At 38.1% G+C, this 72,089-nt stretch overlaps 3 protein-coding genes across 5 annotated transcripts; 2 read left to right on the top strand and 1 right to left on the bottom strand.

The window, feature by feature from the left end:
* Nucleotides 1–2,146: 2,146 nt before the first annotated feature.
* Nucleotides 2,147–3,472, top strand: LOC141641554 (protein FAR1-RELATED SEQUENCE 6-like). Its single transcript, XM_074450211.1, has 3 exons — nucleotides 2,147–2,296; nucleotides 2,380–3,228; nucleotides 3,386–3,472. Exons 1-3 carry the CDS (start codon nucleotides 2,147–2,149, stop codon nucleotides 3,470–3,472), a joined length of 1,086 nt encoding a protein of 361 aa, XP_074306312.1.
* Nucleotides 3,473–8,756: 5,284 nt separating this feature from the next.
* Nucleotides 8,757–15,082, top strand: LOC141643245 (cycloartenol-C-24-methyltransferase). The gene is made up of 14 exons (XM_074452312.1): nucleotides 8,757–9,037; nucleotides 9,152–9,251; nucleotides 9,831–9,897; nucleotides 10,442–10,515; nucleotides 10,632–10,716; nucleotides 10,834–10,889; nucleotides 11,711–11,765; nucleotides 12,024–12,071; nucleotides 12,193–12,276; nucleotides 12,398–12,514; nucleotides 12,621–12,704; nucleotides 12,796–12,921; nucleotides 13,031–13,128; nucleotides 14,733–15,082. Exons 2-14 carry the CDS (start codon nucleotides 9,169–9,171, stop codon nucleotides 14,791–14,793), a joined length of 1,038 nt encoding a protein of 345 aa, XP_074308413.1. The 5' UTR covers nucleotides 8,757–9,037; nucleotides 9,152–9,168; the 3' UTR covers nucleotides 14,794–15,082.
* Nucleotides 15,083–35,174: 20,092 nt separating this feature from the next.
* LOC141643243 (alpha-N-acetylglucosaminidase) lies at nucleotides 35,175–45,808 on the bottom strand. 3 transcript variants are annotated; one of them, XM_074452311.1, is made up of 19 exons: nucleotides 45,443–45,808; nucleotides 44,380–44,453; nucleotides 43,547–43,758; nucleotides 43,081–43,202; nucleotides 42,844–42,929; nucleotides 40,725–40,819; nucleotides 40,405–40,486; nucleotides 40,028–40,134; nucleotides 39,451–39,481; nucleotides 38,965–39,082; nucleotides 38,560–38,610; nucleotides 37,897–38,006; nucleotides 37,692–37,794; nucleotides 37,500–37,598; nucleotides 36,861–36,971; nucleotides 36,392–36,627; nucleotides 35,806–36,043; nucleotides 35,656–35,734; nucleotides 35,175–35,570 (listed from the first exon to the last, which is right to left on the bottom strand). In XM_074452311.1, exons 1-19 carry the CDS (start codon nucleotides 45,668–45,670, stop codon nucleotides 35,323–35,325), a joined length of 2,430 nt encoding a protein of 809 aa, XP_074308412.1. In that variant the 5' UTR covers nucleotides 45,671–45,808; the 3' UTR covers nucleotides 35,175–35,322. The 3 variants fall into 3 exon arrangements, with proteins under 3 accessions (XP_074308412.1, XP_074308410.1, XP_074308411.1); XM_074452309.1 differs by having other exon boundaries at nucleotides 36,299–36,627; nucleotides 45,443–45,757; XM_074452310.1 differs by having other exon boundaries at nucleotides 35,806–36,046; nucleotides 45,443–45,757.
* Nucleotides 45,809–72,089: the final 26,281 nt, after the last annotated feature.

Genomic DNA, 72,089 nt, shown 5'->3' with positions numbered 1-72,089 from the left:
ACTAGGACAACTAAGACTTCCTCTATACACTTCTCAATTCTCATTCTCATCAGTTTGATCAAAGTTAACCTAACCTAATTAAAACGCTTAAAGTTCCTCTGCTTCTCCCTCATTCAACTTCATCTCTCTCAATCAACTTCATCTACATGCCCTAAATTTCGTCTCATCCTCTACTGCTACTTCATCCATAACAAGGGCGCACTAATTTCATCATCTAAAAGTAAGTTTTCTGTTCTTATTTAATATTTTTACAATGGTTTTATGCCCTTTTTTATGGTTTTTTAAATTTTCTGGAGTTTGTAGTCAAAAAAATGTTTTTTTTGGGTTATTCGTTTAGATTATATTGTTGTTTAATCCAAAGTTTTGTACTTTTGTAAGTTTTCACTTGTTTAACTGTGTTTATTCAATTAGTTTTGATGTGTATGTGAAATTTGTGGGGTTTTTTTTTTTGAGGTTGAGTATGATTTATTTGCAGGATGGAGAATGTTAAGTTAAGGATGAATTATATGGGTCAATCTTTTACTCTTATGATAGAAGATACGGATAGGGTTTTATTGATTGATCTGTTGAATGATATGGTTGACGAGGCAAAAAAGCAGGGGATACCTCTACCAACTTATCCTATTTTAACATATAATTATGTGTTGAGACATGTGGAGATAACTGATGATAAAGGGCTTATGGAAATGTTTGATAGATTAAAGAAGAGGAGGGGATTTATCAATATTTCCATTGCTAGTCTGAGTGCTCCTAACCATGCTTGGTTGATGGCTAGACAAGTTGTGGCAAATAGGAATGTTGATGTGAATGCAAGTATTGGGAATGCTGATGTGAATGTAAGTATTGGGGATGTGAATGCAAGTATTGGAAATGTTGTTAATAAAGGAAAGGGGAAGTTACCAGTAAGGAGAGCAACAAAGGCAATACCTAGTCATGCGACTTCTCAAGTAGTCCTTAGGAGAAGTCCAAGGAAACTATTAACCCAGTCATCAGAAGTTCAAGGCCCTAATCCTTCCCCAACAACCCTGACTGTTGTAACCCAATCCTCAGAAGTCCATGAAAATATTTCATCACCAAGGAAAACCAGTCAAAAGGCTGCCAAAGATCATGACGGATTCAAAATGCCCAAAACCACAACAAAGAAGTTAAATGTTTATGTCCAAAAAACAAAGACATTAACTAGTGTGAATGATGGCAGTCAAAGGATAACAAGAAGGAAGAGAGTTGAATATGAAGATCCAGAGTCTGATGATTCTGATAGTGAGGGCTCATACATACCATCTGATGAAGATGTGAATGATATTGAAGATGTGGTAACTGACTTGGAGGATGAAGATACATCAGTGTTAACCAGCTTAAACTTTATAGATGATGGTTATGTTCCTTTTGATGAAAGTAAATGGATTGATGATAAAGACCCATTTGCTTCAAAGATGTATAGTAATGGTGAAATTATGATGACAAGGAGTTTGGTGCAATTAAGTTAAGGCCTTGGATGTTGTTTATGGACAAAGAACATTTTAAGGATGTTCTTAGGGATTTTTGCATCCAAGAAGGGTTTTATGTGATTGTTGTCAAGGTTGATAACATGAGATACACAGCAGAGTGTGCAACTGTTGGTTGTCAATGGAGAATTCATGCAAGTGTGTTACTTGATGGAACAACCTGGGCCATCAAGTCCATTAAGAACCAAGCACATGGTTGTGCTGGTGTTGAGAGCCACAATCCCATGGCCAACTCTGTGTGGGTTGCTAGAAACTTGATAGAAGATATCATAGCTAACCCAGCTATAACCAGACCATCAATACAGAGCTTGCTCCAAGAAAGGTATGGCATAGAAATGAAGACTTCAACTATATATAGAATGAAGGACATAGCCATGACAGAGATAAATGGGGGCCATGATAAGTCCTACAAGATGTTGCCTGCTTACTGTGAAATGATCAAAAAAACTAATCCAGGAAGCTATGCTATATGCAGTTGGGTTGAGATGGAAACACCTGAGAGACCTATGCAATTCAGGAGCATATTTGTATCATTCACTGCTTAGTTTAAGGGGCTTATTGCTGGATGTAGGAGTTTGATAGGAGTTGATGGAACTCATCTAAAAGGCAATCATGGTGGGATTTTGTTAGCTGTTGTAGCAATGGATGGGAATAATGAGTTGTTTCCTATAGCAGTGGGGGTGGTTGAATCTGAAAATAAGAACAGCTGGTCAAAATTTTTTTGGCATTTGAAACAATGTCTGAGGGAGAGTGAAAGAACCAACTGGACTATTATATGTGACAGACAAAAGGTATGCATTGAATTCTTATGTAACATTTTAATCTGGAATCTGAACAATAACAACTGCTTGTAACATTGTTAATGTAATTGCAGGGAGTTGAACCAGCCTTGGAAAGTGTATGGCCTGAAGCATATAGGAGATTTTGTGTCAAGCATCTATGTAAAAATTTCAAGAAAGATTACCCTGTAATAGTCATGCATAAGCTTTTCTGGAAGGTTGTGAATGCCACTTCAGAGTTCAGTTTCAAGAAGGCCATGGAATCAATTGTACATCATGGAGGATTAGGTTGTGGTAGATGGTTTCTTGACCTAGGTGATAAAGAGCAGTGGGAAAAACACAAGTTTGATCCCAGTATCTCAAGTGATGAGAATACTTCAAACTTTGTGGAGAGCTTTAATGCCACACTAGGAGCTCAAAGATTGTTGCCAGTACTTACTCTTCTTGAAGGTGTGAGGAGAGTTTCTATGGTTAGGCATGTGACAAGGCAGCATGTGGCTGATACATGGCCTGATGATGGCATTTTTCCTAACATAAGAAGCATTTTAAGGAAGATGAAGAAGGATTCAAGAACTTGTACGACATTTGAATCAGGGAGAGGTGATTTTGAGATTCGTGATGGCAGAAGTTTCTTACTTGTTTCACTAACCAAAAGAGAGTGTGCTTGTGGACTATGGGATATCAGTGGCATACTCTGTAAGCATGCTATGAGAGCCATAATATCTGCTAAGAAGGACCCTGTGGATTATGTCAGTGAATGGTATTCTGTGAGGGTGTATAAGGAAGCATATGGGCTACCAATCAACCCTATCCCTGACATGGAGCAGTGGCATGTGTTTGACCTCCCAACTTTGGAACCACCCATATTGCGTAGAGCAATTGGAAGACCATCTAGAAACAGAAGAAGGGGAGCAAATGAAGGGAAAGAGAACCATTGCAATAAGGTGTAATAAGTGCAAGTGCTTTGGACACAACTCAAAGACCTGCAAAGGAGGGTATACAGCCAAAGAGAGGAATGCAATGGAAGGAAGAATCCGAAAGACAAGGAAGAAGGGTTTCAAGGCAGCTTCTGATGTAACACAATATTAGTCTCTTTCACAGTTGGAGGCTTTAGTACTTGGAAGCCAAAGACCAGAAACTTCAGCAGCTGGAGAGGCGAGGAAGGGAAAGAAGCAGAAGACTACTTAGAACATTCTGATGGCTTGATAACTTTTGATGCATAATCTAGTTTTCAATGGTTTAAATAACAATGACAATAATGTAATATTTTGCAGCTACTGATTATGCATATGATTTTGTAATAGATGTGAAAACACCAACAATGACTATCCTTTTGGTAATGCAACTTCACTTTATTAATTTCAGAAATTCTTGCATTACAATTTCTTGCAAATTAACACAACATTTTCATCCTTAAATCTTCAACATAATAACAAACACAAGTACAACTAACACAACAAAATTTAATTTCGTCCAATACAACAGATTTTTAAGGTCTCCATCAAATTTTTTCTTCAATCCAACTAAGTCGTCATTAAGACTTTCCTTGCTTGAGACTTCATCAACTTCATTTCCACTTGAAACCTTAAAAGCTTTTGTTAAAATGGCATGCTCTTCCCCAACCCACCTTACAAAATAGTCACATTCAAGACACTTGAAATATGCTTTCCTTGGATTGTTTGTAGATCCAGATATCTTAATAACTGTATTTCTTAAGCAACGAGTACAAGCTTGTGTCTTAAATTCAAGACCCGCAATAGGAGTGTTCCTCCAACTAGTCGAATAAGACATCAAAATTTGGTGGAATGTAGTATGCAAATAAGATTAAGAGAAAAGAGAAAGGAAATGAAAATAGTTGAATATAGAGAGAATGAGAAAGTAACATATAAATAGGAGATTGGAGGAGGGATTTATAAAACTGAAGTATAAAGAATTGGGGGGAAATTTTCATAAAAAAATGGAGGGAAAAAGGTAGGGAAGAGGGAAAAAGGGAGGGAAGTCAATGTTATAGCCACATATGCAAAGTAGTCCAAGTCATAAGCCAAGTAAGCACTTAACGGTCCATATTTGACGGTTTGAAAAGTAAGGGTTATGTTTGAGACTAATTAATGAAATTTAGGGGTACAAGTGATAATTTGAAAAACGCGAGGGTACAAGTTAGAAACATGAAAAGTTCAGGGGCACCCCATAGAAAAACCCATAAAAAAACTCCCCAATCTACCCCGGTTGTTATTTCCTTAAAAGCTACTCCGCTTCCAAGACTTCTGCTTAAAGCTACTCCGCTCCAAGACTTTTGCTTTGGGCTACTCCGCCGAAAGACTTCGTGCTTAAAAGCTACTCTACTTCCAAGACTTCTGCTTAAGATAACTCTATCTTAAGACTTTGGTTTGGTGCAAGTCGGTTTGTTGCAACACAGCGGCGAAATAACATTTAAGTTCTTAACATGAGATCATCGAACAAGATAAATGACTTAGTGGAACGAACTAACTCTTTTAAAAAGACTCGAATTGATTTTGCAAAACACGACTCAAGTATAGAAAGTAATAAATGATTTTGCAACTTTACTCGACAAAGCTTAAAGTCTTTTTCTCATTTTAAACTCTTTGTTGTTGCACACTTGTAAATGTCCAAGTAGTATGGTATTTATAATGTCCAAGTAATATATACTTCACATATTAAAATAACACACAACATTATAGTCAAGTGATAAAATATTATAAGAAATTGAAGCTTAAGCAACACTAGCAAATGGGTCGATTATTGTCCAAGCAAAACCGAGCTTCTTATGCAAGAAATTGGGTTACTTGCATAGGTAATCTAGTCTACTTGTCCAAGCAATCTTGTTGCCCACACAGACACAAATATGGGTTAGGTTTTTTTATCAAGAAATAAGCTTGTCTTGAAAGCGATTTTTAAGAGTTTAAAATGTTCAATCCAGATTTTCTGAAATGTTTTAAGGTTGAAAGAAAGTTTGGAAAGCAATTTTCAAGAGTTTAGAACTTTTTCGAAATATTTCCTTTAAAGACGAGTTAGAAACCACGGTGCACTGCACTGTGTATTTTGAAGCACTTAACAATTATCGTTAATCATCTCTTTACAACACTATGATTCTAACTATGACAATCTTCATCTTTGATTATCCTTGTGCAATCTTCATTAACGATTAGAGCTTACGAGCTATAAGATTAAAACTTAAGAAACAAACGATTAAATAACAATGTGATTAATTTTTCTTAGGCGTCATCAACAATCATTATTATCAAATTGGGTCTCAACACAAATGGTCAGCCAATTTATATAAAACCATCAACAATCACAATATCAAGCCCTTTGTCAAGTTTTAAGATATCTACAAGGCACTCTTGGTCATGGCATTATGATCAGTACATCTACCAAACGTACCCTTCAAACTGCAGTTGGAGCTGATCAGCAGGGCTCCACTGATTCTAACCCTAAATCGAGCCAAGCCAATCACAGCCTGAACCAGCTCCAACACAGGTCCCAAGGAGGCTAACTAGGTCTAATTATCAGCTGCCAATTTGGCCAGCTGATATAGAGCTTAACTAAGCTTAATTGATGGCCAAAATCCAAGGTTAAATCCAGCCTAGTCAGTTAGTATTAGCAGTAAAATAACAACGTGAAAGGAAGGTACAATGGGTAGATGGAATGTCATTGTCACAAAAGCAAGTTTCCTGAAATGTTCAAGCAAGGACCATAGTTGAGAGCTCGAGGCAATTGGAGGGTAAACACTTTCACCCAGCATCTTTTTACTAGCCAACAAAGACAATTAGAGTTTGAAAACTCTAAAAGAGCAACAACTTGAAGCTTGCACTAGAAACAGCCAAAAGGGACTGGCATTCACGTGTTTCCCCCATTATTTTCACTTTTCTTTAAGTTGACTCAGCTTGTAAAATATTTATTTTATGTTATGTATTTCCTGGATGGATTTGTAGCCCTTGGATATGAAACACTTGAATTGTAACTCAAGACAAGGCCTATATAAGGACCTATGTCTCATATGTTGAAAGTAGACTTTTGATGAATGAAAACTAAACCTTGAGAATCTCTCAACCAAAATTCAATTTGTGCTTTGCTGTAGTTGAGTCCAGACCTGTTAATTAACTTGTGTATTGCTATAGTTAATTGAGCAAAGTCTGTGGGCATAACTGGATTAATCTTGTGCCTTGTTGTGGATTAGCTTAGCTGTGTTGTCTCAAGTTTAAGCTGAGGATTCCTGTGTCAACCTGTGGAATTCTTTGTTTAAATTTGTCAAGCTATAATCTTTAGTCTCTTGTGAGCATTCTTTGTGGATTTCAGGTCATAGTTATATCATTTGCTCAATCAAATTCATCAAACAATTCACCTAAGTCAAACTGACAGGATATTCATCTGTCAGGCTACTTTGTTGAATTTATTAAAAATACTTAGAATACTTCTAAAATCTTGATATTGGGCTTAAATTAAGTTTACAAATTAAAGAGTCTTCCCACAAATTTCTATGAATTTAGGAGACCATTTACTATTTTTACCAAGTTACTGAAGTCTGTTGCATTCTCACCCATTCAGTCAATTTCAGTCTAATATCCTAAAATAGTGACCGTTCTAGGGTTATACACTCCACAAGCCTTATATGACTCTTATTGGTCAGCCTGTCCCATGACTAAAAGGTTCATTATAGGTTAGGTGATCCTCCTTGACTAGTTTCATATAGGTTGGAAGGGTAACCAACAAAGGACCGTATCAAAATCCTCTGCCTGAGGCTGAATATATGGTTCTATCTCAAGCAGCTGTTGCGGTCATTTTGTTGGCCAGACTGTTAGAGGAGATGAGCATAACTAATCTTCAACCTGTCACAATGCATTGTGATAACAACAGTGCAATACACACTGTTAAGAATGTTATTTTTCATGAGCGTACTAAACATATTGAGCTTGATTGTCATTTTACAAGGGACAAAGTCTTGAAAGGTCTCCTCCAACTGAAGGATCTACATACAACATCTCAACTTGCCGATGTTCTGACAAAAATCCTTCCTTCACATCACCACCATAGGTTCATTCATAATCTGGGAATACTGCCCCTTCAAGAGCACCCTCCAGATTGTCGAGGGTTGGTACCTGGCAGTGAGGTCAATGTCAGTTTCTGTAGGAGGAAAGAAAACAAGAGGATCCAATATAGGACACCTCCTTTATTTTAGGTCCATTTATCTCTAATTCTTAGGACGTTATAATTTTTTTTTTCTATATATATATGCAAGATGTAAGCGGCCGCAATACACAAAAACTAATATCAATATTATTATTTCCTTTAACACAATCATTTATTTGACCTTTATTCTTTATGAAGGATATTTTAATAAAAAATAAATAAATAATTGAAATTGAGGGAATACAATCTTCATCCCCTTACTACTAAGAGAATAAAAATTCTCTTAATTTTCCCTCCAAATGCTTCTATCTAAATAAAGAAACAGGTAAAACTTTCTTTAAACTATTATCTTTTCATTAAAATATAATTTTATAATTAAACATTACTCTTATAATTAAATTTAAAATGATTTTTTCATCAAAATAAAATAAAATTAAAGCTAAACTATAAACTAAGTTGGTAAATTTTTCATTAAATGCAATAATTATAATTTTAGAGAATAAATTGCATAATTACCATCAACTTGGTGACAAAATAAATACATCTTTCATAACTTTAGTTTTCCATTATTAATAACACCCTAAAAAAAATACTCAATATATACCGCGCATTGCGCGGGATCTATACTAGTTCAATCATTATTCATCTAATTATGGTGCAAATCTTCAATGATGCATTATATCAAAATCTTACAACTAAACTACCTACTAAGTTAAACCTGATAATAAAGTTAATAAAGACGAACAATGGGAATGGTCAACTTGGATGACTCATATGATCATATCAAATATCATAGATCCAAAACTCATCGACATCTTAATTGTCCAAATAGATATGGTTCCAAAAAACAAGGCACGCACGACCCACGGTAGGCCTAAAGCTCAAAACAAAAAACCTTGCACATTTTTTTAGTTTAAAATAAGACGGGTTAAATATAGTCATTTTACGATAAAATATTACCATCATTTAAATTATAAAAAATGACAACTTTAATTATTACGGAGTACATTTTATTATTAAATTATTAAATTCTATTGATAACATTTGATGCGTTTTATTTCAGAACGTCTAAAATAAAACCTTATTGAAAATCCTTAAATATCACAGCTAGTGTTACTTGTGATGGGCTAATTCCGTCACAAGCTTGTGACCTCTCACAAAAAGGGAGAGAGGATAAGGTAGGGCATCCCTATGTGCTTCACACTCACCTTTTAATGGGCATTTTATGAGAGAAAACGATATCCATCACAAGTTTGTGACGGATATCGCTCATCTTCAATGAGATTTTGTCAATATGAACGGAGAAGTCGAAGTTACTACGAGTGTAACAACTCACATGTGGGCACATCCCGGACAGGGTTAACAGCTCATACAATACACAACTTGACAACACTTCTACTCATTAACAATCTCTCTTTGCTATCTTTCTTTGCACCCAAATAAAGAAAAAACGCCTGCCATCTCATCTCTTGCCTTTTAAAAAAAAAAAAACAACTGTAGTGGACGCCATTGTCAATATAGACAAAACTCACGCCTACCACTTCTCCTCCACTCTCTCTATTTTACTTTACCAATCTCCCTCTATTCCTTCTTTTCATCCCCAAAGTAATCTCCCTTTCTGCATTCTTCTTCTTTTATTATTTTGATTTTGATTTTGATTTTGTTTTTGATTTTGCTTTTTTGACCTACATTATCGTTGTTTGTTTTATTTATGATCAGATTAAAGTAATACGATAATGTCGAAGACCGGTGCCATGGATCTCGCCTCTGGTGTTGGTGGAAAGATCCAGAAAGACGATGTTCTTTCTGCCGTTGATAAGTCAGTTCCATCTCTTTTCCGATTTTGAATAACGTATACAATTCAATGGAACGGAATTTATTAAGTGTTACGTACTTTTAATTTTGTGTGTGTGCCGCCATCATCGTACATATTAATTGTCCAACCACCCGCTTTCGTCTAAATTATTGTGAAAATAAATCAAATACGACAAATTTAATATTTGGAGCGATTAATGATCAAAGTTGACGGTCAAATACGATAAATTTAATAGTATTTAATAGTCATGGTTGTTGTAGATCGCCAATATGTAAGCTCAACACAATGCATGGTGGCGTGCTTCATAATGTTTTATCGGTCATGTTAATTTCGTCAATCTGTTTTACTCCTCCGTCTCAATCGTTTGTTTACCTTTTTATTCTGGAATATGCGACGTCTTTCATTTAATGTACTCCGTACTACTTTTGGGTGAAACATTAGGTATGGAGAAGTATGACTTTAACTGTACTGACTTCTGAGTGCATCAAACAGTACAGGATTGACAATTTGTTAATTATCTGAAATTGCATGATCAGAAGTCAAATTGATCTCTTATTTAATTGCCATTTGTTGCGGATTTAGGTACGAGAAGTATCACGGTTACTATGGAGGTGAAGAGGATGACAGAAAATCCAATTACACAGACATGGTAATGAATCTTATACGCGTACTTATAACCTCTTGGGCTTTACATTCCAATTGGCGGACACATGGTTACTGAATTCACTCGGTGCTCTAACGAATCGCGAATTGCTAAAAGCGAATTTTATCATGTTGCTTACTGAAATACATATAACACACATTCTATAAGAGCGAATCACGAATTGGTAAGGGCGTATTCATAGTGAATTCGGTAACCAGGGGCGGACACATAGTTTCTACTGGATCATCCATGACCATATATTACTTGAGAGTTAAGACAATTTGCGATGGATATTGCATTTCAGCTAGCATGACCATAGGAAGTACAAAATACTTTTTTATTCCCTAATTGAACAAATGGTTCGAAAACTATTGGCTGTTAGCTGTCATGTCTTTAGTAAATGTCTTCTGAGCATTGGTTCGTTTTTGTGCTTGTTATAAAGAACCCTCCTCTTGTGGTTCTTAGTTGACGATAATGGTGCATAATGAGATTAAGTATGCCGAAACATTCCCTCTTATGAGCTCTCCATTTTTGTGTACTCTGATTATAGGTCAACAAGTACTATGATTTGGTGACAAGCTTTTATGAGTTTGGATGGGGAGAGTCCTTCCACTTTGCGCACAGGTGGATGTTTTCTTAATTTTTTTCACAAAATGGCTATCTAATGCTTATAACTGTCACATCAGGGGCCTGTTTCTCTGGCATTACGTCTATGTTTATATGTAATTCTTTGTCGGCAGATGGAATGGGGAATCTCTTCGCGAGAGTATCAAACGTCACGAGCACTTTCTTGCTTTGCAGCTAGGGCTTAAACCTGGATACAAGGTTATCTTACTTTTTTTTTTTTTTTAAACTTTATCTTCTTTGTGCATTCTGATTTTTGAGTTAGGTGCCCTACCATGTCCTCTATGTTCTCTAATATATACTTCGAACATATTTCAGGTTTTGGATGTAGGATGTGGTATTGGTGGACCACTCAGGGAAATATCAAGATTCAGGTGATAACTCTGAGAAGTTGGATGCCATAGGGTTTTTTCTCCTTTTCCTTGACTTAGATTGTATATATGTCTGTACGAGTCTTCTGTGTCTTTAATTTTGCTTTGCCGTATGTGTTCATCATTTTGTGAATAAAGCTTTGATGTACCTCAAGCGTCATCAAAAGATAATGATACAAACAAAAGCAACACTGGAGAAAAATTATACTCCCTCCGTCCCGGTCAATTGTTGTCCTTTGGTTTTGGCACAAAGACCAAGGAAAGGGGAAGGGGCCAATTACTAAGTGACAAGTGGAACAAATGGAGTGTGAATGATCAAATTGTTCATAAAGTTCATTCTTAAAATAGAAAAGACAACAAATGAGTGAGACACCCCAATATGGAAAAGGACAACAAATGACCGGGACAGAGGGAGTACACAGCAAAATTAGACTCCTAAGATCAAACATGAAAATAAAAACAACCTGATAGCTAAACTCTTGGATTATTAGAAGCTCCAAATTATAACTTTGAACCCAATTTGTGACATACCCCAGCAGCCGTGCTAAAAGCAATATGCAGCGAAACTCCTCTGGAAGTATCCTCCGTAAGCAACCACTTTCCCAAAATGATGGGCAAAGCATACACAGTCCAATTTCACTGTTTTATGGAAGCTGTGACTTGTCGCTACAATGCTGGAATTGCCTGATAGGTTATGGTTAGAATGTGCTGTTTAGTAACGCTGAACATTCACGACACCTGCTCGTATTCTTTCTTATGTTCAAGAACTTTTTTTTTTTCATTATTTGTAATTGTTCTGATGATCATAATTCTTGATGTGGCAGTTCAACATCGGTGACAGGGTTGAACAATAACGAGTACCAAATTACTAGGGGAAAGGTTTGTTTTGCTTTCCTTTTGAGGCTTCTGGTGGCGTAAACCATTTTTCTTTTTAAACTGCAATAAAATTTTGGCGTGTCATACTTGCCGTGTTTCTTGCCTCTTTCCCCTCTCTCCACAACATTCTATAGCTAGAAGCCTATAAATCTATAATAACCTTTCGAAGTCTGAAATCATCCAAATGCGTCATTGTACTGTTCGACTGTTTGAGCAATTTCAAGTGTATCTTTAATATTTGAACTTATCTTTCACATACAGGAACTAAACCGGATTGCAGGGGTGGATAAGACATGCAACTTTGTCAAGGTTGGTCAAACATAAAGATAATCAGTCATCTTCCCTTCAGAAGCGTAGCTTGTAAATAATAGCTGCCGAATATCATACAACTTCTACATAACTCACAATCTTAGAACCATTGGTTATGCAGGCTGATTTCATGAAAATGCCATTTCCTGAGAATTCATTTGATGCTGTCTATGCAATCGAGGCGACATGCCATGCACCAGATGCAGTAAGTAGTACATAAGTTTTACTACTGTTGTCAATGTCTTACTTTGTCTTCTAGTAGTTATTTCGCTCATGCTCATGACATTTTCTCTTGAATATGTTTTGTTTATTCTTTGATACAAAAGGTTGGGTGCTACAAAGAGATATTCAGAGTATTGAAGCCTGGGCAGCATTTTGCTGCATATGAGTGGTGTATGACCGATGCCTTTGACCCCAACAATAAAGAACACCAGAAGATCAAGGTTTTTGCATGTGCACATAATCTTGTACTTTTGATGTTTGATAAACAATGTTCTATTGTTGTTTGATAAACAATGTTCTATTGTTGTAAAATATTGATGCATGCAGGAAGAAATTGAACTTGGTGATGGACTTCCAGACATCAGATCAACAAGACAGTGCCTTGATGCTCTAAAAAAAGCCGGTTTTGAGGTTGGAAAAGTTCCTTTATGCTTTCTGTATACTTACCTATTAGAGAAGAGCAATACATTGAAAAATGAGTGTATATTTCCTGTCAATGTAGGTTATCTGGGAGAGAGATATTGCAGGTGAATCACCAGTTCCTTGGTACTTGCCTTTGGATACGAACCACTTTTCTTTGAGCAGTTTCCGTCTAACTGCCGCTGGACGTTTTGTCACTAGAAACCTGGTAAGATCTAATGATGAAAGTTCTCCCAAACTGCAACTGACCTGAGAGTTCGGCTGTTAAACCACGCTAGCTATGTTGACTAATTAGCGTCAATGTCTTTATTTTGTAGGTCAAGACTCTAGAGTTTGTTGGGCTTGCTCCAAAGGGAAGTCTTAGAGTACAGTCTTTTCTAGAAAAAGCTGCGGAAGGACTTGTGGATGGTGGACGGTAAGTGATATAGTATAAACTCTGCCGAGCTAACAAATGTTCTATCATGAAAAATTGTGACTAGGCATGTCTGATTAGTTATTTTTAATTTCCTATACCCAGCTATAGCCTATAAGTGCGGGAGGGCTGTGCAAAACCGGTTCGCTCCCGGTTTTGCGAACCGATTTGGTTACACGGTTTTGCAAACCGGTTTGGTTACACGGTTTTGCAAGCCGGTTCGCTCACCCGGTTTTGAAGATCATGAGTCCATGATTTACCTAACCGGAACCAAACCGTTTTTTTAATATGGGTCTCCTTTTTTTTGCACTTGCCAAACTGGATCCGAAAACCGGTTAACCAAACCAGTTTCAAGATCCGGTTTCAGAATTATGCTGCTTGTTCCATTTTTGTACTGTCAAGTGTCAAATGTCAACCAACGAATTGCTTTCTATGAAAGCCATTAAATTGCAAAAAATCAGTTTACAGTCATGTTAATCAATGTCTTTGTAATTGTATTCATGATTATACAGTAGCTAATGATTTCAATGTGTCATGAAATCATCAAAATCTTTTGTATTCAAGCAGAGATTCTTCAATCTCAGCAAATCAGTAGATAAAAAAAACCGAAATAAATTATACAATCACTGAAAAACGAATTAAAATTCGTTATAAAGAAAAAAGTGAAAAATAGGAGAAATTATAAAATCAATAAAATAAAGACAATATAATTTCACTAAAAAACGAAAAAAATGAAAAACGAAATGAAAAATACAATTTTTTTTTTATAAATGAAAAAGATGTACAAAGAATCAAATAAACTTTGAGTTGATGAAAGCTCGAAGTTTTTGATGTAGTAGATCTAGGGTTATGGCCTATGGGTTTGTTTTCTTGATGAGAGTAGAGAAACTAGTGTTTGAGAAATGACTTTTGAGTTTTGGACCTTTTGGGTTTGGTCTGGTTTGCTGATGACACTGATGCTGTGATGCATGAGTGTTACCTGATCTTTTTTAAGGATTAATCTGGTTCAAAAAATGGGCCCGGTTTCAACCCGACCCCGGACTGCTTTTACACTGAAAATTTTGGTTCAGGAGCCCAAACCGAAAATAAACCAAATTTTTGAGTTCCTAAATTCAGGGCGGATCAGATTTCCTGCTCCCCCATGGTCTCTTAAGTCTCTCACCCTCAAAGTAGTGCTTTATTTGTTTAGCTGGGCAATTGAACGCTAAATAAGTGCGGTGCTTTGATTTTTTGATGAAAAAGTTTGAAAACCTGAGTTTTGGGAAACTTATAAATTAGCTCTATGTTGGTTCGTAAACTTGAGTTTCATTTTATAATCTTCAATTTAGCTTATCTAACTACTACAACTGTCTGCATTTGAGTTGGAACTTTTGAGGGTATTATACTCCGTAACTTATAAGGTCTTAGCGTTACCTTGGCCATATTTGGTAGCTTCAAATTCCACCTTTTATGTACGACTGACCTTCTCGTGAATCACGATCCCTTTATTTACCAAAAGAAAAAAAATTGAGACATGATCCCTTTTGTTTCTTATGCTAGATTTTGGTCGACCTGATTTCTCTGGTAAACTGACATTTAATTACACTTGTTCTGGCATAAATTTGTAGGAGAGAGATCTTCACACCTATGTATTTCTTCCTCGTTCGGAAGCCTGCTTCAAGCAGCTAGTGATGCTGAACGATTCTGATTACAAGTTAGAACCATGCAAGGATCTGCAGCTGGTGAAGGAGCCGTAACACAGTCTAGTGCGAAATGCGCATCGGCTGTTAGTCTGAAGTTAATGCTAAACTGGGTTTATTTTCTCATTCATTAATTTGCTTATCGACTATCTTGTTTAACTTTTGTTTTTAATCATTTCGTGTGTAATCTACCGCTTTTCTCCATCTTTAGTCGAATACAAGAACTGCTGTTGATAGCTTTTTTGAAATTTGAAGCCAAGTTAGTATTTTTTTTTCAATTAGTCTCATTGTAGACAGGTTATCCGTCTAAAGATGTAGACGGGTCAAATATATCATCACTTTTATAATAAGACAACCCCCACCATCTAACCTGTTTGTTTTATTATGAAAGTGGTGATATATTTGACCCGACTAAAAGATATGCTACGGCCAACTTCCATGATGCAACTACTAGTAGTCTTTTGCTCACTCTTCATTGTCTTTACTCTTTAGGGGTCGCTTAAGATGTTACGGTGTAGTACTGCAGTAGCTTTAAATGAGAAGAATGAGAGGAGATACTAGATAAGTAGATTTTGGTGATTGGTGGTCGTAACTCGTAAGAGGACGGGAATGAAGAAAGGGAAGAACTAATGAACTATTGAGAGACCACTTTACAATATCAACTAATACAACTACGAATTACAATTAAATATAAAATGGGTTAATGGGTACACTTTATTATGAAAATAGGTAACAAATTTGAAAGGGGTACGAAAAACTTCTATTAGGGTATGGGAGAGTGATCACTCAATGACGGAATTTCCCAAGTTTTTGTGTAAGACGAAAACAAGTCAAATATGTTAACACCAATACACATAAGATGAACATTTGTTGAACTCTATAAGCATTTTTCTTTTATCTCATCTACCATATATTAACCAATTTTAAGTTCAAAATGAATATTGTCGTCTTTAGATATGGAAGTGGGTAATGCCGGGTTGTACCTTGTGTCGGCTCACCGTGCCTGGAGAAGAAATGACATGGCCCAGGCCCACGATTGTGGGCTTTGTACCGTATCGGTGAAATGAAATGATGACTCCTGCACAACTCAATGCTAGATCGGGACAGTGGGGTGGGTTGGGAAGGAGTGAGCCCGAGCCACACCACGGACTGGGTGTGTGATGGTTGTGAACCAAACATAGACATGAGTGTTGGTGGGCCATGCAGGCTAGGGTTTTTGCACATTTCACAACTCGATCCCGGCCCGAGGGAGATCACGGGTTGTGCGGGCTGGAGTGAGTTGAGGCCCGGGCTGCCCCGCACTGTTGTCCAGGTTTACCCAAGACCCATAGTGGCGTGCCGTATTTGGGCGTGCCAAGGCAATTACTCCAATTAAATCTTATTTATTTGTATTTTGGGCATGCCCAAGCATGTCGTGCATTGCCTGCGCTAAGCGCATTCCTTTTTTAACTTCGGCCCAGGCACGCCACATAACGACAACGTGTCGTGTTGGATCGTGCAAATCTCATGCCGTGCTAAAATGGTCCATGGGCCGTGCTAGGCCAACAACCCACTTGTCCACTTCCATCTCCACCTATTAGTAGGTCCCTTAAAAGTATTAAGGTACGATTATTGGCAAGACTTTCCAAAGTCTTTAAGACTCCGTCATATCAGTTTTTCACTAACTTTTATTATTCTTTATTGTTCGGATTCACCTCAGACTTTATACATTATCAGTTAAAGTCATCTTAAACTCCACTTTTTCACTTTAGTCTATAAAATTTGGGGTTTAAGAAAAAAAAAAAAAAATAATATAACTCATATTTTTTTTTCATTGGATGTCTTCTTTTGAAGTGGAGTCAAGACTCATGTTGAGTTTTAGATTTACAAGAATCAAATAAATACTTTATCAAGACTTTGGCTAACAGGTTAGGGTGAATTATTAGTAGTATTGAGTAAATTTTGTGTGAAGACTTATTTCAAAACTACTACTTCCTCTCATCCAGACCAAAGGTTACAGTTGCTTTATCACACTTGTCGAGGCACGTTTTGTAACGTGCATATCTTTAGTTACACATTATTAAAAATTATAAAAATTTGATATTCTTATAGCATTCATGACGATAAATCAAACAAGATCTCACATGACTATATTTTGTCTTATAGATTAAGAATAACTAGTATTGGTGCCCGGCTTCGCCCGGGCTAGCTCTACTTACCATTAAATTTTTTTTCATTAAATAAAATTACTTAAAGTTGCATAACCCATAAATTTATCATTAATATATTTTTCTATGACATATCCTAAAATTACGATGAAATAAATTTTCAGACAAATTCACTACTCCCGCTATTAATATTTTACTCTTATTAATGAAACAATATTAATAACATTTCACTACTTGTCCGTAATCATTGTTACTTTCACTACTCCCACCGTAATTATTGTTACTGTCACTACTGCCGCATTAATATTGATAATTTCACTACTCCCGCCGTAATTATTGTTACTTTCACTATTGCCGCATTAATATTGATTATTCCACTACTACCGTCATTGTTTCTACCACTTTCACTAATCTCGCTGATAATATTGTTACTTTTACTATTCAAATGAGTGATTACTATCATATAATTATATCCAACGTTACTACAATTCTTTTCTTTACTAACGAAATTACTTTTACTACTTAGGCATGCAATTTTTAGAGGATTATATATTTATATAAATATATTACATATATGCATTAAATCAAATCGAAAGAATTATGCAATATTATATATTATGGAATCTAACTTGAATTATTTATAACCTACTTATATTATATGTTTGTATTTGTATTGTATGTTAAATAATTCAAATATCTATACATCTAATAAACGATAAAGTTTAATAAAATTGTATAGATTTTAAATTTAATATATAATTTTATGATGATAATAATTAATAACATAAGTGTACATGTTTATATTAATCAATTATTTTATTTTAGGGAAATTGACCATCTTCCGGTCTTTTATGAATATTTAAGAAAATTACTAAGCATCTTCAATTAATTATTTATTTTAAGGAAATTGACCATCTTAATTAATTATTTTATTTTAAAGAAATTGACCCAAACTATATATATATGTTTAGGAAAATTACCAAGCTTCTATATAATTTAATTTTAACCCAAACTATATAATATTTGCATTGAGATCCCTTAATTGGGTCCATCACACAGTGCTAGTGATTTAAAACTATATAGTATAATTAATTTGTGTATCTTTCTTTAATTACATTGAAATCCCTTGGTTTCTGGATTTAATATATAGTATTGATATCAAAGATTCTCTACGACCATGAATAGTGCCAAAAAGCAACGGTAACCTTTGGTCTGGATGGGAGAAAGTAATAATTTTACCCTAAATCTATATTATTGAAATTGTTGAGACTAGGTCTTTACTGGTGATGGCACTATCTCGACAGTTCACTACCGTAGATAAGCGTTATATATAACCTTTACTACGAAAATAAAAATAAATAAAATAGCAATAGGTCTTGGTATAGACGGGTGGGGTGACAGGGTAGGTAAACTCATAATAAAATGGGTAGGGGGACAAGGTGGGGACCCCACGCTTTCCCACTTTATGGCAAATGGATATTTTGTGAGGGAAAATGGTATCCGTCTATACGTATAGACGGATAATGTCCGTCTATAATAAGAATTTGTGATAAAATAGTGAAGGACTGTTTTTGTCGTATTGAAAAAGGAATCACGTCGTTCTGGGGTCTAGCTGATTTTGTTTCTTTATACAATGGATTAGAGGTCAGAACCCTATTTAGGCTCATCTTCGTATCTACCCTTTTTTAATCTTATTAATTCTCTACCTTTCAATGGAATTAATATGGTGATTGGTGGGTCTACTCTGGGTAGACATCGTCAAACCTAATAATAATGCACAAAATCTCATTGAAGACGGGCGATATTCGTCACAAGCTTGTGACGGATACCGTTTCCTCTCATAAAATGCCCATTAAAAGATGAGTGGGAAGCATATAGGGGTGCCCCACCTTATCCCCTCTCCCTTTTTATGAGAGGTCACAAGCTTGTGACGGGATTAACCCGTCACAAGCAAGACTAGTTGATACTCCCTCCATTCAACTCCACATGGACCTTTTCTATTTTACACACTATTCACAAGTGAGCATTCAATATCAATTTTCTCTCAATACGTAAGTGAAAATATATTCATGTGGGATCTTGTTTGATTAAATCTTTTACGAGACATTAAAAATATCTAACTTTTATAATTTTTGCGAAATACGTGGTAATGATATTTATCACGAAACGCGCGTTTTGTAAAAACGTGAAAAAGAAAAGGGCCATGTGGAGTTGAATGGAGGGAGTAATAATGAGACTATTAAAATGGGACAACAACATTTCCCGAGTGTATTGTATTTGATGGGAGTATTTTGTCATGGTATATTCCCTTCATTTCAATTTTCAACTATTTTACTTTTGACTTTTCTAACAACTACCAAAACTTAGTTACAACATGGGTTGGGTACTTGGAACTAAGTGACGTGAATTATCATTGGGATATTCTCTCGTGTACACTTGAACTTTTTCGTTTTCTATAGTGTATCCTTTGTTTTTCGCAAAAAAACTTTGACCGACAATAATTCTCTATTACGAGTTTAGAAAACGGTAATTTTTTTCCAAACCAATTATCTCGTCAAGGCCTTCAATTTGGAAAAAAAATTCACCGCTTTTTGAACTCTTAGCCGGTAGTTATGGTTGATCAAACATTTTTTAACGAATAAACTTTGACCGATCATAATTCCCGACTACGAGTTGAGACGTCGGTGAATTTTTTTTCAAACGGAAGACCTCTTAAAAACGGTCAATTTGGAAAAAAAGTTTATCGTATTATGAACTTGTAGCCAAGAGTTATTGACGATCAAAGTTTTTTTGCATGAAAAGAGGGGTATATCGTAGAAAATGAAAAAGTTGAGGGGTACACGAGAGAATATCCCATTATCATTTGAATTCGTATAGGCTTGAATACGATAAAAAGGTTAACAAAGAAAAGAAGATGTAAACAAAATAAGTGTATACTAAAACCAAGTCCAAGGATAAATCAGTATCTATCATTGATTGCGTGTGAAAGATAGATGATGTGCCAAGTCTCAAGATTTTTACAATATCATAATCTGGGAAAATTCTGGAATTTTTGAGTATGATAAGCTAAACAAATGGTTGTATTTGTATATAGAGAAATGATAAATATAATTCATTTTAAATATTTAATACCCTTTTTAATTTGGTATTAATTTAGAAATTAGAGAATAAATTACACATAATTAATGTAATTAATGTATATATTAAGTATTTATTTACTCTTTCCATTTTTTTATATATATGACGTTTTGCATTTACAAAATAAGCCTTTGACTTTAATATTTACAAAAATATATTTGTTCAAAAAATATAAAAATGGTACCATCAAATTCCTTACGAAAAACTTTTTCATATGAGTATACATATCATAATATTTAGTCTTATATTTTAAGAGATATTGAAGAGAATAGGGAGTGTCTCGAAATGTGAGAAAGTCATAGTCAATGCTTCCCCTTTCTTATTTTGGAAACTTCGATTCTTATTTTATTCATCCCTCTCTTCTATCACCAAACTCAACCTAACTTTTACTATTATTTTATTCATCCCTCTCTTATATCACCAAACCCCACCTTACTCACAATTCCTTATTTAATTCATAATTATTCATTCCTCTCTCCAATTCACAAACCACACTTTCTTTAATCATCTCCTAAAATCTTGTGCCCACATCAAAGGGGAAGAAAACCCCAACTAGGAGAAAACCTCGACTAGGAGAAAGTATATAAAAAAACAGAGGGAGTACATCTTTAATTCTTTAACTACAACCCAATGTATTTATCATAATTAATTAACTAATCAATGAACGCCACAACTAAAATTCCAATGAACTTATAATTTATAATCCGTATCAATCATCCAAATTGAACACAAATTCTCACTATAGACGGGATATATGTCTATAGTTATAGACGAGTCAAATATCCACCCATTTTAAGTATAAGACAAGCGACAAGTTGAAGGCACAAAAATATTACCATTTTAAGTATATTTGACCTGTCTATAGCGAGACTAATTGCAAATTGAATTATTTGTTATTATTAACTTTTAAATTGTTTGTACGGGGTAGTTCGAGTTAGTTTTGTGTACACTAATATCGTCTAAAACTTAAAAGTGATTATCAAAATGTCCTATTTTACAATAAATTTGTATAAAATAATCTTATACAAATACTTATGTTGTTAGATACACTGTACAATAATACTTCGGAGGTCATTAAATTTCACAAGAAACGTCACTTGCTTAAAGGTTAGCTCGGTAAGCGACTCCTGCCGACAATTAATACGAAAATTAATCTAAGCAAATAACCTAGACGGACGGAGTACCTAACAAAACCTACCACTTTTAATTCCTTAAAACATAATACTAATAATAATAATAATAATAATAATATTTTTGTTACCTATAGAAATTGTTTGTTTAACTTTACGTTTCAAAAATCACAAATTGTCCTCAACACATTTTTATCGAGTTGTATACGTATTTCAAAATCCCATCAGAAATCGGAGAAGAATAGAATGTAAGGTAGGCTAATTAATTAACGCAAGAAATGCAACGACAATAATTAAATCACAAGAGAAACAGTAAAATAACACCATGAAAATGAGAAAATAAATCAATATCCAGATTCCTTAATCGGATACAATACAAACACAAACAAGAATGTGGGTGAATCGAATTCAAATAATAGAATAAAGAATCAAATCATGGTTATCATTAACCGGTTTACAAGTCCTAGTGATAGTAAAATCAGCGCCACCGCAGCCGGCATCAGCAACCCCAAAATTTGAACCAGAACCCAATTGGTCGTTTCCTTGGTTAGCCGGAGGGTGATAATACATCCTCGCTGTCTGGGGACAATGCGAATGAAACCGGGCTGCAATTCTCACCCCAACATCAATCAACTCTGTGTATTTCCCCATTTTTTTTGTGATTTTGAAATTTTCTCTCTCTTTGAATAATTTGCAATAAAATTGAAGAGAGAGAAATGAAGAATGAAAGAACAAGAACAAAGGGAAAGAGTCTAGAAAACGTCAATATTGTAGCCCATGTAAAATGGGAGAGGAAGAAGATACTTTGGAAAATGTTGGAAAGGAATGGAGGTATATATAGTAGGGGAGGGAAGGGAACGGAAGGGGGGAAGGAATTAGGGATTTTCCAAGTTGTTGGGTGGAGATTTTCCTATGTTATTTCTTTGGGCTTTTCATGGGCCTACACAAATTCTTATTTAAAATGGGAATATCTAGTTTTATGTTTAAAACGGGTTAATTATCATTCTACGTGTATAGATAACACAAAAATAAAATGCTCAAGTTTTAGTAAACGAATTTGTCTTATGCAAGCGACTAGGTCTGGAAATGATCTGAGTCGGCTCGGCGAGCCCTCAGAATCAGCTCGATCAAAAATCGGCTCAAAATCGGTCAAAATTGATTTTGAGCCGAGGTGGACCAAACCCGAGCCGATTCCGACCTTAGTAGAGATCGGAATCGAAAACTCGTTTAAGCTCGGTTTATATTTTATTATTGTTTAATTTGGCATTTTACAATTGATGGGGCATATTCTGCACCCGCTGACCGAGTCAACATATTGAGCAAAGTCAAAGATATTCACAGCGAGTCAACATCTTGGACAGCCTAACCGACGCAGCCTGTCGGCCTGTCACTTGTATCTCTGCTGGGTCACTAGCCAGCCGGTACTCATATCCGCGTACTCACATCCAAGACCCCTCGGCATGGAGTCAACCGGGCCAGCCGGCCCGCCATGGGTCCCTCGGCCGAAGATAGAACAGTCTTTCCACCTGCTCTGCCACTTGGCCACTTGGCCACTACGTGACAAAAGGTGAAAGTCTATAAATACTCCACTTCTCTCATTGAGAAAAGGATCCGAAAATAATCTAATAATCCACAATTAATCTGGTATAAACTCCCCTATCTCTCTACAATATACTTTGCCAAGTAACACACAACTTAATCCCTTTAAGTTTACTGACTTGAGCGTCGAAGTGAGTTCGCTCGGTACCAAGCCGAGCCCTCAGTTTGTTCATTGTTTCAGGAGAGGCCGAAAGGAAGAGTCAAGCAAAGTCATCATTCTACGAGCTTACGTGGTAACAAATCCTGCTCCGGAATCACACTCGGAACAATTGGCGCCGTCTGTGGGGAAACTCAATACTAAAAGCTAGTTAAATCCCTTACAAAAAAAAAACACAAAACAAAACCCACCCAGCAAGCTAAGAAGATGTCAAAGCAACAAGAAGTAATTGTGAGCGACGAAACTGCATTCTATCAGGATGACACAGTCCATAATTCTGAGATTGGGCAGTCCCCCACCGGCCGAGTCATTCAACCGGCGTACGGGATGCCCATACTACCGTAAACACCGCCGCCACCGCCAAGTCACCGTCATGGGACATGTGGTCGATGCAACAAATCCGAAGTCGTTCCTGGACTCGATGGGTAATACGCCGATCACCCCCGCCGCAACGACGGTGACGGCAAAGACACCCGCAGTGACCAGGGCCCATAAAGTGACTCCGATCAACTTGACCGGAGCAATACAAGGAGCTGAGCATGCAAGGACGCCGGCGGTGCCCGTGGTGTCAGTGGCAGACCAAAGTCCTTCCCCACCTCGCGGGAGGACAGCGTCGCCGCGGCAACAACGAGGCCACCCCTGAAGAAATGAAGAAAGAAGTCCGACTCTCCAAAGTCAGACAACAAGAAGCCCTTCCCGCCACGGGGAGAGAAGCCGGTCAAGGGTTGCGAGGAGCCGATCGCCGCGTGTCATTCGACACATGGTCAGACAGCCCCTCAATGCCTATATCCTCGGAGTCTCCGTGCCGACCAAACTGAAGCTGCCGTCCCTATCATACAAAGGGGACAGTGACCCTACCGACCACGCCGAGACTTTCGAGTCTTACATGTCGGTATGGGAACAGCCTGATGAGGTATGGTGCCGAGTCTTCCCAACAACCCTGCATGGGATGGCCCAGAGTTGGTACAAGGGGCTGCCTAATGGTTCGGTATATTGCTACGCCGACCTAAGGGATAACTTCATAGCCCAAAGACGCCCGCAACAGAGAAGGGCCGTGGAGACATCGGATCCGCTCACTATCCGACGGGGGAGGACGAGTCTCTACGAAGCTATGTGAAGAGGTTCGACGCAAAGCTCGCCAGATCCGTGAGCCGAACACCGAATCGGCGGCCTTCGCACTGATGAAAGGCCTCCCGAAAGGCGAGCTCAAAAATGAGCCGATCAAGTGCGAGGTCCTCAACCCGGACTCCGCCGAAAGATGGCGGACCAAGCCGTAAAGGTGGAGGATTACCACAAGACCCGGGTAGGGCACACGGTGAAGTGGGCACCGGGAAAGGAGGAGCCGTCGGGAGAATATCGATGAAGGTCGCCGTGACATGAATAGGTCACGGCCGAAAGATCTAACAGAAACGAGCTCGGCGGGCGCCGGGGGAGTTCGGGACCATACACCCAGAAGAGGTATCACGGTCTCACCCCCCGGTCAAATCACCGGCCGAGGTCTATGCCCCGAGCAAGAATGAAGGGCGTGTGGGCAAGACCCCCAAGACGAGGGCGGAAGGCGACGCAAACCAATTTTGCGATTACCACGGCCAGCCGGCCATAAGACCGACGATCGTCGGCATCTGAAGAACGCCATCGAGGAGCTGATCCGGAAGGGGGCCCTCAGCAAGTACGTAGCTGGGGCCCCGGAAACGAGCTCCGACGGGGCGAACAGGAAATCAGTATTCCAGAGGATGGGAGTGATCCAGGTGGTTATCGGAGGAAACGAGAATGGAGGATCGGCTAATGGGCACAAACGGCACCTAAATGAGCTTTACCAAGCTATCAACTTTCTGCCCACCACTGCAATCCCCGCTTCCACCGTCCCCGATATAACCATCGGAAAGAAAGACTACGAAGAAGTCGTAGCCCCGCACAGCGACCCGCTGGTAGTCCACCTGGACATATCCAACCACTTGGTTAAGAGGTGCCTAATTGATACAGGCGCCTACACAAACATCATGTTCAAAGAATGCTTCCTCAACCTCGGCCTGAAGATTGAGGACCTGAGTCCCTGCACCAACCCACTGTACAACTTCTCTGGGGCCGGCCTGGTACCCCTGGGGTTAATCAGGTTGCCGGTGATGTTCGGGGAGGCGGATGCAGCCAAGAACGTTTTATCTGAGTTCGTGGTCATTGATGGTTCGTCCGCCTACAATGTTCTGATAGGCCGGGTTACTTTGAGCGAGGCCGATGCTGTAATGTCCATCCGGGCCCGACACGATGTATGTCTCGGACCGGGGGGGAGGCACAAAAGCTCGTCTCAAAGGACGAGAGAGACGAAATTATCAATGTCCAAATATCTGCCAGAGGGTGTAACATGCAATCCCTCAAAGTGGCGAAGAAATCAGAGAAGGGGAAGAACTCATCCTTACGACAGGAGGGTGATCCGATGAGCACCAACAACGTCAGCATGGTCGAGGGAGCCGAGACCGAGCAAGTGGAGATCGACCCGGACGCACCGTAAATCGCTCGGTGTCGGCACGGAGCCAAAGTTCAGAGCCGACCTCCTAGACCTGCTAAGAAAGAACAAAGACGTCTTCGCGTACTCAGCCGCCGAGATGCCAGGCGTGAGCCGAGAGGTGATCGTTCACAAGCTGAACGTACTCTCCAACGCTCGCCCTGTCAAGCAGAAGATGAGGAACTCCTCGGCCGAAAAGGATGACGCCATCAAGGCCGAGGTAGATAAACTATTAGAGGCGGGCTTTATCATGCCTTGTACTTACCCTGAGTGGCTAGCAAATGTTGTAATGGTGAAGAAGTCATCAGGGGGGTGGAGGATGTGTGTTGATTTTACAAATCTTAATAAAGCGTGCCCTAAAGATTGATATTCCTTGCCTCGAATAGATAGTTTAATTGACGCAACAGCAGGCTACACTATGCTGAGCCTGCTAGACGCCTTCTCAGGATACCATCAAAGTGCGCATTTATCACCATACACGACACATACATGTATAAAATGATGCCGTTCCGTTTGAAAAACGCTGGCGCAACTTACACTAGGCTGGTGGACAAAGTGTTTCAAGATCAAAAAGGGCGAAACATCGAGGCTTACGTCGACGATGCTATTGTAAAAAGCAAGTCTGACAGCGAGCACTTGGCCGACTTGAGCGAAACATTTTGTTCACTAAGGAAATACAAGATGAAACTTAACCCAATGAAATGCAACTTCGGTGTCCGGGCAGGTAAGTTCCTCGGCGTACTTGTCAGCGCCAGGGGAATTGATGCCAATCCAGAGAAAGTCCAAGCAATACTGGACCTACCGGAGCCGAGGAATCGAAAAGAGGTTATGATGTTGACTGGGAGGATGGCGGCTCTCGCCCGTTTCATCTCTCGGTCAGTCGACAAAAGCACCCCATTCTTCAAAGTGTTGAAGACTTGAAGGGGAATAAAGACTTCAGTTGGGGGGAGGAACAGAGTACAGCTTTCAGGCAACTGAAAGCTTATCTTCAAACTCTCCCGACCCTGTCCAGGCCGATGCTGGGGGAGACGCTATATATATCTATACATAGCAGTTACCTCGGCCACGGTCGATCTTAATCATCGAGAAAGAAGACAAGCAAGAACACCCAATCTACTTTGTCAGCCATACACTGCTACCCGCCGAGAGAAATTACCCACTGATTGAAAAAGCAGCCTTTGTTGTCGTCGTTGCCGCAAGGAAACTGAAACCTTACTTCGACGCGCATCCTGTGACGGTCTTAACCGACCAACCATTGGAGAAAACATTGGAAAAATTTGAACAATCCGGCAGGCTCATCAAATGGGTAGTAGAGCTATCCGGCCGGCATTCAATACAAAGCCGAGGCCCTCGATAAAGGGGCAGGCACTTGCAGACTTCCTGGCCGAGTGCACATACCAAGAAGAATCCCAGCCCGGCGTATGGGAAGTATATACCGACGGGTCCTCTACAGCAAACAGCTCAGGAGCCGGCATCCTTATCATCAGCCCAAACGGGGACGAGTTTGAGTATGCCTTGAAATTTACCTTCTTGGCCTCAAACAACGAATCCGAATACGAAGCGGTGATAATTGGAGTCGAGCTAGTTAGAGCTGCCGGGGCGGAACACATTGTGTTCAAGACAGACTCACTATTGGTGACTAACCAAATCAGAGGAGAGTATGAGGCTCGAGACGATGAGATGGTAAGATACCTGGAAAGTGTAAAAGCTGACACTGTAAAATTAAAATCTTTCCAAATCCAATACATCCCCAGGTCTGAGAACAACCGAGCCGACGCTCTCTCAAACCGCCGTTCAACCATCAAGAATGTCACCAAACCGTGCTTTGGTGGATATCGAGAATGCTAAAAGCATCACTGAGACCATCGGCATGGTGGGCGACATAGAAGCCGAGACGACGTGGATGAATCCGATAATGAAATACAAACTAACAAAAGAGTTACCGGAGGACCGCAGTCTCTCTCAGAAGATAAAGAGGATCGCCGCAAGATACTTGGTGTTCGAAGGAGAACTATACCGAAGGTCCGTGATAAGACCACTTTTGAAATGTGTCGGCCCGGACGCGAACTCATCTTGTGAGATTTACGAAGGCATCTGTGGACATCATATGAGGGCAAGAACGCTAGCCCACAAAGCTCTCCGAGCCGGCTACTTCTGGCCTACCATGCTTGAAGATTCCAGAACTAAGACCAAGAAGTGCAAGAATTGTCAGATGCATGCTCCGGTGATACATGCACCTTCCCGAGACTTGCGACCCGATTTAGCCCCCTACCATTTGCACAATGGGGATGGATTTATTAGGGTCATTTCGATGGCCTCCGGAGGAAGGAAGTACCGATCGTCGCCGTTGATTACTTCACCAAATGGGTCGAAGTCCGCGCGCAGATGCTGCCAAGACCACGTCGGCCGTAAGAAAGGTGATTTTAGAGAACGTCATAACTCGTTTTGGGTTACCCCAAGTCATGGTATTTGACCACGGCCGAGAGTTTTGGAGTGACACGGTGATGAACTGGCTAGAAGAACTCGGTATCAAGTTTGCATACTCCTCCGTCTGCCACCCTCAGAGCAACGGGCAGGCGGAGGCAGCTAATAAAACAATCCTAAACGGGCTGAAAAAGAAGGTTGAAGATCTAAAGGGATGGTGGGCTGATGAACTACCCGGCGTCCTGTGGTCCCTTAGAACCACGGAAAAAGAAGCAACGGGATACAGTCCATTCCACCTTGTCTATGGGTCTGAAGCCGTCCTACCAATTGAAGCATCGGTGCCGACATTCAGAACGGAAACCTTTAACCCAGTCGAAAATGAGGAGGGCCTGAAAGCCTCCCTAGACCTGGTCGAAGAAAGTCGAGACACGGCACGGCTCAACTTAGCCGTCTACCAAAACAGAATGAGAAGAGCCTACCACCGAAGGGTCCACAAAAGGGACTTAAGAGTAGGAGATCTAGTCCTAAGAAAGTCGGCCGCCACCAACAAAGGAAACATCCATGGCAAGATGACGACCAACTGGGAAGGACCCTACAAAGTGGTTGAAGAAATGAGGCCGGGTACATACCGGCTGACAGACATGGAGGATGTGCCTCTAATGAGCCACTGGAACACCGACAACCTTAGAAAATACTTCATATAGCGGCAGAGGTGTCCGAGACCGTTGTGGGCACCCCAACGCATGATTATATCTAATGAAAAGTGTTCCAAGTTTTCCATCAAAATGAAGAATCCCCCTCCATAGTCCTACCAAAGTAGACGCCGCGGCCAAAGCCAGGCAGTCACTCCCGAAGTACAAAGGCGTATAAGCACTGTTGAGACGCAAATCTGACTGCCCCGACCAATCCGCGGGTGGCAGAGGAAGCGATCAATATGTCTATAGATACGGAAAGCAGTCAAAACGTAAACTCGGTTGCCTCGGCCAAAGCCGGGAGTGACGAGGGAAATGCGACTTGCCCACAGCAGTTGTTACTCGCCACAACGACCAACATGCTTAGGAACGTATAAGTACGGTTGAGAAACGCAAATCGGACGCCTCGGCCAGACCGAGAGTGAAAGAGGAAGCGATCAACACGTCTACAGATACGAACGCTGTCGCGCCGTAACCCCGATTGCCTCGGCCAGACCGAGAGTGACGGGGATACAACGACCGATACGCTAACATGTTCACAACGGCGGTTGGGAAACGCAAATCTGACCGCCTCGGGCGGTGGAGGAAGCGACCGACACGCCAACATGTTTAAAAACGTTAAATACAGTTGAGATACGCATTCTAACTACCTCGGCCAAGCCGAAGGTAGAAACGGGAAAAAGCGCTCAATTAATAACGAAAGAAGACAACTCACAAGAAAATGAGATAAAGACCTCGGCCAAGTCGGAGACAAAATAAACAAACTCTTATTAAAGTATTTACAGGTAATACAAGAAAGAAGTCGACGGCCGTCCCCATTGGGATAGCCTAAACACAACCTACCAAGAGTTTACAAAAAGGGAAGGAACAACAAAAGGTTACAGAAATAAGACATTAAGTGCCAAAAGATGGCAGGGAGGAAAGGCTCAATAGTTGGCCCCCGAACAGCTGAAGCTATCCGAGATGCCGGGTGAATCTGGTGACGACCGCCCGTCTCCCTATGCCTGTTTCTGCTCGCCATCAGCAGCAGTAACGGCATCACCATCAGTGGGCGACCCAGAAGCCGACTTGGCAGCTTCAGCTGCCTTTGCCCGCTCAGCTTCCTCCCTGTCCGCCTTCACCTTTTCAGCATGGGCCGCCTTCTTCGCAGCCTCCTCAGCGGCTTTCTTCGCCTCTGCCTCCTCCGCAGCCTTTTGCTCCGCAGCAGCCGCCTTATCATCAAGCAGCTGGTCAAATTTTTGCCACGGGAAGGAGCCGTCAGGAAAGAGCTCTCTGATTACTTCCCTGGTAGCTTCTTCGGCCTGGTCCCGGTATTGGGCGCACATGTTAGGGATGACGTCAGTTTGGAGCGTCTCAATGTCCTCCTCCCTCTGGGCGAGGATAGACCTTGTGTTCCTGTGTGCCTTCGACTGAGCCAAATACAGAGACTTCCATTCTTCCTTCTTCTTAACAGCAAAGTCGAAAGCAGGCTGAAGCTTGTCCCGCTCCTCCCGCAGCTTAGCGGCGTCAGCCTCCACAGCCTCAACCTTGGCCCTCTCGACTAGGACCGCCTTGTCAGCTTCCTCCCTAAGCTTTCGCTCAGCAAGGAGGCCTTTCTTACCAGCCTGGAAGTCCTTCGCCGACTCTTCGGCCTCCTTCTTAGAGGCGGCAAGCTCGAGCCTAAGTCGTTCAAGCGCATGGGCAGCTTCAGCCATGACCTTTTCTTGCTCCATAATGTGAGCACCGGCCACGTCAGCCCACTTCGCCAGCATCTTCCTAATCTGGGCGGGGGAAGGCTTCGAGGAGGAGGAGACGGCGGCGGCATTCTTATCACCCGTCTGCACATGCCGCTTCTCTAATCGCCATTCGAGGGGACCGGTGAGACGGCGGTTGATGATCTACAAAAAATTCGGACAAAGCATCCATGTCAACATTCATTGACATGCCAGAGAGCCTGTCATCAGGAACGCCTAATGAACCAGCTAAATCTGAGCCACAGGTTAGATCCGTACCAGGCTTTGCCTTCTTGGTTGGAGGCCCCTTTTTTTTACCGGCCTCGGTGACAGCGGCAGCAGCAGACGCTGTCTCTTTTCTCTTATTTGAAAGAGGAGGATCCTCAGCAACGGTGACCTCCTCTTCAACGTCGACGACCACCACCACCTGCTCCTTTTGGACAACGGGGATTGCAGATTTGATTGGGATTGATGCCGTTGCCGCCGTAGGTGTTGTCTTTGGTTTCCGGCGCGGCACGTTACCGGCAATCGTCGCCTGAGCCGCCGTCGCATCTAGTGCCTTCAACTGCTGATCCATAAGGTCGTTTGGGGCCGGTCTGCGATCACGTGTCTGGGCCTTAGGATGCAAATCAACAACTTTCCCGTCCTCGTCAAGTCCCAACCTCTTGAGGATATCCGCAGACAGATCCGGGCCAAAACGGTCTGTAAAAGAAACGAAGCAGAAGTTAAGCAAAAGAAATGACACAAGTTCAAAAACAGAAGCATAAAAAGCAAAGATGGGCCTCACACCGACCCCACTCACCCCGTTCGAGGGCCGGTATGAGGCCGACGTGGCAGAGCAGCTCATCCTGAAGAACGATCTGCGTCGGGGGCATCCATCCCTTCGGCGTCCTATCCCTCTCGGCCTCAAACAGCCTCATTGCCCGTTTTTCGTCCTCATTAAGAGGGACCCTGTTGGCGTCCATCTTAAGCTTACTCCGGGAGACGTATTTATCATGCTCCTCTTTGCTCTCGCACCGCAAATTGACGCGGTGCTGGAAGTACCGAGGCAGCGGATAATCCTCCGGAGCCTCAACGTACACCCACCGCCCCCTCCAGTCCTTGCAAGACGTCAGCTTGGTCACGGTGACGAAGCCCGGCTCGGTTTGTATGCTATACCATCCATGGCCGCCTAGGGTAGTTGGTTTGAGATGGTGGAGCCGGCGGAAGAGGTTCACCGTTGGGGCCTCCCCTTTGAAAAGACACAACCATACAAAACTAATAATCGTCCTGATGGCCAACGGATGCAGTTGGGCCACGACGACGTTCATCGCTTTAATAATGGCAACGACGTAGTCATTCAGAGGAAACCGGAGCCCATACTCCAGGTGTCTGATATATACGCCGATACAGCCCTCGGGAGGGCAACAGACCGCCTGACCCTCCTTAGGGATAACAATTCTATACTCCCTGCCGAAGGAGAAATGGTGTTCAAAAAGGTCGGAGCCGGAGCAGCTAGCGAACTTATTCGTCCAGGCACGATCAGGGCTGATCGAACAGGCGTCGCCGTGATCCAAGAGATGCGGCCTCTCTACGGGAGAAGGGGTCGCCTCATCATCATCATCATCATCATCATCATCATCATCATCATCATCATCGTCCTCATCATCATCAATACCCTCCATGTATCTCTCATCGATTTCAGGGGAAGGAGACCTGGGACCCCCGAACCTTATCGGGGTGACGAAAGTGCTCCTGCTCATCGATCGCGACGCTCGCCCCCGGCGTAAATACTGGTCCAAAGATCGTTGAAGACATGACGACAAATACTTAACAAATAAAAGTTGAAAAATTTGTTTGTTTACCTTGGAAAAGTGTTACGCCGAGTAACGCTTTGAAGACTAGAGAGAAGTTTCGTCGAAGGAAGCTAGAGAGAAGAAATTTTTTTTTGAGAAAATGAAATTTTGGTGGCCAAAATCTCAGGCTAACTGCTCTATTTATAGAGCAAAGCCCATGAAACGGACCAATCAGGGCAAAGCCCATGAAGCGTCAACCAATCAACACCGAGCCACGTGTCAAGCATGCAGCCATGGGATGTCAATCGACAAACAGTTACAAAACTTCCTCAACACGCTCCTTGACAGAATGCCAATCGACGTATCTTCTTCAAACACGCTCTTTGGTATCTACTTGCCAAACGGCCCGCTGTTCAACCAAGCTTGGCAGCACTGGCTGGGGGCAATCAAAAGCACACGACACTCTCAACCTCGGTCTCAGCCAGCGCCATTTTCTTTTCCATATTTGATGTCCATTACACATCCATGTGGAGGGGGGATATGATACGGCCTTAGCAGAACCAAGCCGAGGAAGAAGAAGCCGGGGAAGAAATTCAACTTGCGCAGAATACGCTCAACACTCAACGAAGGTCCATACCACGGCATAGACTACGCTGGGGGCAAATTGATGGGGCATATTCTGCACCCGCTGACCGAGTCAACATATTGAGCAAGGTCAAAGATATCCACAACAAGTCAACATCTTGGACAGCCTAACCGACGCAGCCTGTCGGCCTGTCACTTGTATCTCGGCTGGGTAACTAGCCAGCCGGTACTCATATCCGCGTACTCACATCCAAGACCCCTCGGCATGGAGTCAACCGGGCCAGCCGGCCCGCCATGGGTCCCTCGCCCGAGGGTAGAACAGTCTTTCCACCTGCTCTGCCACTTGGCCACTACGTGACAAAAGGTGAAAGTCTATAAATACTCCACTTCTCTCATTGAGAAAAGGATCCGAAAATAATCTAATAATCCACAATTAATCTGGTATAAACTCCCTTATCTACAATATACTTTGCCAAGTAACACACAACTTAATCTCTTTAAGTTTACTGACTTGAGCGTCATAGTGAGTTCGCTCGGTACCAAGCCGAGCCCTCAATTTGTTCATTGTTTCAGGAGAGGCCGAAAGGAAGAGTCAAGCAAAGTCATCATTCTACGAGCTTACGTGGTAACAAATCCTGCTCCGGAATCACACTCGGAACAACAATAATTTTTGTTCTTAATTAAATGTCATTTGATCAATTATGATTATATTTTTGTTATATTTGTTAAGTATTTTATATTTGAATTTTTCTTAAAATGTATTTATTTTTAAATTGATTTAAAAGTTAAAAAAGTAAAGAAAATGATGATTCAACCGAGCTCAAGTTGATTCTGATCGTTAATTTTGTAAGCTCGGATAATTTCGAGCCTATTCTGAGGTCAAGCTAAAGTTTCCGAGCCGATTTCAAACCCAATCAAACTCGAGTTCAAATCGGCTCGGTTACACCTCTACAAGTGATATACGATTTGTCCCATTCTAAGTTTAAAATGAATAACAGAGAATCAGAGATTAATTGCTACACAATTTGAGTACTCTCCATTCAACTCCACTTTGCATATATGCTTTATGCACAAATATTAAGAAAACTATATTATATTATAGTATTAAAAGTACAATAAATGGATAGAAAGTATTGAAATTTTGTGTAATTTGTGGGCCTTAATAGTGAAATTATAGTATTATAGTAATAAAAGTATAACAAATAAGGAAAGGTGTAATGTAGAGTTGAATGAACGAAAAAGAAATACATGAAATGTGAAATTGAATTGAGGGAGTATTATTCCGTGCATGTGTGCCTCGTTATTCAACTTAGTTGAAGGGGTGTCAAGTGATGGGGTAGCGTAAAGCAATGAAGGGACAGAAAAAGCGCGTCAAGTAGAAGTAGTGAAGATATGCGAAGATTTGTCGCAGTGTTTGGTGTCCGCTCCTTTCGGCTAACGGCATCTTAATAAATGAGACCTTCATTTCACATTCCTCTGCCGTTAGGTCGTTCTCGTTTTCTGGAAAGTGGGCTTAGGTCATCCATTTGACTTGTTTGGGCTTCAACTAACAAATTGATCAAATTGCGTCAATTTCGGGTCCCAATCATCTTTGACCAAGTCATTGTTCCACCGTAATAAACCCGATCCAATTACATAAAAAAAAATTAATTACTATTATCAACCCGACCCATCACCACTTTGATAACCCCTCCCCCCAACCACACCTCAACTAGAGGTGGTAATCGGGTCACTCGGGTCGGTTACGGGTTGAGTTAAAGCGGGTCGGGTCATATTTGGTTTGGGTTATGTCGGGTCAGTGACGGATTCGGGTTCGGTTCAGTTTATGTCGAGTCATTTTCGGGTCGGGTCATCAACGGGTGGCAAGTCGAGTCGGGTCATTAGCGGGTCAGGTTATCAACATATATTTTATCTTATACATTTAGTTTTAGATGGTAATTTTATGTTTAAATAATGGGTAAGTGTATTAATTGTAGTTTTAAGTGAATAATTAAGATAAATGTCAATTTGGTGTTATTTAAACCATTATTAAGCTAGTTCATTATCGGGTCATCTATCGGATTGAGAAAATATCGGGTCACGGGTCGGGTTGGTTTAGGTCGGGTTTGGGTTGGGAAAAACAAGACTTTTATCGGTTATCGAGTCGGTACGGGTTGGGTCGGTTCAGTTTCGGTTCACCCAATTTTCGGGTTGTATCAGGTCGGGACGGATCGGGTTCCTCAGGTCGGGTCAGCTTTTGCCAGCTCTAACCTCAACCCACCTCCTCCAACTACTTTCATCCCCAAGTACCCAACCCATATATGGCTCATTCAAAAAATGTGTTATTCCTGTGGAAATATCTCAACCCTTACCCAACCCGAATATGTCTCATCCTATGCCATTTGAACTCAATTACTTAAATAAGTCGCAACATCTTCACTCTAACCTGCTATCTACAATTTCATCGTGTTTTCATTGACACCAATGATTTTCAGGTCTACTAGTTACCTTCTCTCATAATACTCTACTAGCTTAGCCCAATTACTCACTTTCCTTACTCTTGGATGAATTCTTACATTTTTCATGTCTTACAAGGTATTTTGTCAATTATTCAGGTACATGGTTGAAACATACAAAGGAATCAGCATATATACATACAACATTCGTTCAACTTCTCGTCTTATATGAGTTCCTTGCTGAAGTATTTCTCGTACAATTTTGTTGCTACAGAGAGCGCGTCCCCCTGGGCCATGATAGGGTAGGGATTTGTCGCAGCTTGCCATTCGTTTGAATTAGATATCCATTCCTTTCTCCAGCCCTCCAACTTGAAGGCCTCGTTCTCACTCAACGCTTTTCGTAGATGCTCAAAATAGGTGGCAGCACGCGGTAGATAGTAATCTTCTAATAGTCCACTCCAGAACTTGTTTGCTAAATCCCGATTACAGAAAGAGGTGAATTAGAAGTCACAACAAAAGCATAGTGCATGCCAAAAATTAGGAGATGACATTGTTACCATAGTCATGGAGCTTGCTTTGATTGGTTGTTGATGTATCGAACCACATTGTGATTTGAGTTCTCGCATTCCACTCGTACTGAACCAAATAACTGAACTGTTAATTTTCAAGCATTAATAAGCATTGAAAAAAAAACACAAGAATCTGACCTGCCGCATCTCCTGGGGGTTGGAAGCCAAGCGTTTCGCGCTTTCAAGCCAAGTTCCAAGCAGAAAATTATCATCGCAACCAAGTAGCTCATCAATGTCTTTGATGAGTTGAAGAAACTTCTGGCTGTGGTCATCTAGAGCTCTTAGGTCCTTCTGCTGATAAGCATTCACTGCTTTCAGGTACACCTCATTTGCCAGCTTTGAGAGTGCTTGCCGTGTCAAGTCAACCAAATCGTACCTACTTCAACAACAAGTCAAGTTACATATGCAAATAGGACAATAGGTGTATTATGGCTGAGTAAGAGTTCTGCAGCAAACTTGGAAATCTGTACTTCTATGCTGTACAGCACAATTTTCAACTATTCGGTGAGCGAAACAAAGAGAGTTCATTCACCAAAGGTTACAATCAGCATGGTGGTATCATGCCATCTCTCGGGATTCAAGGATATTATTTGTTCTTTTTAATAGAGTAGTAAGTGAATAAAACATTTACCCACTAACGGAAGAAACTAAACAAAGACCAGTACAGTGATTTTGAGGAAGATTAAGCAAATCAATAGGGGGCTGGAGGGAGGCTGGTATGAACCTAAAAGGGAGGCTTCCAGAAAGATGCTTTCCCGCATCAATAAATAAACTTAAAGCTTTGATGACTTGCTCGGTAGGATACCACAAATGTGGCTTTGGCAAGGAAGTCTCTGACTTGCGCAAAACCCCCCTCAAGCTCCTATGAAAGACGAGATGATTATGTTCTTGATGTTTTCTAGCTACATCCAAGGTGGGGTCCCAGTCTGGTAACTCAACAATAAAATCCTTGTTGTGATCCTGGACAAGAACAGAGATATGAGGAACAAATCTGAACGATCAAAGTGATTACTATTCACCTCGCAATAAAAATTGTCACCAGATATAAGAACAGGTAAAAACGAGAGGTGGTAGTCTGGTACTCTGGTAGCTTGTCGAAGCAAAGTAAGGAAAATAATAAATCCAAGTTCAGTACACTCATATGAACAGAACCAGATGGGACAAATACTATCAAGAGGCAATGAAGAGCTTACAGCAATCCCGTCTGTGCAGTTGTATATTGTGTGGTAAAGAATTTCCCAAGCTGTCTCTAGTTGTTGAATAGCTTTACCATAGCGCCTGCGGGAGTATACTTTAATCCACTCCTTTTGTGAAAATGACAAATTACTTCGGTGAGTTCGGTCAGCTAAGAACATAATGATGATCAAGTAATCATAAAGACCCACCAGTAAGAAACAGTAGTTTGTGAGAGAGAAAACATTGGAACTAAACTAACAATCCTTTAATTGTATAAATTTTTTAATCGAACCATCTTAAGCAGAAACTATCCTGATTACAGCTAATCAACCCCTTGTTCGGATGAATGGTTTTGGAGGGGAAGGATCAAAGGGAGGGGGTCAAGGAACAAAATCCTGGCTTTGGATATGTTGTTGTATTGTAAGGAAATGGAGGAAAGGGAGATGAACGGGCACAATCGCACCAGGCAAATTAAAATCCTTCTAACATAGGAACGATTTGGAAAGAGAGCACAAAGCTCCCTTCCCCCTCCCCTTTCATACTATTCCTACTATATTATCCAAAGAACGCCAAATCTCAAGCCATTAAACAAAAGACAACGGCAAAAGATATATAATTAAGGAAGTTGCATATGCTGTAAGAATATATATACCTACCGTGGGTTGGACCTTTTCACTTCGATATGCCATCTCAGACATGAGCTCATAAACAACTGGATTGTGCTCTATTCCTTCCATGCACATGCCTACACCAATCTAGAAGAGAGAAAAAAGGGGTAACTGATGAAGAATATCAGGGAATTTATTTTAAGCGCATTAACCAGAACATTTGCACTTTCTTAAGCATACCATTGTTGAATTCTGACTAATTCGGGCATCAATCGGACCTGAAGATATTGAGTCTAGTACACCATACATTTCAATATTTCCTCCAAAGTTGTGAAGCATGCACCTGATTTCATATTAGTCATTGATTAATGTCTGACAAGCCAAAATCTTGTTAGAATGAATATCTCATCAAGTCCCGAGTTTAATTACAAAAGGGATCAGTTACCAAACATAAGGAGTGCCGTAGAATTGAGAGGATGTTTTCCATACTGGTTTCACATCAGCAAAAAGATCAAGAACTATCATCTTTCCGTTGGGAACAGAATGAAGAAGTGCCTAAGATTGTAATAGCAAGGCATCAGTTGTGCTTAATTTGGTTGACAGTCATACATGAACAACACTACTAAGTGTCTCAAAGGCTCCCACGTTGCAGGGTAAGGGGTTGGACGTACACAATCTTATTTCTATCCTGAAAAATCGAAGCGATTGTTTCAGGTTGATTTATAATGAAAATTGTAAGCACAGACATTTTAGTGAGTCATGAAGGGGAGCCTTGGCGCACCGGTTAACGTGTGGCTTTGTGACCGTGACGTCACGGGTTCAAGTCCTTGGAGCGGCCTCTTGCCAATATGGCAAGGGAAGGCTTGCCCTAATTACACCCTTGTGGTGGGACCCTTCCCCGGACTCTCGCCTAGCGGGGACGCCATCGTGCACCGGCTGCCCTTTAGACATTTTAGTGAGTCATCACCTCCATTCGAAGGTGAAATGCAAAACTAATGAACTGCATACAACCTAGAGTGCGAAACCAAACCAAACATCAGGAAAGCAGAATAACTGAATACTAGCACTAAATGTCCCAAATGAGATTTACAAAGAGTCAAGAACATACTTCCATTTGAGGCGGCTTCCAAAATTTAGAATCTGAGTAGAAGAGCCAACCCTGCAATTAGCAAACAGTTAAAAACAGTTGATTGGTAATACTAATACAACACCATCTCTGATCTTTTCACTCCTCTTCAGAAAATTAAACTCAGGTAATGACCAAATCTCAATACTTAGAGATTATCAGCTTGATTTGTTTAACAAATGAACAAATAATGGCAAGAAATTTTTTCTCATACAGAAACCTAATCCAAATCTTGCATCGTAGTTCGCAATTATTCAGGGAACTGCGTTCTTTTAATTGGAATGGTAATCAAACCTTTTGCCAAAACTAAGTAGTTCAATAGATAACGACTAAATTGCATTCCAATTATGTGATAAAGGAAGACAACAGCTAATAAAGGGAGCATACTTGCATAAGCCACACAGCATGTTTATCGCCTTTTGTCATTGCTTCATAGACAGCAGCTCCAAGAGAAGAGATATAAGCAGGATCATGAGTGGGCGGAGTGTTTTCATTAAATGTATCACTGTCCAGGAAAGATACAATCCAGTTGTAAAATGCCAAAGGATACATGGCAAACCGGTTTCGTTAATAAGCTTTCTAGAATCATCCAACCAGAGTCCAGGGGTTCTTTCAATGTTATGCATATAAATTACAACACACAACAAAATCATCATTTTAAAAGCCTTATAAGTCCCAAAATGAAAGAAACTAGACTTAGAAATATTAAAAGTTTAGGTAATGCCGAAAAAATGAATGCAGAGTTGCAGATAAACTAGACTTAAACAGAGAAACAATTATTGGAACAAGATAAACTCCTATTAAGCATATATTACATGAAACATACTCCTCTATGGCCATATTGTGACTTACAAAATGTAAATGTCCAATTACCAGCTGTATATATCAGTGACATCTCCGTACTCTGCAGAAGAGACATAAGACGCAAGGTCAGTGTTGCATGAAAGTTGAAAACAATGAATGAAACTAAATATAAAGACTAACTAAACATTTTTCGTCTGCAGAGTACGTGGATATGTATTAGATCTATCAATTCCAAAACACGTACTCTGTGTATTACTAAAACGTCATCAACAACGTTGTTTCAACGACCCAAAAATAACACACTGATGACGAATCAAATGAGACGCCACGCCATGCAACTGTACGTAAGCCATAAGAGGTGAAAACGTAAGGCTGCAAACACTTATCTCCCCTACCCCACATACAAAGAAGCCTCAACAAAGGTATCATGGTTCTGGCACTGTGTGTATAGCATAGTGGCTTTTCCTGATAATATATTTTAGAGGACTACTAACACCATGTCATCTTTGAGACAACCTATGGATTGATTGGATTTCAGCCGATCCTCAGAGCTGAACGCAGTTTAATGTTCAACTACATGTACTTTATATCCTATAACCATTAGACCCGTGTCACTAAAAGAGAGACGTGATAACATAATGCTTACCTTCAATTTGCTTCTTGATAAAGGCCTCACCAAGCTTAACAAATAAAGAATCAGATGGGTCTAAAAGAAAAGTACAGCACCACCTGGAGTCACCACTAACAGTATTCCTGATGGGTAAAGAGAAAAGGTTAAGATCCAGACTTATAATCCCATACATCCATGAAATAGGTTCTTTGAAATAAGACTATCAAGTGTCAAAGAAGTGCTTCAGAGTTGTCAGGGATAGCGCATCCACTGGACAATATAGAAAGACAGTGATAAGGGGGTATTACAGTAGAAGGCATCAGAAGTAGATAAATGTGTTAATAAGCAGCCATCTAACTTATGACAAAAGATTAGATTGGAGAAGAGATAGAGAAACAAGACAGGTAAAGTACCAGTTTCCCAGCCTGGTTATGTTTGATGAAGGATAAACTTTTCTCAGCGCAGCAGGTACATTCCCAGAAAATGAAGGTAAGACTGGACAAGTTAATATAATAACAAATTAATCAGAGATATGTATCTTCGATTGTAGTACTGACAAATGGGAGACGATAATTTGCTTAAATAAACTTCACTTTTCTTGAAATTAATGTTTTTAAGAAACGCTACAACTTACGTACAACGGCTTCGTCGTTGCTTATGGTCCGACAATAAGCAATGGCAAGCTTAGTGGTTTACCCTATTATTACTATTACAAAAATACGGAATTAAATACCTGGGGTCATGCCTAGCTCCAGCATACGGTTTAATATCTGCTTCTGTAAGGCCAATTGCTGATCCAACCAATTTTGTGATAGTGGTCCACCCCACCTGTTACATGATAGCCAATGAACTGCAAGAGATCAATCTAATAAAACATGTCACATTGTCACCTCCACCTAAGAACGACAGGCTTCAGCATTAGTAGATTGCACTGAGAAGATATTGCTTGTAGAAGATGATACTCCTTTTTACTTAAATTCGCTACATTTGCTTTTGGACAACGTTTTAGGAGAGGAAAATATGTGAGAGCTAAAATGGAAATGCAACTCATTTGAAATGCTCAAAAAGGAAAATTTAATGAATTCAACTATTTAAGTGAATGAAGGGATTATTTAATCTAACCGATCACAAGGTAGTCCACATCAACAAGAGCCTTACAGGCTACAGCTCACACGTACGCTATATAGCCTTGATACTCATTACTCTGGCTGCCTAAACTTAGCTACACATCCCAAATTTCTTTAATGTAATTAACCCGTTGCCAGTTATTCCAGAAGTCACGCTAAGAAGGAACAAATGCAGTTACTCCAGAACAGAAGCTCCTGCTTACATACCTATGTTACTTTAATTCTTAGTTTTGGCTGGATATCCTGTGTCTACTCTCACATTACACCATTTCGACACAGCACTCTCAAGTCTCAACACTTCATTGTAGTTTTAGGTCAAAGAATGATTTCTTTCTTTCTTTTTTTTTTTTTTTCACAAAGAGGTTGCGTTAGAAACTTTGTCTGAGTAAGTCTATTATATTCCACAAACTATTTTTTACTCCGTGCGATCGAAGGACGAAGAAGGCTATCCAACCCCCAAACCGCCATATCAACAGAAATGCTACACCCCAATCAGAAGAAACATAGCGATAATTTGAGCTATTATTCACAATTAATTATATGGTAAATTGATAACTTATACCTAGTATAACACCACTTTTTTAATTTTATACCTAAGATAACTTTTTTTCGAAACTTATACCTTGCTTTCTATTTTCTTTCATACTTAATACCAAATTTCACCTTCGGGAGAAAAATAACCGGAATCCGGAAAAAATCAATTTTTAATTACTCATTAAATATGTTGCTATATGCCCAATTTGCCCCTAGTCTTCTTTACCCAGTATTGTTTCAACCTCAAACAATCCACCATCACCCTCAACACTAACACCATCATCGCCCAATGCCATTAGCACCATACACCACCACTATCACGACCCAATAACACCTCCGTCTAACACTACCACCAACACGACCTAACATTCACTATCACCACCTAACGACACCACCACCACCATCCCTAACACCGTCTTCAACACCGCCCAACACCACATTATCTGACACACCGCCCACCGCCACCGCCACCGCCACAAGCATTACCTAAAACCAAACACCACTACAAGCACCTCCTAAGACCTCCAGATCTGACCCACCATTTAAAAATCCACCACGAAATAAGCACACCACCACACACCTCGACTGGGGAGGTGCCGATGAGGGACCCTATGTTCTGGTGGCTGCATTGCATCATGGTAATCGATGGGCTTAGGGTCGTGGGCGGAGGTGCAGGGGAGGTCGGTATTGGGTCGAGCAGTGGTAGGCGGCGGCTGAATGAGTAAGCGGTGACGCAAAATCGTAAATTGATTCTGGATTGGTGGCGAGGGACATAGAGAAGGCGTCGGTTACAGGGACAAAGAAGTTGCCGATGAAGGTTCCTATATGGTGGATGGTTGTGATTGTTGATGGTTTGATGTGTTGGGATAGATTGTTGTTGGTTTTGAATGATGAAGAATGGGTGTTGAACGTTTGATGATGATGGGTTAAAGGGCAAGGGCAAAACGGTCACCTTGTCATTTTTTTAGGCGGAAATGCAACTTGGTATTGAGTTTGAAAGAAATTAGGATATTAGGTATAAGTTTTAAAAGAAAATTATCTTAGGTATAAAATTTGAAAAAGAGAATTATACAAGGTATAAGTTATCAATTTACCCTTAATTATACTCCCTCATCATCTTGAACCTTATAATAGCACTAGGAGGCAAATGTTTCCACGTACGACGCAAAAACATCACAAATATGAACTAACCCATGTAAGTTTCCCATGCGTGCCCATGCAAGAAAGGCCGGTCCTCCGAAAAAACCATTCAGATCTTCTTTACTAACACCAAAATCCTGCATCCAGACAGGTAAACAACGACAAAACAAACTAGTTACATTTATAAGCTACTGTGCACAGCATAGTTTTATGCACAAAGGCAGCCTGATTGACACAGTTAAAAGTACATCCGGAATCAATATTTGCATTAGATACAGTAAGGCTCACCACAAATACTTTCTGCCAAATGGCTTCTTGGCCAGTAAAAGCTAAAGGCAAGTTAATTCCTTGAAGTGCCATCCAATCAATCTCTTTCTCCCATCTTTCCCAGTCCCACCAAACATATGAATCTTCATATGCAGAATGACATTTATCACACCAGCATGAGTGAGTGTTAGATTGCAAATAAACAAAGAAATTTCAAGTATAAAATGAAGCAACTAAAAAAGTGTGGGAAATTGGCTAGAAAGTAATCAACATGATGTATTCATGCAAGGGAAAAGTCGTAAGGATAAATCAAAATATATGATAACGAGGCATTTGGCATCGGACAGAAGATGAAAAGAACAATGTGAAATTCCGATTTAAAACTAATAGAATTTGAATAGCACGATAGGAACTACAAAGACTGGAAGTTAATTGCAACAAAAAACTGAAATGAAATCAACATATAGCAGAACAAATTATAACTCACAGCTTGATGTGACAACATTTTGATAGTAATTCCATGGCACTGGACGTTTAAAAACCAAGCCCTCCTCTTTTAGAACTGGAAGGAATCCCGGTTTAGGGATAGAGCCTATCTGAACACCTCCAGTTTTCTCCCACGAGATATGTGCACCACAAAAATATTTCAGGTACCAGTGAAGGCCGGAAGCTACTTCCACTGCTGTGGTCCCTTTTATCCTGAAAAAGAAAAAACTATCTTCATAGAACTGCTTTCCCGTTTAAGCAAAATAAGAATGAAGCCTATGTTGACAAAGGTAAATATGCTGTCAATGTAGGGAAACCACAAACATAACACGTCAGCAGACCTATTTTGCACAATGACATACATCCTGAAGCACCATTAAAGAGAAATGGGAATGCGTGAGGTATATCACATGTGATATCTGGCTATCTTCAACCGGACAATAAAACTATAAGAATCAAGTAAAACCAAAGCGTGGTCATTTGACATAAATATCACCTCAGTGCTTGAAAGGCTCCCGCCTATGGTGAGGTAGGCAACGTTGGATGTATCCAATCTTATGCCTAATGCAATTATTTGCTGATGGCCCAAAATGAATTTAATATGTGGAAAAATCAACGGCCAAGTGCTACTTCACATTATAAATAGTACATATGGTTTGGTGATCCATCTTCTTTATGTCGTCAATACTTGTCACATTGCAAAGCCAAAAATTATGTGTCTTTGGCTTCGTTCGAAAAATAAAACATCAGCCAGACCAATAGCAGGAAAAAAATCATTACTGAACAGTTGATAAGAAAGTTCAGATCTACAGAATAGAGCAGATGTTTACTAACACTATCTGTGGCCCCTTCAAAGTCGATTTGTTGTAATTCTCAATCCAGAAGCAGCTCTGTCCGCCACAAACATTCTGGATTTTGAAAATGAGATTGGTTGGTAAATGTATAAATCAATCATAATAAATCCTCCAACAAGCTCGAGCACATTAAATATTATTTGTAATGAACTTCAACCCACACACATAAAATTAGTCAAACAGCAAGGAACATACAAGATCCAAGCCTACAAATGATCAAAACGGAGAACAGATATCTTGTGAATTATTATCATGAAGTGCTCTGTAACAGAAACTAAAACTTTCCAACAATTGAGATCGATTAATGCTTTTTTTTCACATGAAATAAATCTAGTATTTTAATCAGCAAGTTTAAAGCAAAGTATCATACTTCTGAAGAATGTCCAAATGAGCAATTATGATATGTTTCAGACATAACTATGTCTCAACATCCCATAGGCCATAGCTAGTTTAAAATTGCTTGAATTCACAAGTTCAACAAAAAATATTCAACATTTCTTCATTTTTAAATTTTTAGCAGCAGAATTTAGCATGCAAAGTCTTAAGTCTTAATCAAGCACTCCCAACATTTTAGTGTATAAATGAGCATACGAAAACCTAGTGACTCAATCATTCAATAATGGAGGACAAAGCACCATGTATTTTACAACTGATACACCAGCAAACAAAGTCAGGAACCCAGTTGATCCATGACAGCTGCGAAAGCCGTAAACTTTACTACTCACAATAATATTTTAAGCAAACCAACTATCAACAACAACAACAACATTACCCCATTGCCTTACGGGCTCCCACAAACGGCGGGGCAAAAGGAGTCCCTTACCCTTGCGGCCTTGCATCAGCAACACAAAGAGGCTATTTCCGAATGATCCAAAATGAAAACAGAGAAGTGCAGTGATAAAGACAAACCAATTAAAACAGACAAAAGAAAATTCAGAAACATAAGGAATTCATCATTGGACAAACGATAAGGAAGAGGGCAATACAGATATTAAAAATGAATCAAATTAAAAGGGTTAATTAATAAAGGGAAAAGGTGAGACCTTGGGAATAATCTTGAAAAGGAAGCTGGAAGAGTGAGAAGGTAATAATCTGTGAAGAAGACCTTGAATTGCATTTTCCTGAACTGTTGCAGATGATTTCTGGGAATCTAAAAGGTTTATTAAACCCCGCAATTCATCTGAATATTGAGGTTGATCAGAATTACAAGATAATGGGTTTAATCTTAGTGATATCAAGATCACAAACATCAAAGTCTGGGACAAAGACATGCTTTTGGAGTAGTAATGCACATGAGTGAGGGACTGTGTTGTGGAGCTTCAGCAAGTCAACTATATGCACATGAGTGAGGGACTGTGTTGTGGAGCTTCAGCAAGTCTCTTAATAATTTCTCCTAGAGCGGGAAATCGGGTCTGCCGGGTTGGATTTGGGTCGGGTTAAGCTCGTACGAGTCGTTATATTGGGTCAGCCTATCTTTTCCGGTCAAGACGAGTTCAGGCCGGGTCATTTTAGGTCGATTGATATGCCAGATTTGGCCGGGTTCGACTCAAGTTCATTACTTCAATTTTCTACCTTTAAGTTTAGATTTCATTTTGATCAATATTAAGCTTCAAAATCCTATTCATTAAAAGAACAACCACAGTGCTGAGTTGTCAGCACATGGTTGTCTTTTGACTTTTCAAAGCAAAATTTATCATCCTTATTTTCAGGAACCACTAACTCTTCCTGATTTAATTACACAACCATATTTTAATTTATGTAATGTACAATGGTCAATCAATCAATCAATCTATCTATATTAATAAATTAAACTTTTTTCAAGCGATTACAGAGAGTCCAACTCCTACGAACTACTAAACATTAATGATAAGCTTAATAATCATAAAAGATAAACTTTTTAATAATGGATAGATTTATAAACGTTTTTAATTGTAACTGCAATTGCTCCCGTTTCTAGCTATAAATATAGCTTTTTTAGACTACTCCAGCCAATTAGTTTTGATTTTGATCTTCACGTTTTTTTTTGCTTTGATAGCTTTGTTTGTCATGCACGTCTATTTAATTTCGTCAATTATATGATTAAATTGAGCATCTATTTGCTATGCTTTTGTGTATTTACTTTTCCATATACGCTCAAATGGTCTAAAGTTTGAATCATATTAATCTATTTCTCTTTATTGTGGCCAGATTATTGTACATGCTGCAAGTCTGCAACCGGATATGGATAGAGTAAAATATAAATAGAAAAGGTATGCACTATATTTTAAGATTATAAGCAATATTTTGAAAATTACATTTGAAACTTTACATATTTCCGAGTGTTTTAAAATATATAGATTTCAAGGGAATAAATAGCAAGAGTGCATTATTAGTAATTTTAAAGTCTATTAGGAATTAATCAAGCAATCGTCCTTCATCCTCATGTGATTTGTAGAGTATTATCATAAACTTACAGTTACATTGCATGCACTACTCCCTACCTTCATTGCTATATACTTCCACACGTGCATTTTTTTGGAAATAGTTCAATCAAATGGGTTTTTTAAGAGAGTTTAGCATAAGATATTCAAGTGTTTTAAAGTCTTGAATTCGAGTTGTTTAAAGTCTTGATAATTCACATTGGCAACTCAGATGTACAGTAATACCAACAGCAGCGAGAGCGATGCTAGGTATCGGGCCAGACAGAAGCGAGCATAACCAGAGACGACGACGATCGAACAGAGGCGCTGACGAGTGAACAACAACGACTACAAAGGACAACCAGGGATGACGTGAGGGAGCAACACCAATAATGATGTTGAATGGTTTTATTAGGGCGAAAAAAGGTTGACGGAGGGCATGGTGTACCGCTGTACGAGAAGCTACAAAGGAGAATTATGGACGATGACAGAGGGCGGAGTGATGACAAAGCGTTGATGGCTCATGGTTGTTTAGTATTATATAATACTAGGTAGTATCCCGCGCTTCGCGCGGCCTGTTTTAAAATTTTATTATTATAATTGAAGAAAAATAACATAATTTATATATGACCTTTAATATTTTTAACTATAAATAAAAATAAATCAATTTTTCTCAAATTTAATTTTTTAGGTTTAACTTCAATGTTTTAAAATAAAATACATACCGTTTTAATTAAAACTAATAAGTGATAATTAATTATGCATGATCAATTGTTTATAAATTATTTTATGACCGATCAAATATCATATTAATTAAAATAAAATTTATTCGAATAATGCAACAATCAACATTAAGTTCTCAAATTATATCATTTCACTATACATTATGTTCTAAATCAATTAATATTTGTTCAAAATAATGTGAATATAATTTTATGTAATTTTTAGTTTTTTATGTATAACGTATGGTATTTATGTATCAAACATATAGAGTTCAAACTTAACTTATTCAAATGATTTCATTGTGTCTTACACGTGTTATGTGTCAAACATATTTATAAGAATTGCACCTTTTGTATTTTTAAACAACTATATATAAATGATGATTAAGAGTTTACTTGTAAATAAAATAGGTTAAACTTTCTTAAATAATATTTTTTGAGATTTAACTTCAAAGTATTTAGAAGATGACATATAAAATATTTAACTAAAAGTAATATTTAGCTAGTCATGATTAATATTTATACTCGACGTATACATATTTTAATTGAAGATATTAAAGAAAAATATAACGCTTTTTTCACTTTTCATGTCGTTTATAATACTATATTATTTTATAATCATTACTTTTGTCTTGATTATTAAAAGCACTCGCGATCAATGTGTATACTCGTTATCACACTATTTAAACCTATCAAAATCTCACATATATTCAGTTTTTCGCAATATATTTTTTTTTCATTTCCACGTAAAAACTTACTCCCTTTTAGTAGTTTTTTTAAGTTATGTTTTTAAGAAATACATTGACTCTTCTAAATATATTTTTCTTAGGATTTAATAGTTTAAGTTTTATAACTTTCTCAAACTGTCTTTTTACGTAAACATAAAACATTATGAGACACTCACTTTAATCATCTCTACAAATAAAAATATTTCAATAAATATAAAGAAAATGCGCACCAAAAAAAATATAATGAAAATTATACACAATTTGAAGCATTTTTCGCAATGAACGTAATTATTCACGTTTTAAAATTTATATCAAAATAATTTTTTAATAAATTTAGTATCAAATCACCATAATTATTTAATTTAATTTTATAATAAAATGTATTAAATTATAATATATTTTGCTGAGATTTATACAGCATTTATTATGTTTATATTTAATGTTCAGCTGTAATTAATACTTGTATTTAATGCTGGGTTGACACGTGGCGCATCCACAGCGTTTCAACCCAGTTATATATATATATATAAGATTAGGAAATATGATTATATTATAGTTAGGAGATATTATTCTTATTTATATTATATTTCCTAATATCTCTAATATTTAGGCCCTGTTCTTTTGGACTGAAATTGTCTGAACTGAACTGAACTGAACTGAACTTAATGGAGCTGAACTGAACTGAACTGAACTAATCTGAACTGAACTGAAATAATAATAAAAAGATTATTATTATTATTATTATTAAAATAATAATAATAAAAATAATAAATATTATAATAAAAATAATACCAATAATAATAATAAATATTATTATAATATTATTCATTAATACTAATAATATATTAATATAATCTAATAAGATATATAAAAAAATAAAATATTAATATAATAATAAATAAAGTTATAATAATAATAACTAGATTTGTGACCAGTGAAATTCACGGGTTTAACTGTTTTAGTTTTGATATTTTTATCGTACTGTTAATATTTGTTCGAGCAATTAGTTGTTGATCCATTTAAAAATATACAGTCTTGAAATTAGTTAGTTAATACCTTATTTCTTTGACAACTGTGGTTTATTTTTTTAAATCGAATCCTGCAAGTGACAATGTGGTAGCTACTAATTTTGAGAAACTTGACAACGTTGCAATGACAAAGACGACTCATTATATATACGTGTGTTTTACTCCGCAATATAATAAAGTGAGTTTTTTAAATATTAAAAGTTGAAACCATCCATATATAATAAATTCCGTATGGAAAAATTTTCAATGACGCCTTATATGGTTGTAAACTCAATACCTCAGTATAGTCATCTCCAAATTATTTTCAGACCTCTCCATCAACCCTCCCATAGAAATATCTTTGAAGTCTTATCACCTCGTGCATGCTTCAAATTTTATTACATCCGAAAAACATTTATTATATCGACAGAAAAATATTAGATACGATTCAACAGTATGGTCGGTATCTACTCCATATATTACGAATTAAATTTTCATTTCAATTGCTCAATAATCTAAAAAACTATATTCCCTAAATTCGAATTCTAAAAGGTTAATAAATTTTCTTAAGTTCCTTATTACTATTTCAAGAATTTGCTCCATCTTTTGTTATACTTATGTCCACGATCTTATATAAAAATAAAAATAGTATTAAAGACTATAAAATAATCTATTTCGATTTTGAAAAAAAAAACACATAAACTTAAAAATATACGGATTAGAATTTAGAAACCATACTATTTAATATTTATCTGAAGGTTCACTTTCGCTTCCTTTTAGTACATGCCTTGATAATAGTTCATATGAAATGAAAAAGAAAAATATATGTAAGAGAATATTATACTGATGAATACGAAAATACAAATTCAAATAGGTTGATCGGGAAAGCACAATAGTAAAATTACACTACAATATACGCTTAATAACAAATTTAAAGAAATATTATAAGATCTCTATTTTGAGGTCAACGATCATCGTATAATGATAAAAAAGAAGCATAAACCACTTTAAAAAGTAAAGTAAATTTTATAGAAAAACAATTAAAAGGTGGGAGTTGGAGAAAACTTAATTGCAAGAGGAAATGACATAACTAAAATTGTAACACCCCCATATCCAGAGGAGCCTTGACTAGGCCTTCCTTAGCATATAAGGGCGTTACCATCTCGGTTGCCCGAGGAAAGTAATTATCAAACGTCAATAAAAGAACTATTAAGTAATATTACAAGTGATTCAAACCAAAATACGATACAAGGTACAACTCAAAGACTACTCGCTATGACCATCATATCTCGTGAAGACTCCTCCCTGCCCGGACCTCAGCCATCAACAACATCAACACCTGCTAAGACCGACTGCTCACCATAAGGGATCACGGCAGACACATAACAAACAAACAACCACACAAGGTCAGTACTGAGATCAGATAAGACAACGGCAACTACAAACATCAATGCAAACAACACTACCAACCCCAAACGCATTCACCACAATCCAAACAACTCACACATCGATCGTCCACTTTGGACCCGACCACGTTAGTGGGGACCGCAGCCGTTCCACCTAAGCCCCGCTCATCATACCGAGCGATAACCCTGTCCATTAATGTGCACATCCCCTTCCGTGGCGGGTTCCACGAAGGGCGAAACTAGGGCGTGAAGCCACTCCCGCAAGTGACTCCACTCAGCCGAGAACGCATCTCGAGAACCAGAGACAACAGCCACAATCACAATCACAATCGTCACAATACAATCACGATACTAATCAATCACAATACAACCACACGACCGACACACTAGACCATCTACAGAAACTGAGTAGGCGAACCTACCTTTAAGCAACCGCAACCAATCCACGCCGACAGATAACATATCCAGCGACCAAGCAACGCCTATAACCACCATACAAATATCTATTACTAACAAGCAAACCCTAACTATAGAGACAAAGGCACGGATGATGATTATGACATACCTATTAGGGAGAAACTCAGCAAAAGACCGCTACCCGACTCAAGAGACGTTCTCCTAAGGCACAAGAATCTTCACAAAGGTTTCCATGAAGGTTTTGAGGTGAAGGGAAGGGAAAGAGGCGACTGAAAGATAGGAGGAAAGTGGCGGAAGTGATTTGCGGATTTAACAAAATGCGATATAAAACCCTCGCTGAAAACCCGGCACTCGATCGAGTACCCAACATACTCGATCGAGTGGCCCCCTACTCGATCGAGTACCCTAGCTACTCGATCGAGTAGCCCCTACTCTATCGAGTACCACTCTTAACACGCAGCTCAAACAGGTTTTGGCAAACTTTCCTAAGACTACTTCCGCCCCCAAGGTCGGTCAACGATGGTCAAAGGGTCCCTAAAAGGGCGGGTATTACAGTCTTCCCCCCTTAAAAAGAACTTCGTCCCCGAAGTTCACCTCACTCATCTCCCGCTCGAGACACGAGAACAACACGTCTTCACTCATCTTCCCGCTCAACCCATTACTCCCTGGAAATATCATTCCCCCCCCCCCCATGTCATCATCATCACCGTTTATACTTATATCTAATGACTTTTAATACTATCATGCAAGCTTAATCACAGTCAACCGTTATTTTATATATATATATATAAAACATCCAACTCGCAATGCGAATCGTCACCCACGATCTCCCAACATACAATAATTACTATCCAACCAACCATCAATCTAGAACATGTCTCATATCAATTTTCATGTGGTACCACTAATGCCACCATGTTACTTGGCAACGTGATTCAAATACGATCACACTCACTTTAAAGAACCAAAGAAAGTAAGTCGTTATACTTCAACACATTTTTTTTTTTTTTTTTTTTTTTTTTTGCAATACATGATACCAACAACATTATAAACAACTACCAACAACATTATAACAAGCAAAGCATTATTCAAAGGCAACCTTTTTATTTCGCGACATTACTCTTCCCCTCTAAAAAGGAACTTCGTCCCCGAAGTTCACCACTCAAATATCAACGCGTATTACTTATTATTTGTATCTTAACATTAAAGAAAACCATATTATTTGTTGTGGACATTACTCGCTAACTACATACTCGTTAAATTAGAAATCGTACCCAAGTCACCGGAATAACTAGTTACCGTTGACACACACGTTTAAAATGATATGCACAAATATAGGCGAAGTTACAACTCCGATAAATAGATCGTAGGGAGGCGTATGCAACGTTAAAGTACAAGAAACTATCGCTACTTCACTAGCTGTGACAAATACGCTTATGATCTTCAAGCACGACTTCCCACATATGAATTTAACAGTTCAAAGGTGTTACTACGCACTAATAACCACATTAAACATTAAAATTGCCGTTATAAAACAATTGAACATTTTTAATTTTCAAAAACCTCCTCATAATAACATGCTACTCGATCGAGTAACTAGCGGTACTCGATCGAGTGCCATGCTACTCGATCGAGTGTCTTGGCTACTCGATCGAGTGGCCTACAGGTCAGAAACTTTTTCTCATTTCATCCTGTAGCTACTCGATAGAGTACGGGGTGCTCTGTCGAGTACCTACAGGCCAATTCCTCATAAAACCTGTCACGAGTTAACACCCATGCGCATATTTGTCATATAAAACCGAGTCGGGACGACTCCCCGACTTCTAATATCCTGCAACCAGTTAGAATATCAAATCCGGCCTTATGGCCAATCATACAAATCCAACTAAGTCTCAATAATAAAAGGAAACAACTACCAAAGTCTAACAACAATATCACCATCTAACATCAACTACTATCAACAAAGATAAGAACGAGGAGTATCACTCCTCCTGCTGCTGCTGCTCGAACATCACCTCATCATTACCACCACCACCTCCGGCCATGCCCGCACCTGATGAACCCACTCCCGCATCACCTCCTGCTCCTGCTCCCGGGCCCACGTACCATGGAGTCAAGCCACCGTAAGGGAAGGACTGAGGTGCCCCCCACGTCGACTGGTCCACCCCGTAGGAATGGAAAACCCCTGTGTAGTCCCCGACTCCACTCCACCAAATCGGGTGGGGTCCCTCGGTCCCCTATCCCCCGAGTGTACGCCATCTCGTGCATGTTCCCGAGTGTCGAGTAGATGACACTCTCTCCGCCAAGTAGCTGGATCGCGTCTCCGGAGTGTCGAGGTAAGGGTAGCATGGGAAAGACTGCTGCTGCTATGGTGCTACTGGCTGTGGCCTAGTCTCCGAGGCCCTCTCCCTCACTCGACGGGGTCCCCTCACCATTCTAGGTCTCTCTACCACCTGAACTCCCGCATTCTCGCCCTTCGTCGGCTCCGGCATCTCCTCAAGGATGGTGCCGTCGATGAGATAGGTCAGTAGTCAAGCAAGGGTCCGTCATCATCCTCCTCCCCCTCGTCACCGGAGTCCACCGTCACTACTGTCGGCTCCAAGGGCTCCGTGGGTGGGAGGTGCTCAGGAGCTGGAATCTTCATCCAGCTCATCCCATACACCCTCCATGCTAGGCTACCGTCAGCCAAGGTCCTCAACCATTTCAGGTCGAGATAGTATTCACGATCCATGGTAGGCACTGGAGTAGCTAGAGGCACGTACGCCGAAGAAGCCTCAAAGGAGGTTAGCTTTTCAGCTAACCGAGTGGCAATGGCACCACAACTCAGTACCGGAAGAGGAAGAAGCCATCAAGGCAAGGGCAAAGACAAACTATAGAAGGAGCATTAAAGACCACTTTCCTGGCCCGCTCCGGGTTGAGGTACGACATCAAAAGTAAGACCTCATGGTTATTCAATTTACTGATATCCTTTCGGTCATAGAGGAGGTTCGAGAGAGAACGGAGAAAGATCCTCAAGGTAATATCTTTGAACATCATTAATCGATGTTGCTCGAGGTAGGAGCTTGCTTCCCGGTCAAGCAAGGCATTAGGCGGCGACGCCGCACTCACCGGAATGTCGGTGATGGAGTCCTTGGGAGGCTTAGCCAACCCAAGGTGAGAGGCAAACAGTCCATAGTCAACAAAAACTGGTATTCATCAATCTAAACTCAACTCATGATCGACCCGTGGGTCATAGATAAAAGAGCTCAGGAACTCCAAGGTAAGAAAAGGGTAAGTATGCTTCCTCAGCCTATACAAACCCGTAAAACCCAAGGTCTCGAATATGTGACGGACATCCGTCTCTATTTCCAACTCCTCTAACACACTGGTGTCTATACACTTTGTAGGTCTCATTTTGCGTTTTTGTAAGGCTACAAAACGCTCCCTTTGCTTGAAGTCAACAAAAACAACTGTGGGGTATTCGGGGACTGCGGGTACCACAGGTCCACTTCCTTCCCCTAGCTCAGGGGGTTACCCCTCCCCGTTTACTTTGGCGGGTTCCAAGGTTCAGATCCGAGATCTCGCTTTAGGTATAAGTTCAAACAATTTGTATAAAACATGTAGGCATATACTTCATACAATTTGAGTTCTATATACTTAGCAAGTTCACTAACTCATCAACCAGTTCCATATTTGTAGCACATAAATCATGCCATTAAACTTAGATGCTCAGCTAGGTACACACATTTCATTAATAGTTTCCTCAATTTTAACATATAGTCTCAGTTTGTAGCCACTTATAAACCGCAATTATGAAAATTTGGCATGTGAACACATATACTCAGCAATTCGATTATCTTAGCATGCTTCTAAAGGTCGTTCCATCTACATTGTTAGTTACATGTTACTAATTCAAGAGAAAGAATAATTTATGGCATATCATCATCACTTTCATATTATGTTCAACAACTCAACTAAAATTTTCAGACGGTCTTTACAGCTGAGACAATTTTGGCATATTTTCATCAATCATCGATTCTATTAGCATAATGAAGTTCAACTCATGCTTATACTGTCAATTACAACATCAATTTTTCAGTTATAAATCACGAATTTCCATTTGAGGCACTTTTAAGACGGAGTTTTAAGGCACCTTTCTAAGGTAAAATCACCAAAATCTATCCTCCAACATGATATAAACAATACTTAAGGCTCAATTCTACCATCTAACCATTGTAAATCAACCAAAAATCGATTTCAATTTTGGAAACCCTAGAAATTTCGGGCTCATCTTTGCAATTTCTAATCTAATTTACAGCAATTAGTCACCAACAAACATGGAAAGGAGGCATGTGAATCATATTTCAACTATCAAAAGCAACTACCTACTCATGTAAATCAAAAATTTCAGATTATTACACTATTTTAACACATTCAAAGCAATAACCATGTACATTAGGAAGAATAGCATACCTTGATTGATGAACAAAGTAGAGAAACGAAATCAAACTAAGAAATTAACCCCAAGATTCACTACTAACCCAAAAGAAAGAGAGGATTTGAGAGGAATTAAGGAATAGAGAGTGATTTAGGTGTAGGTGTGTCGAAATATAGAGGAATAAGAAGAAGAAATAGAAAGATTAGGGGTTTTAAGAAAACCCGTAGAATTCGCTGCACAGTAACCTACTCGATCGAGTGCCTTGGGTACTCGATCGAGTACCACCCTACTCGATCGAGTAGGAGCTAAATCATCGAGTAACTGCAGGAATTTTCCCACATCCCGTCATCATAGCTCCCTAATTAGATCGAGTGAGGTCTACTCGGTCAAGTAAGCACTTGCACTCGGTCAAATATAGTTAAGTACTCGATCAAGTACGAAGTAACCTGAAGATTCCTGCAAAAACAACACCGCGTGTCGATTCCAACTAAGTTCGGAATTCGGCACTCATTATCAAGTTCATTCACGCATTACTATTATTAACAAAGCCTACTATATTGTCAAACAAATGAAGTTTATTCCACTTACGCTACACCCATTACCCTACTCGGTTTACCTACTACCGAATCTTCCATAAACATAATCACGTCATCGTATTACATTTAAGCTTACTTTATATATTACTACTAAATTGAAACATTTAAATTAACATTAGTTCATTCTTTCATTTGACATGTAATTGCATAATTTCCATAATAAATGAATCTATCGCTTCTCGCATAAATGCATACTTTTAAACAACTTATTCGATCATGTCCTACATTCTATCATAAGCAATTCACCTTGCACGAATCAACTATTACGCAGCGGAAAAAAAAATTTCGATCATCCTATAAGGCAATAACGCATTACCATATGCTATGTCTCGAATTATAACTCACTATACTATAATTATCATCATAGCAGCTACATAAACTTTCGTCTCATATCTCATAACCATCATATAAGCTCACTAATCATCCAACGAGCTTCAATAATCTCATCAATAATTACCATACTCGGCCCAAACATTACTATCACACCTCTATTAATTCTAACAAAGACTTAACCGGAGGTAGCTCCGGCACAATTAACATACATAGCACACATAGACACACGGACTCCACATTCCCATCCCATGTGACTGGCTTAAGTGTCATGGGGCCAAGATTTTGAAATGAGGGCGCCTACTCACCCAAAATCTAGCATCAGCCGGGGCTCCCATTTCACATACACCAGGTTCATTTTATTAGACTCTCTACGTTCATTATGTTCATTGGTTACAGGTTCCAAAATCGTCGCTCTGATACCACTTTGTAACACCCCCATATCCAGAGGAGCCTTGACTAGGCCTTCCTTAGCATATAAGGGCGTTACCATCTCGGTTGCCCGAGGAAAGTAATTATCAAACGTCAATAAAAGAACTATTAAGTAATATTACAAGTGATTCAAACCAAAATACGATACAAGGTACAACTCAAAGACTACTCGCTATGACCATCATATCTCGTGAAGACTCCTCCCTGCCCGGACCTCAGCCATCAACAACATCAACACCTGCTAAGACCGACTGCTCACCATAAGGGATCACGGCGGACACACATAACAAACAAACAACCACACAAGGTCGATCATCGAGATCAGATAAGACAACGACAACTACAAACATCAATGCAAACAACACTACCAACCCCAAACGCATTCACCACAATCCAAACAACTCACATCGATCGTCCACCGGACCCGACCACGCGGTGGGGGACCGCAGCCGTTCCTACCTAAGCCCCGCTCATCATACCGAGCGATAACCCTGTCCATTAATGTGCACATCCCCTTCCGTGGCGGGTTCCACGAAGGGCGAAACTAGGGCGTGAAGCCACTCCCGCAAGTGACTCCACTCAACCGAGAACGCATCTCGAGAACCAGAGACAACAGCCACAATCACAATCACAATCGTCACAATACAATCACGATACTAATCAATCACAATACAACCACACGACCGACACACTAGACCATCTACAGAAACTGAGTAGGCGAACCTACCTTTAAGCAACTGCAACCAATCCACGCCGACAGATAACATATCCAGCGACCAAGCAACGCCTATAACCACCATACAAATATCTATTACTAACAAGCAAACCCTAACTATAGAGACAAAGGCACGGATGATGATTATGACATACCTATTAGGGAGAAACTCAGCAAAAGACCGCTACCCGACTCAAGAGACGTTCTCCTAAGGCACAAGAATCTTCACAAAGGTTTCCATGGAGGTTTTGAGGTGAAGGGAAGGGAAAGAGGCGACTGAAAGATAGGAGGAAAGTGGCGGAAGTGATTTGCGGATTTAACAAAACGCGATATAAAACCCTCGCTGAAAACCCGGCACTCGATCGAGTACCCAACATACTCGATCGAGTGGCCCCCTACTCGATCGAGTACCCTAGCTACTCGATCGAGTAGCCCCTACTCTATCGAGTACCACTCTTAACACGCAGCTCAAACAGGTTTTGGCATACTTTCCTAAGACTACTTCCGCCCCCAAGGTCGGTCAACGATGGTCAAAGGGTCCCTAAAAGGGCGGGTATTACAAAAATGATTAATTATTGTCACGATGGTTCAAAAAGTAAATTGTGAAATTTTAAAGATTTTTCATTCAATTATTTGTACTTATTTATTTACCATTAATTATGAGAGTAGTTTTTTTTTTTTTTTTAGGAAATTATGAGAGTAAGTTTTATGTATTATTCCTGTCTTGACAAAAAAACACATAAACTTAAAAAAACATACGAAGTAGAATTTAGAAATCATACTATTTAATATTTACCTGAAGGGTCACTTTCGCTTCCTTTTATTATATGCCTTGATAATAGTTCATATAAAATGAAAAAGAAAAATATATGTTAGAGATAAATACTCGTGAATACAAAAATACAAATTCAAATAGGTTGATAACGAAAGTATTATAGTAAAATTACACCGCAATATACGTTTCATAACAAATTAAAAGAAATATTATAAGACTTCTATTTTGAGATCAACAATCATCTATTACTTATCAGTTTATACCTTACGTTTTTTTACCTTTAATTTTACCTCAGTTTCGTGCCTTTTGTATTTCTTCCCTCTTCAGATTACCCACGTGATAGTTTGCCTTATTTGCATTCATATACGTTTCATGGTTCTTTAAAGTTATATAGAAAATACATTGAATAAAAGATAAAACATCAACCTGGCAAAAACATGACAAACGAATCAAAACATTGTCACATGTAAGTCACTTAAATTAAACCAACTGACAAACATGAATTCAAATATAAAGCAAACTGGAAGCTTTTCCTCCTGTTCACTTGTGAGAATCTATGTGGATGCAAGCTGGAAAGTCTCTGGACTTGTCGGCTTTGGGTGGGTTGTTTTTGAGTCTGGTGGGGGGGATTTGTTTTGAGGCTTGTGTGCGCGGCAGCGCTGAATCGCCTCTTCAAGCGGAAGCCCTGGGAATCAAGCATGCTGTTACTTGGGCTAATCGTGCGGGTATCCTTCATCTGGAGTTTTCCTCCGACTGCCTTCAACTTTTGTCGCAATGGATGGGGACTGAAAGCACTCACCATCAAGTCAAAGGAATCATGGAGGACATTACTTTTATCTCTTCCTCTTTTCATTGTCTATGTTTTAGCTATGTATGCAGGACTCGGAACAGCAAGGCTCATGGCTTGACTAAGCAAGCCATGAGAATGCATTAAGAACCTTTCTTTTCAACTGCCAAAAAAAAAAAAAATATATAAAGCAAACGATTCATAAAACCAACAACATAACAAATTAAAATATACTTTATTGGACACAACAAAGAAAGAATGAAAGAAAGAACAACAACAACAACAACAACAACGATGGGGCATATTCTCTGACCCTTGACCAAGTCAACATATTGAGCAAGGTCAAAGATATCCACAAAGAAGTCAACGACTTAGACAAATTTAACCGACGCGACTGTCGGCATGTCTCTTGTGCCTCGGCTAGGACAACTAGCCAGCCGGGGCACATATCCGCGAACTCATATCCAAGACCCCTCGGCGGCGAGTCAACAGGGCCCGCCAGCCTGCCATGGGTCCCTCGGCCGAGGGTAGATCAGTCTTTCCACCTGCTAGCCACTTGGCCACTACGTGACAAAAGGTGAAAGTCTATAAATACTCCTCAACCCTCATTGAGGAAAGGATCCGAAAAATAACCTAAACACCTCATAATCTGGTAATATCTTCCTTATCTCTCTACAATACACCACTTCGCCAAGTAACATACGACTTAATCCTTTTAAGTTTACTGACTTGAGCGTCGGAGTGAGTTCGCTCGGTACAAAGCCGAGCCCTCAGTTTGTTCATTGTTTCAGGAGACCGAAAGGAGGATTCAATCAAAGACGTCATTCTACAAGCACGGGTGGTAACAAGTAACTGCTCTGGAATTACACCCGGAACAACAACAACAACAACAACAACAACAACAACAACAACAATAATAATAATAATAATACTCGACAATAATACTCAATATAATCAAATAAATAAATTAAACCATAAAATATAATCCGCAACTTAGAAACTCATGACAAATGGTCATATTTTAAATAAATAAAAGTGAATAGAAACTATTATAAGTATTGTAGGTTTTATAGTCATTACACAACCATAAATTCTCATATTTGAATTTAACTTTTAATTTATTTTGTGGTATTATTAAATTAGATAATTGATTGCCGAGGACCTCAAGAGATGAATTAAATAGGACAAAATGCAAATGAAAATTACGGGTGTTGAGTAATATAAGGAGTTTTAATAAAATTATTAAATATTATATTACAAAAATTAATTAAATAGGAAAAACTTTTAATTAATTTGGTATGTGTTAAGTATTATAAAGAGTTTTAATCAATTTATTACCATGTTTAAATAAAAGAAATTAAATAGTAAAATGTTAATAATGGTGGGTGTTCAATAATATGAAGAGGTTTAATTAATTTATTAACAGGTTTTATTACAAAATTTGTAAAAATAATGAATTAAATAAGAAAATGTTACTAATGGTGAATGTTTAGTAATATGAAGATGTTTAATTAATTCCTTAACAAGTTTTATTACAAAAAATTCAATTAAAATATCAATTTTAATTATAAATTATGAAATTTATTTCCATGTTTTATTACAAAAATTTCAATTAAAATATCAATATCAATTATAAATTACGAAATTTGATGTAAATTTTTAAGGGTTATATAAATTTTGGAAGACAATATATTTAATATACAAAACTAATTTAAGAATAATGATAATATCCTTTAATATTATAGAAATAAGAGAATATTTTTAATTTATAGATAGATGATTTAAATTAATGTCATGTAATATTAAATTGATAATCCATGTCACCTTAAAAATATGCAACATCACATTTAAATATGCCACGTCACATTAAATTTTAATCTAGGTAGCTTTTTGGATCCTACGTGGGTTTGTCTACGTGGCGTTTATTTCTCATTTTAGGGTAGCTTTTTAATTATATTTTATAGATATATTAGTAATATAAATGATAACATTAATAATAATAATATAATATATTAATAATAATAACTAAAAAATAAATAATAATAATAATAATAATATAATAATAATAATAATAGGTCTAATATAATAACTTATTATCATAATAATATTAAATATAATAATAATAATAAATATGTGATTAATAATATTAATAATGAGTATATTAATAAAATAATAAATAATAAATAATAACTTATTAATATAATAATATTAAATATAATAATAATAATAATAAATATGTTATGAATGATATTAATAATAATAAATATATTAATAAAATAATAAATATAATATAATAATAATAATAATAATAATAATAATAATGATAATGATAATAATAATAATAATAATAATAAATGTATTAAATATAAATATAATAATATAAACAATACGAATTAATTATTAATAAATATAATAGTAATATAATAAATATAAAAATAATATAATAATAATAATAATAACAATAGTAAATACATTAATATAAAAATAATAAGAAGAATATTAATAAGAATAATAATAGTAATGTGGAAATAAACTGAACTGAACTGAACTGAACTGAATGGAGCTGAACTGAACTGAACTGATTAGAACTGAAATTAAGTTCAAAAGAACAGGGCCTTAGTGTTTGAAAGAGGGAAGAAGTGTATTGGGCAAGTTGGCTTAAACAAGTTAATAGCGTGAGAGGTAGGAATGGTTAGTAATACATAACCGTTCGCTTTATGGTTAATTACACATATTATACTCCGTATTTATTAGCATATCTAATAACGGAATATACCAATACAGTTAGTAATACGGAACAATTAGTTTCATATAGTATAGATGTTTTCGAATGTTTAAAACATTACTGATCTTTGATAATTATAATCGACAACAAAGAGAACGGTTAGTTTCTTATAAAATGTTTTCGGATGTTTAAAATCCATTGGTGTCTAAGGTCCAATAAGTAAACAAATAGGAAATACGTGAGTACGCTAACAATATCAAACTACTTCGTTTATTCCACTCCAATAATAATTAATAAACGTAAATTTCGGATGGACGGAATGTGTTTTAATCGCGCTACCTTTTTTCCGAGCGATTACAGAAAGTCCAAAGTTTATACACTACTCTAAGGAAATAAATTAATGCAAATTTATAAGATAAAAAATAGTTTGGTATCCCTATAACAATTTTTTTTTTTTTTTTGGCAACGATAAAGAAAGGTTCCTTACATAGTGCGTAGCCGACTCTCGGAGCCGGACTTTATTATTACATAATCTGAAACATAAATTAAACTAAGAATGGGGTTAGCAAAAAGAAAAGGCTTCTTGAGGGGACGATCTGAGTTTGCCAAATGAGCGAAATCTTCTTTTCTCTTCTTTGTGAATTGGGCTTCAGAAGAGTACCTGCAACAAGACACACTTAAGCCTCGAGGACGTAGAGATTTACGGGAGAAAGACCTACTTGTAGAGCAAGTAGATACATTGTGTCTCGGAGATTCATCCTCTTGGCTATGATTCTTCTTGAAATTAATAATTCTCTTAGTCTCATTCACTTGGCGATTAGAAGGATACCTGCAAAATATACCTGAGGGGTACCTGCAAAGCCTACGTGTAAGCGAGGCACGTGACAGTTTACCAAACGAAGGAAACTTGCACTTCTTAGGTCCAGCTGAAAAAAGAAAGAATGACTGATGTTCACTTGGATCTTTATGGGCTTGGAAGCTAGTAGAGGCGTTGGCCGTGTCATTCGTTAAAGAAACGGGTAAGCAGAAATTAGGGGCGACAACTGCAGGGTCTCCTTGGAGGATAGGAGTACTCGAAGAAGATAAGATGTCACAAATAGAGAATGAACTCGAGTTTACACCACCAATAGAGGACTCCCTCGAATTAATACCATGAATCCCAGTGATGGCTCCTGAACAAGAAACTGTGTCTTCATTTCCCACCACCATCTTCGGTTTCCGCTTTTTAGAACGTCTCCTCCTCTTCTTTCTCTTATAACGATCTATTGTAATTCCTCCCTCCTTTGTGACCTTGGTATTAAGGATCTGAATTGTCATAGTAGACAAGTCTTTTTTATTGTAAAAGCTCACCTTACTACCTTGAAGCATTTTTTGATAAGCTTGTCCGGAGATCCTTAGTCTTGAATTTCCTCTACCCTTTCTTGAGAACTCAAGAACCGAGTTTGTAGGAATATGCTCATTATCACCTATTGGAGAGTCATTGTGATTGTGTTCCAAATCAAAATTAGGAGAAGAATTTTCTTCGAGATTTATAAGAAGGCCATCATCCGTAATACAAGCATCCATGACAGTGGAGTCAGAAAGTGGAGTAACGCAAGAGCCACAAGAAGACTCCTCCGAAGACTCCTCCTTATCGTTAACTGTGGTGTCCCCAGTATTATCATTAAGGATATATCTTTTACATTCCATAGCCACCTCACATACCAACTGGTCCTCAGTACTTCTCTTCCCATTATGATTAATAGCCAGTAGATTCTTGACAACATTCAGTTCTCTAAGGATATCTTTATTCTTAGGCTCAAGCATTGACGCAGTTTCAATATCAGTTTGCGCTTCCATGAGCATATTAGTCTTCATACAAGCTACAGCTCTACGAAATAGAGCCTTAGCATTTTTAGGGTAAGACGACAAAACCAAAGAGCAGAAGTTTATAGCCACCTCATACTCATGGAGCTTATTAGCGCAAGCCGCTAAATTCAAATTTAAAGAAATTGCTAATTGCGAGACAGATTCAACGTCATAGTCTTCCATAGATTCCAAACCAAACATAAGAGTCGACATGCCATTTCATAGCAGCCGCCAGCAGAGTCAAACAGATTTTGCTTAAAGAAGTAATTGCCCCTTTCCTTAAGGAATTTAACCTTAATCAAATGGGTTTCTTCCATCGGTAAGAAAGAACTAAACAATGACCAGTCATCCTCCTTAAAGTCACCATTTCCATGAGCAACAACAAAATGCTTTAGGAAAATTTTATCTATAGAAATGGTAGCCATAACTTTTCACAAAGCAACCCCAACTCGAAAAGCTAAGATAGAACACCTTTAAGAGGTAAAAACTAATTCAAATACTCTTCTAAGAGTATATTATTTTGAGAAATCCAAAAAACAGAGGAAAAAACTTAAACAGCAAGAGCACCGGACAAATGTTCTCACAATACTACAAAACCCACCACACCTGACCCGAACCCTCACCACCGTATAATCCCATCCTGAGTCCACCCAAAAACCACTCTTCTAAAAAATAACCAGACTACCAACACCCAATCAACCAGCAAACATCACCCGAAACTCTTCAACACCAACCTCGGACGAGAACAACGCCGAAAAAAGACCAAATTCACCATCAAAACCAGACAGCCACCCCCGTCAAAAAAAGAGTACCCGGACTACTCAAAATCAAGATAAAAAGGATCCAAAAAACAATGAAGAACGCGGTAAAATACTCCGATTTTCTTATAGGGTAAGCTCACAGAACATCGCCTAAATAAAACTAGATAGACGAGCAAGAGAACCTTTAGCATCGGGGAAAGAAAATACCTGGGTAATTATAAAAAGCTTAAATTGAAGCCATTGACGACTCAACGAAGAAATCATTTCTGATTTCAAGAAACATCATTGAAATGAGTCAATCAATGCACCCAAAAATCAAACTCTATCGTCAAATAAAACAAAGCCATATTGATGTGTGAAAGGTGAGATTGTGAAAAAATTGAGAAAAAAACAATTTTTGACAGCAACTCGACAAGACCAACCACAGCCCAAGCTGAGAAGAGAATGGACGAAGAAGAGAATGGTGAGCCGCAGCAGCCAACGACCACAATCAAGCGTGAAGACCGATTGAACCACGAAGGGACCAATGGAAGGCATAAAAAAGATAATGGGTGTAAGAAAAACTGGCTAATCTAGTTAATTAGAGAAGAGTGAACGATCGCCGGAGATTGGCCATTGAAAGACGGCCCCATCTCCGGCGATAGGGTGAGCCTCAAGATGGACGGTGGGCGGACGGGCGTTGTGGCAGTGTCAAAAATGGATTTTTAGGGTTGTGGATTTGGGGTTTTTTTTGCTTTCTCTCTCTTCGCACTGCTTCAATATCCCTATAACAATGAAACTGAAATAAAGCTCGGAATGCAGTTACAACTTACATGATGAGCTTTAGAATTATGAACAGTGTACCATATTCCACTTTTGAAAAATAATTTTACTTCTTAGTATGATCGTTAATTTAGAGCCGCAAACAATGGCATAACCCGAATTGAAAATACGATATAAAAGACTCGGAGCCAATGAATATGGATTGAGGTTATTGACCCATTTATATTACAAACATGACACGAGATTTAGTATGGCCAGGTTTTGGTTGAGCATTGTAAATACGAACCAGACAAGAATGACCAATTTACTAAATTTATCCTAAATTGGTCATTCTAGAATTGTACTAATTATTTTTACGAACAATTAATTTTAACTATTCAAGTGCTTTTAGTGAATTAGAAATGTATTAATTAAGATTAGTAATTTAGTTAATTTAAAATTGGAGTTCGCATCAGGCCTCTTTGTAAAAGATGGGAGTTGGGATTTGTAGTAGTTAGTTTATATCTTCGCGTTCAATGGTGGTTCAAGAGACAAAAAATTACAAGTGGCCCGTGCATCGCACGGGCATTAAATCTAGTACATGTATATAAAGCAGAAACTTTTCGAGCGATATTAGAGAGTCCAACTTTTTTAGAATTCTTATTCCTATTATTTTAAAGTAAATTTTAATAAAACTATCCTACAAAGAGTAGATTTCGAAACAAAATTCCTATTCCTATTATTTTAAAGTAAATTTTAATAAAACTATCCTGAAAAGAGTAGATTTCGAAACAAATTTAATAAAATTATCCTAACAAAAGTAGATCAAATATATTTTAATTAAATTATCCTAATATAAGTAGATTAAAATTATCAAATAGATAACAAACATTTATAATAGTTCAAGTTATCGTTTTTATTTTTTCCCCACTTATAGTTTCATACTTTTATAGTTTGTATTCTCGCATCAAAATTCAAGAAGCTGCAGATAAATAATGAATTTATTTGATAAAATGTTATGTTAAGATGGTGAAGTGTAATCTTACGTTGTTACACGAAATATAAGCTACGGTTCCATCATAAATGTCTCCATATACATTCAAGCAATCAATACATATAAAACTATTCACTAATTTATATATGTTACTATCATTGTTTCATTAATTTACTATGTATAAGAATGCGGAGATCATTGGATGGAGGAACTAAACAGAAAAGAAGTAAAGTACAATTGGCGGTTTGGACAACTCAAATCTTTTGTGTAACAATGGAGCAACTCATAGTATATACTATTCATATGATGACGTGGTGATCAGTTGTAGACTCACACATTAGTCAAGATTTTTTTTTTTTTTTTTTTTTTTGAGAAAAGATCATTATCATTAATAAAAATTCATACGACATCTACAACATATGCCAAGCTCAATCGGATACAAATCGATTACAACAGGAAATAAATTCTTGTTCAAAGAATGAAATACTGCAACAGAGTCTCTATTATCGATTCGCCGCAAAAAGCTTTCATCCATAAGAGGGTCTCTGAATCTTCCTTGACGAGTATCCATTTCTTCTGACGTGATTGATTGTAGCTATGAATCGGACAAAATATGTAAAACCATATAACGATCTATAACAACGCTCATCTTCTGCTGACTTATTAGAAAACTGCAAACAAACCAGAAAACGAAAGCTCTCAAACTGAGAGAAGGACACCACCAATAGACGGGGACAGAGCCCTCATAAAGAGAGACTAAACAAAACCGAAAGCGGAAATTAAACAAAAACATAAAGGAAACAAAGCGGAACACAGGAAAAAAACGGAAGCCACCGCCTCCCTACCAACCCACAACACCGCCAGATCCAAGCACCACCCTGCCACACCACCTCAACAAACTCGTCCGATAAGACCCGAACAACCCACATACACTACGCAGACCCGTACGATCCAGAACCGGGTGTGGGTAAGAAAGGGGAGGAGGGTTAATCGGAAGAGAGGAGACGGGTCGCCGGAGAAAGGTCTTGAGAGACCCCATCCCCGGCGACATGGTAGGGGGTTGATGGGTGGCGGTGGGAGGAAGGAGGAGAACAGCGGCAACAAAGGGGGAGGATTTAGGGTTTTGTTTTTTAGAGAGAAGGAGGATTTAGAATTGCTGAGTTAAGCTGCCAAAAGTTTTAGTCTAAATTTTGAATAAGTGTAATTTTGAAAGAGTCCTAATAATTTAGACTACTTATTACTCAAGGCCTCAAGGGTTTACATATATTATGATCATTAATTAATTGAATCAAAAGAATGTACATTATATTTTAATTTAACATAATCTTGTTTGTGCACTACGAAGTATTTTCTTTCTTTTTCCTATTTACTCAACAATGTATCTTTGTGTTTTAGTGTTAGTTTTACATCTTAAGTAGAATTTTATTTACTCATATTTCTATACTTTAAATTTATATTTACATAGATTTTATATATTTAGGAGTAAAATTTGAGATACATGATCAAAGATTATGCAGATTTCGAAGGTTTTTAAGGTATATTTACCTTTCGTTGTATGCATATATTATACTGATTAAATCAGTAATTGTTTTTCTTTCTTTATTTTAGTTCATTATTCAAAGGAGCTGATATATATAGAGTCTTCATTATATAGCAAATAAGTGATAAAACTATTTAATACTCTATTATATTATAGGTCGAACACTATTTTAACCTACACTATTTGACAACTTCACATAAATAAAAATCCGTTCACAATTTCATCTATTAAAATATTTCATGTACTAGCCGCATATAATTAGGAGCTAATAAGTTAATTGATTAAATAAAAAAAATTGTCAAACTAACTGAAAGGTAGCTATTTTTTTTTTGGTAAAATGACACAAAAGGACCTAATAAGTACTCCATATTGATAAATTATTTATCTACCAATTACTTATGAAAAATTAAGATAAATGAAATTGTGGTCAAATATGCATAAGCTTATTTCTTGAAAACAATAGCCTAAATATGAGATATTTCATGATTTCCCGAACTCCCTCATATCAAATTAATTTCTTTTTGATTTTTTTTCTAGCCATGTTTACTTGCTTTTGAACATATTGTTAGTAGTTGATTTCAAGTTCCTTTTTTAATTCTATAAACTTGATAAATAGAATAAATAGCTATTGGTTCAGAATAATATTAGCAATTAGACACTGCAAGTCGGTAACACAAAATATATATATTCCATAATCATGAGGAACATAATAAATAAGCAATTGGTTCAAAATAAATGTCAGCTTTCCACATAAGAATAAAAATTGTTAACTCTACAATAAGAAAAATCAAATTGATCAAAAAGGAAAATCTATCACAAGTGTCCAATTATATCGCATTTGTCTTGGATGCATCAAATCTATACATCTTACTAAAATATGAGTAAGGCATGTTACTATTCATAATGAATAGTGTTTTTTTTGCTTGACTTTGCTTGACTTTGCTGCGAGCTATAGCTAATGGACTGAACATGCGTGGATTTTAGGAAGTGGCCCAATAGTTTTAGTCGTTTTATGACCCGTAACCCTCACTTCTGCTCTCCCTACTGCTTCTCTCCCTTCCACAAGTTTTTTGTACCCTTCCTTTTTCATTTCTCTATCCTTGACCAAGCACACATCAACCTCTTCTCTTTTCTCTTCATCTTCTTCATCACTGAATCTTTCACTTGCTTTCTTTCTAATCACCTTTTATTGCCAGGTTTCAAAAACTAATTCCTCTTATAAAATTAAACTCGTTGCTTACAATGGCAGTGATTATGGCGATGATAATGATTGACATTATTGGGTCGGATTTAGAGAAGATTGTTGGACATGTTCACTTTCTCCGATTATTCAGTTCAGGTAAATTCTATCACCCACCATCCTAATTCGATTTCTTGTTCTTTATTGTAGATAATCTAGCTAGGGTTCTACATGTCCATGCCCATTTCCTTGAATTTTTGTTAAGGGTTTTAGTTTTGGAAGGTGATGATCGACCTCAGGTCCTTGAAATTATAGTTATGTTTATCGATTTGTTTGCTTAACTTATTGCGGTGTTAGTATTTGATTGCCACGATTAGACGATAAATTTAGGGTGTGTTTGGATTGAAAGACTTGGAGAAAAAAGAAAGGGAGGGAGAGTAGGGGATTTAAAATCCTTTGTTTGGATAGCAAATGAGTGTGGAGGGAAATGAAGGGGGATAGATTTAGAGGGATTCAATTTCCCTCTTCCAAGCCTAATCAAAATCTCTCCACAATAGGCAAGATTTGGAGGGAAATTGTATCCAAACACCCACACTCCATTTCCCCTCCCTATCCCTTCTCTCCCTTTCCCTTCCCTCCTCCCCCTCCCCTTCTTTTCCCTCCACTTTTGTTATCCAAGTCTTTCAATCAAAACACACCCTTAAAGTTCAAATGATATTTTGATATTCACAAATTTATTTAAGACGGGCATTTTGATCAACTACTCTTTTGTACATAGGTTAATTATGAAACCTAATTGTTTGTCATCCAAGTGCATATATTTCTCTCTGTTCGTTGATTGGTGAACATTTGTATGTATTAATGTTTGATTAGCATCCATGCTTTGTTAGCGATAATTAATTGACGGTTTAAAATAATGCATTAACTTTCCCCCAGTTTGATGGGTTATTACTTTCTTCTACATAGAATCAATGTTATAGTTCATCATAATAACACATGCCTATTTGGTCAGAATACTATTACTGAATGGTCCATTGTGAATGAGCCCATTTGTTAGAATACTATCAATTAAAGGTCGATAAATTTTTTTTCCTCATTTTCCCTAACCTTTGATTTTGCTTCTCATTATTTTAGGGCCTTAAGCAGGCTCTGAAACAATTGAATCGAGAACAAATATCAACATACTAGGCATCAACTTTAGGCTTTTTGGTGATATGGTATGATTGACTCTGCCTGCCGCAAATTATCAATTTCTTTGGTTTTTTTAGAGGTCATCGATACTTATATATTGACATTCATCTCAGGGTGAGTTTAATGAAATTATGGTTGTTTTGGCTGTGCGTCAAAACAAAACACACTTGAAATTGTGCTATGTGTTTTAGGTAGTAAAATTGTTAATGTTGTTGAGGTGAGAAAGATCCGAGGCATGTGGTTATGGAGGTAAGTTATCTCCAGAATGATAATGCACTTCTTGAGAACAAGCAAAAAGAGTTGGACAACACTATACAAGCCTTTCTTCAATAAAAAAAGCACGTTATCAATGCTTATCAGGTTCGTCATTTATGTAGCGCATGATATATTTATGTATGTGCTCAGTTATTGTTAATTGCTTTAGTGATCAGTAAAAACCGCAGTTCATGACTGATGAAATTAATGAGATATGATTTGGGTATGGAATTAGTTTGAGTTTTGGCCAATTTTAGGGTGAAACCTTCGCCTTTAGAGGAATGAATTTTAAATCATGCCAACCATGGGTAAAAATAATATCAGAATTATTTGAAAACGTTATAGAATAATTGAGTATATATATTATTTAAATGGGACGAAACTATTTTAAGATCTTCACAAGTTGAGGCGGTTATGGTTTTGAAAATTTTTACCCGCGACAGGTAATGAGACAACTAGAGACATGTAATCCCCTGTTTACTAAATTGAATAGGTGAACTCAAAAGTTTTCCCTCCAAAAAGCATCTTTTTAAATAAGGAAACTATTGATAATTTAATTGTATTCACTAAATAAGGAAATTAATAATTATAATGTATTTCATTATATAATCTTTTTCATTAAAAATTAACTTTTTCATCAAATTTTATAATTTTCACTAAACACTAAATTATAGTATTTTAATTAAAATATAAATAAAATAAAACTATAAACTACTAAATCTTTTATTGATGCTATTATTTAAGAATGACTTGACTCATACTATGTATAAACAAAATTATAAATCGTTTTGATTACTTTTTTTTTTTGAGGAGGGGGGGGGTCGTTTTGATTACTTTCATGACAAAAACAAATGAGAGAATTAATAAATTGGAATCATTAGCTTTGTGGTATAAAATAGTTTTTAAAAAATACATTTCAGCACGTTACTCAATTCTCTTTGATTAAATTTCAGTTTTAATTTTTGTTTTTTTCTCGAAAAAAATACAATAACGAGAAAAATGAACAATTAATTAGATACCACTATTATTTTGCAGTTAATTTTACTCGATTTTTTTGAATAATTTTACAGTTTAATTTTTTTTTTTCTCATATCAAAATATAATGACATAAAATATGAAAAACTAGTGAGGTATTAGTTTAGCATTATTAAGTAATATAAAAATAAAAACTCTATAAATACCGCGCATTCATTGCGCGGGATCTAAACTAGTTTTTTATTAAATACGAGTATGAGAAGGTGTACATTCATCCTTCCCCCTCCCCCTTATGACACCCTTGCTCTTAGAAGTAGTTTTTTTTTCCATTATTCAAGACTTGGCCGAGTATTTTAGTCGAGTTAGACTTTGGGAGCAAAATTCATTATCTTTTAGGAATTTCACACTAAATGTACTTCATCTTCTTCGCAATGATCTTTTATATTGCTTTTACGGAATCGTCAATGCGGTAATTCGACCATGATTTTTGACATATTAATGGTCAAAGTTACAAAAGTTTGACCCTTAAGAAGCAAGGTGGAAGATGTTTAAGAAGGAAAGGGAGTATACATGATGAAGAAAGGGATCCAGTATACATGGTAATTTTTTTTTAATATAACTCATAATGGTATTGCTCTAAAAATCGTAGAAAAAGCTAAGGTAATTTCGGGTTTCAAAGTCGGCAAAAGGTATTGAACCAGAGGATAGTAATGACTTCCTCAAATATAAAGATTCATTTCGTTCTTAAG

This window comes from Silene latifolia, chromosome 2 (genome assembly GCF_048544455.1).
Source record: "Silene latifolia isolate original U9 population chromosome 2, ASM4854445v1, whole genome shotgun sequence".
Classification (NCBI taxonomy): Eukaryota; Viridiplantae; Streptophyta; class Magnoliopsida; order Caryophyllales; family Caryophyllaceae; genus Silene; species Silene latifolia.
The sequence above is the reverse complement of the archived record's forward strand: the minus strand, read 5'-3'. Positions and strand labels throughout refer to the sequence as shown.

What these genes read in the sequence shown, in the direction of transcription:
- LOC141641554 (XM_074450211.1), top strand. Translation starts at nt 2,147, where the DNA reads ATGGATGGGAATAATGAGTTGTTTCCTATAGCAGTGGGGGTGGTTGAA. An exon ending in TTATATGTGACAGACAAAAG is followed by an intron (nt 2,297 to 2,379) that starts GTATGCATTGAA and finishes ATGTAATTGCAG; the next exon opens with GGAGTTGAACCAGCCTTGGA. An exon ending in AAGAGAACCATTGCAATAAG is followed by an intron (nt 3,229 to 3,385) that starts GTGTAATAAGTG and finishes TCTCTTTCACAG; the next exon opens with TTGGAGGCTTTAGTACTTGG.
- LOC141643245 (XM_074452312.1), top strand. Translation starts at nt 9,169, where the DNA reads ATGTCGAAGACCGGTGCCATGGATCTCGCCTCTGGTGTTGGTGGAAAG. An exon ending in ACCAAATTACTAGGGGAAAG is followed by an intron (nt 11,766 to 12,023) that starts GTTTGTTTTGCT and finishes TTTCACATACAG; the next exon opens with GAACTAAACCGGATTGCAGG. An exon ending in CATGCCATGCACCAGATGCA is followed by an intron (nt 12,277 to 12,397) that starts GTAAGTAGTACA and finishes TTGATACAAAAG; the next exon opens with GTTGGGTGCTACAAAGAGAT.
- LOC141643243 (XM_074452309.1), bottom strand. Translation starts at nt 45,670, where the DNA reads ATGTCTTTGTCCCAGACTTTGATGTTTGTGATCTTGATATCACTAAGA. An exon ending in TTTTCAAGATTATTCCCAAG is followed by an intron (nt 44,454 to 45,442) that starts GTCTCACCTTTT and finishes TTCAAAATCCAG; the next exon opens with AATGTTTGTGGCGGACAGAG. An exon ending in ATGCTGTGTGGCTTATGCAA is followed by an intron (nt 38,611 to 38,964) that starts GTATGCTCCCTT and finishes TGCTAATTGCAG; the next exon opens with GGTTGGCTCTTCTACTCAGA.